Genomic DNA, 66946 nt, shown 5'->3' with positions numbered 1-66946 from the left:
TCCTGCTTTTGGTCGCTATTGGCCGGCAGTTAGGGGTAAGGTTCGCGAATAGCGAAGGCGGCTTTACCTTCAGGGTAGCCAGACCGCACACTGTGAGGGGCGGCTGGGTCCCACCGAAATTGAGCGTGATGCTTTGGTGGTGGCACTGAAAATCCAGGCCCAAGATCACACTCACACATAAATCCTTCATAATTAACAGTTTAAAATTATTATATACAGTGGCCTAGAAATTGAGTTTTGGCTTAGCCAGGGCTTTAGCGCCGGAAGTTAGTGCCGGCGCTAAGTCCCCCTGCGCGCGCCAAAAATTCAGCAGGGCCGCGCCCAAACGGCTGCCGGCGCTACTGAAGGGTCTTTGCGGCGGTAAATCGGCGCTAACTGCCGTTTCGCACCGCAATTCCGGCGCTGCGGCACCCGATGCGGTGCGGCAGGCTCGGGAAGTGCAGGCCTCCTCCTTCCCTTAAGGAGGAGCTGCCTGCACCCGGCCGCGGCCCGCGAAAATCTTTTAAAAATGAGCACGGCACCTCGGACAAGTGCCGGGCTTGCTTCTGTTCCGGGGGGGGGGGGGGGGGGGGGGAAGTCCGGGGAGGGAGCTGCGGCCAGGCGGCCGGCGGGAAAGCGGCCGGCCGCCGCGGGGCCTTTAATGCGCCGGCGCAAAGACTTGTAAGACTCTGTTGCCAGAGTCTTAGTTGCGGCTGCCACAGGCGAGGCGGCCGCAACTGAATTTCGGCGCTGGGGCCCGTCGGCATGGCAACCGGGACGCTGCGCACACCGATGACGTCATCGGTGCCGGCGCAGCGCTACCGGTCTACCGCGGCGGAAGGGCCCCAGGCAATTTCGGCGCCGGCACCAATTGCAGCGCTAGGCCCTCTAGCGCCGCAAAATCGGCGCTAAGGGCACTCAATTTCTAGGCCAGTGCCTTTAACGGACAATCGTACTGCGCAGTAACCCGCAATAGTCGATATCTGGGTTTTGTCGGCCATAGAGATCCTGCCCTGAGTAGGGACTATAGTTAGAGAGAGTTGTTGTACCAGGTCAGGGTGAATGAAGCTCTCCGTGCTCCCGCTGTCAATTAAACATTTAACCTTGCACCCGTTTACCTCAATGTCCACCATCGATTTGGATAGTGGGTGCGGTCTGGACTGGTCCACTGTGATCGACGCCACTGTAGGGCCCTGATCAGGACAAGATGGTGGGCCACACGAGGCTGGGTAAGATGGCGTCCACGATGTCTGCTCGCGAGATGGCGGACCCCACGAGGTCGGACAAGATGGCTTCCAAGATGGCTGCTCCCACGGCGCGCACGCAGCGGTGGCGGTTTTGCCTGCGGGGTTCCCTCTGCACACCTTCCCAAAGTGCCCCTTCTTACCGCACTTACAGCAGGTGGTGCCTTTCGCCGGGCACAGGTTCCTGGTGTGCTTCGGCTGCCCGCAGAAGTAGCATTTGGGGCCCCAATGCGTCGCGGCGGTCGTAGGGCTTCTGGGGGGAGAGCAGGGCCCCGACGGTGTTGGGCTACCGGGCGGGGAAGCAGAGGCGGCGTGCGCCGCGCGGCCTGACGAGTAGGAGTCAGAGTTCTTCTGAGCCACATCCAGCGATCGCGCTGTGTCCACAGCCTGTGTCAGATCTAGGCCCGTTTTCTCTAGCAGTCTCTGCCGGATGTAATTAGAGCTAAGGCCTGCGATAAAGGCATCCCGAATAAGCTCGTCTGTGTACACCGTGGCTTTCATGTCTTTGCATTTGCAGTCTTTGCCAAGCACTTTTAGGGTGACTAGAAAGTCCTCTAGCGACTCTCCAGGTCGCTGTGTGCAGGTAGCAAGCAGGTGCCTGGCGTACACCTCGTTGGTCGGCCACTGATAGTGGGCCTTTAGAATGTTGCAGGCATCCAAGTAGGTGGCGGCGTCTTGGATGAGTGGAAAAACCCGGTGGCTTACCCGATTCTGCAGGATCCCAAGTTTCACATCTCCGGTGGCTTTAGAGGCTGTGACGGCTTCGGAGTTGGCCATAAAGAATTCCAAGCACTGGAACCAGTGTCCAAACCGTGCCGATGCATCCGAAGCATGCGGGTCCAAATCCAAGCGTTCCGGTTTCAAAAGTTGATCCATCGTTAAAGTTTGCTAATAAAATTGATGCGCCTCAATGACTTCAAGATTCAAAGTTAACTGAATAAAACAAGGCTTTTATTAGCAAAGAAAAGATGCCTGTGGCTTCACCTAGCATGCTGCTGTTCTGCTGCAAGACAAGCCTGGGCTTGTCTTAAGTAGGGCCAGGTATGGGCGGAGCCGACACACAAAGGGGGCGGTCCACTATACACAATACAAGGTAAAGCACCGGAGCAGGCAATGCAATATATGTAGTTAACTACAGAGTCTGATGAATGACATATTTCATCACACCATGGTCACTGGGTAATGATCAGGAACCTGGGCTGATTCCCCCACACTAACCCACGGTCACTGGGTAATGATCGGGAACCTGGGCTGATTCTCCCACACTAACCCAGGGTCACTGGGTAATGATCTGGAACCTGGGCCGATTCCCCCACACTAAACCAGGGTCACTGGGTAATGATCAGGAACCTGGGCTGATTCCCCCACACTAACCCACGGTCACTGGGTAATGATCGGGAACCTGGGCTGATTCTCCCACACTAACCCAGGGTCACTGGGTAATGATCTGGAACCTGGGCCGATTCCCCCACACTAACCCAGGGTCACTGGGTAATGATCAGGAACCTGGGCTGATTCCCTCACACTAACCCACGGTCACTGGGTAATGATCAGGAACCTGGGCTGATTCCCCCACACTAACCCAAGGTCACTGGTAATGATCAGGAACCTGGGCTGATTCCCCCACACTAACCCAGGGTCACTGGGTAATGATCAGGAACCTGGGCCGATTCCCCCACACTAACCCAGGGTCACTGGGTAATGATCAGGAACCTGGGCCGATTCCCCCACACTAACCCAGGGTCACTGGGTAATGATCAGGAACCTGGGCTGATTCCCCCACACTAACCCAGAGTCACTGGGTAATGATCAGGAACCTGGGCCGATTCCCCCACACTAACCCAGGGTCACTGGGTAATGATCAGGAACCTGGGCCGATTCCCCCACACTAACCCAGGGTCACTGGGTAATGATCAGGAACCTGGGCTGATTCCCCCACACTAACCCACGGTCACTGGGTAATGATCAGGAACCTGGGCCGATTCCCCCACACTAACCCAGGGTCACTGGGTAATGATCAGGAACCTGGGCTGATTCCCCCACACTAACCCAGGGTCACTGGGTAATGATCAGGAACCTGGGCCGATTCCCCCACACTAACCCAGGGTCACTGGGTAATGATCAGGAACCTGGGCCGATTCCCCCACACTAACCCAGGGTCACTGGGTAATGATCAGGAACCTGGGCCGATTCCCCCACACTAACCCAGGGTCACTGGGTAATGATCAGGAACCTGGGCTGATTCCCCCACACTAACCCAGGGTCACTGGGTAATGATCAGGAACCTGGGCCGATTCCCCCACACTAACCCAGGGTCACTGGGTAATGATCAGGAACCTGGGCTGATTTCCCCACACTAACCCAGGGTCACTGGGTAATGATCAGGAACCTGGGCTGATTCCCCCACACTAACCCAGAGTCACTGGGTAATGATCAGGAACCTGGGCCGATTCCCTCACACTAACCCAGGGTCACTGGGTAATGATCAGGAACCTGGGCTGATTCCCCCACACTAACCCAGGGTCACTGGGTAATGATCAGGAACCTGGGCCGATTCCCTCACACTAACCCAGGGTCACTGGGTAATGATCAGGAACCTGGGCTGATTCCCCCACACTAACCCAGGGTCACTGGGTAATGATCAGGAACCTGGGCTGATTCCCCCACACTAACCCAGAGTCACTGGGTAATGATCAGGAACCTGGGCCGATTCCCTCACACTAACCCAGGGTCACTGGGTAATGATCAGGAACCTGGGCTGATTCCCCCACACTAACCCAGGGTCACTGGGTAATGATCAGGAACCTGGGCCGATTCCCTCACACTAACCCAGGGTCACTGGGTAATGATCAGGAACCTGGGCTGATTCCCCCACACTAACCCAGGGTCACTGGGTAATGATCAGGAACCTGGGCTGATTCCCCCACACTAACCCAGGGTCACTGGGTAATGATCAGGAACCTGGGCTGATTCCCCCACACTAACCCAGGGTCACTGGGTAATGATCAGGAACCTGGGCTGATTCCCCCACACTAACCCAGGGTCACTGGGTAATGATCAGGAACCTGGGCTGATTCCCCCACACTAACCCAGGGTCACTGGGTAATGATCAGGAACCTGGGCTGATTCCCCCACACTAACCCAGGGTCACTGGGTAATGATCAGGAACCTGGGCCGATTCCCCCACACTAACCCAGGGTCACTGGGTAATGATCATCGTTCAGAGGTGCACGGAGGAAGACCTGAACAGATGTCCTTTGGTGAAGAATAATATCATTCTATTTAACAGCAGCATTATGAAGAGAGTCAGTGAATGTCCTGTATGTAAAGCTAAAGAACAAATGCACTAAAGTGCCCAAATCGGCATTTTTCTCTGTAAGCAATACCACAGACGATCAATTAATATAAAGGGCTGGATTTTGTGAATGGAGGCGAGTTGGAGGCGGGACAGCTGCTTGTCGTGTCAATGTCCCGCCTCCATCCTTGCCTGACCATTCAGAGGGATTTTCTCCTGATTGAGCTTCTTAAGCCCGCCCTGCGGGCTCAGCAAGCCAATTAGGGAAGAAGTCACTGACAGATCACGTCAACGTCAGACGTGCTGTCAAGACTTCTTGAAAGAAGAAATGACAGCGTTTGACAGCTCTGTCAAGCTGTCAAACACTGACATTCTCTTTAGTTTGATGAGTCTTTGTGGTGAGGACTCAACAAACATTGAAAATAAGTAAATTTCAGATGTCTGATGGATCGGAGGGTACATGAGCCATTACCTGAAATTGACAAGGGGGATGTTCGCTCGACTGGTCCAGCGCGGCTGAAGGCTATAGGAGGAAAAAAAGGTAAGTGAACACTTTTTTAAACTAATCACTCACCTTGTATGCTTACCACTCCACATTTGCACCCATCACTCACCTCTACACCTTACTTCCAGGTCCCTCCGACCACCGCAGACCTCCTCCACTTCTCCTCCAACCCGACGGGGTTCTCCAAGGTCGGGAAGCCTTCACCTGCGAAGGTTAAATGGCACTAATCCTTTTTTCTGCCTGTTAACTACCTGTTAACAGGCAGTTAAAAGTATTAAATGCCTTTCCCGCCTCCAGGAGACGGGACCCAAAGCTGCACATCTTCCCCCCTCCTGGCAAGTGGGCATGGAGGCGGGATGGGGGCGGGTTTGCCATCTGCCCCCACTTTCTCCGATTTTACGGGCTGCCCCGCCTCCATGCCCGCCTGCTCGGAGCTTGGAAAATCCAGCCCTTTAAAGTCTCAATTTCTTTTATTTAAAGCAGAGTGGAATCCAGGGAATGGCACAAAATATTAATGTTTCAATATAAAAAGCAGCTAAATAAGGATTTCCACTCACAAACCCAGACCCTGAACCCCGTCCCCTGCAGCACGGCCCTGGACCCCAGGAAGGTTGTGGCCAGTACCTCTGCAATTTCCACCCTTACTTCGCTCAGCACCGAGGATGCATCCCAAATGGACCGGGTGACCTATTCACTTTCAAGTGCTGCCAGCCTTGTTCCCATCTCCAATATTTTGATAACTAATAAACAAAAGTGTTAGAAGAAAATGGAAGCGCGCAGAACCCTTCCGGCCCCTGTGATTTTTCTCCCAGGTGTTGTTCACAGTAGTGTTCTGGTGTTTAATCTTCAATTCCTGGAGACTCCAGGCCAGCCCTATCTCCTGAAAGCATGGACACTTGGTATGCACATATTGGGTTCATTTAAGAGCAAGGAAGAGCAAACACCAAAATAAGAGAAAAGCAAAGAAGTTCATCATAAAAATTGAGTTTGGACTATACTTTGCGGGAACGGAAGGGGTGATTAATTATCGAGGTAAATTTAGTGAGCCCTTTTGGCAGTGCCCTGCCTCACCAACTTTACCCTATATTGCTTCAGAGACTTGAAAATCAAGTTTACGTGTGTTGAAAGCAAATAAATTAAGACTCGGTATATAAAGTAAATTGAACCTAGCGTCTAATCCCCTGACTTTTCCCACTTTTCTTTCCTTCTCTCCAGCAGCCACAGGCTGAATTTGGATGCAGATCAATGGAAACTGGCACAGCTTCAAACCTCTGGTTCCTTGCTGGCCATTCTTCATGTGACAGCCTAGATAACAAGGGCTAGATTTTGTCACTGGGGCGGGCTGGGGTCGTGTCATCCTATCCACCCGATTCCAAATCGATATGGGAGAATGATGCGATTTTCACCTAATTGGGCAATTGAGTTCCAGCGTGTGGGAACCCATGGCCCAATTAGTTTTTTCAGTCTGAAACTCGCCTCCGATGATGTCATCATTGCTGCTGCATTTAAGGTCTGCAAGAAGCCTTGCTTCTTCTGGAGACTGCCAACCTTTTGGCCTTTGCAGTGAGAGGGACCTGGAGGCAAAATGAGCAGCGGGAGACCTAAAGCTGCTCGCAGATTTGATGACGTTGCCCTGCAAGCTTCGGTGGAGGGAGCAAGAGCTAGTAAGGAGGTGCTCTTCCCTTCTTCAGGGAGGAAGAAGCCTCCCCAGCAGACGAAGGCTGTGTGGATCCAGGTGGCCCAGGAGGTCAACTCGTTGTCGCTGATCTGCAGAACCTGGCTTCAGTGCAGGAAGAGGTTTCATGGCCTTCTGCGCACTGGAAAAGTGAGTATGACATTCCCATCACCCTCAATCTGATCCCCATTGCCTCTCCTCACCAGCACTCAGCTTTAGCAACCTCTTCCTCCACATCCCACTTGACACTGACATCCCTGCACCCTTACCCATTCCCTCTCTCTCTATGGTCACATTCACCTAACTATTCGACTATGCAGCCCTCACACTCCCTATCACTGTGATGCTATGAAAACAACTTACAAAACACAGGGAGGGCCCTTGGTCTTGCCACCTCACTCCATCTTTGTCTCCTTCTAAGCATCTATGCTATGGATTCTCTACTCACTCCTTCATTCTCACTCAAACTCCACTTGTCTCCCTCATTGCAGGAAAAGAGAGCTCACAATAAGAGGGAAAGAGCGAGGACAGGAGGAGGGCCACCCTCAGTAGCCCACGTCACCCCTTGGGAGGAGGCGGTCCTAGAGATCGTGGGAGTGGAGGACGATGCGCAAGTGGGGGACGGACAGACGGGTGCATCACAGCAAGCTGGTGACAGAATAGTTTTTATCTCTCTCATTGACATTGCATGAGTCACTGATAATGATTCTGAAGCTCTAACAGATGGACTTATGATCATCTGCAATATGCAATGTGCATGTAACCTTGGCCTCACATCTCTGACTCTATCCTTTACTCCCCCACAGGACCATCGCAAGCACCCATCCCCACTATCCAGGAAGAACAGCCTGAGGCTCCAGACTCCTCAGAGGAATCTGCAACCTCTGAGGGCGCAGCGTCAGCAGAATTCAGCCAACCCAGCGCCAGCACAGACACTCACCTCGGTGGGACCATCGCGAGATAGAGTAGTGTTGTCACCTGGTGTATCACAGCTCACAAGTGAGCATCAGCAGATTGTGGAGACAGGGACAGCAGTGGAGAGTCCTAGTCGGAGGGCGCAGGACTCTCCCAGCTCGGCTCAGCTGCATGTCGACCCTCTGCCTCTGGGTCCATCCAGAAAAACAGCAGTGCTGGAACTCCAGGAACAGGTGCAGGAGTCTCTGGCAGATTTTGTCTCCAGGTTCGCTGCGAGTGTGGAGCGAATGGAGGGGTCCATCGCAAACATGTGCAGAGCCTTTGTGGAGTCATTGGCGCATGAACGCAGCACCACGGAAAGGATGGCAACCTCCGTGGAACGGATGGCTAGACGAGAGGATGGCTACGGCCATGGAGGAGCTAAGTTGCCAGAGTGTAGAAAACATGGTGAGTGTTCAGAATAGACTGACATCTCTGGAGAAGCGATGGTCAGCTATTGGACAGAGAAACCAGACCTTCATGGAAGTCCTTCTGAGTTGGACTGCCAGTGCAGATACGGGTCCCCCATGGCCCCCTGATGTACAGCAAGGTGCTATCAAGCCACTTGCAAGAGTTGAGGTGGACCTGGCCCATGAGAGGGACGTTGGTGGCAGAGAAGAAGGAAGTAAGGGCTCCTCTCCAAGTGCTCACACTTCCATGCCACTGCCAAGTCCTCGGTCAGAGCCCCACCAGAGTCCCCACCCAACTGAGATCGGCATCTCAACCCCAGCACAGCCGCAGGAGCAGCAGACTGTTGCCGAGCCCTCACAGGTTCGCAACCCCAGAGGACGCCCGCCAAAAGGTGTCGAGACACGAGCAGCAAGAAAGTGAGCAAGGAGCCTCCACATCTGCCGCTGCCAAGGGGGAACCACCACGTAGGAGCACGCGTAAGAGAAAGATACTGCACAAATAGTCACAAGGGTAGTCACTTGGGTGAAATGTGATGTTTAATGTTGAAAAGCCATCAGTTGGTTATTGTAAATAAAAATTCTGATGGCAACTTGCAGTTGTGGCGTGTGTCATTTCGCTAATGGGACTTCCACATTGAGGGCTTAGGATTACTTGCAATTGTCAGTATGGTGGTCAGAGTGCTAGGAATCCGCTGGTTCTTGGCCATTGTCGATGCTCTGGTAAGAAGCTGCAAGGCAAAAGTGCTTGATTGGCTAGGCTAAGCAAATCTGGCCAAGATGAGTGCGTTCCTTGCATCCCGGGCAGCAATGTTCTCGTGTACTGCTGCCACTGGTTGATGGGCCTCTGCAAGATGTTCGTTTTCTCTCCTCCTCCTCCTCCTCATCTGAGGAGGATATGTGAGGAGCCACTTGGTCCTCAGGAATCTGCAAGCTGCGACGCTGTGCCATGTTGTGAAGTGCACAGCAAACCACGACGATTCTGGAGACCCTGGCTGCTGAGTACTGCAGGGCTCCACCTGATCTATCCAGGCATCTGAAGCGCATCTTCAGCAAGCCAATGGTTTGCTCGATTATGGATCTGGTGGAAATGTGGCTGTAGTTGTAGCTCTCCTCAGCTTCGTTGGATGGGCTCCTCAACGGCGTAATTAGCCACGTCTTCAGGGGATAGCCCTTGTCTCCAAGTAGCCATCCATTCAGTTGGTCTGGCAGACTGAAGAGCGGAGGCACACTAGGCAGTATGAAGGAGTCATGGCAACTGCCAGGGTACTTGGCACAAACATGCAAAATTTGCTTCTTGTGGTCACACACCAGCTGCACGTTGAGGGAGTGGAAGCCCTTGCGGTTGACAAAAATACCTGGATTGCGATGGGATGCCTTAAGGGCCACGTGTGCAGTCAACAATGCCATGCACCCTTGGAAAGTCTGCCAGATTAGCTAATCCAACCGCATGCGCCGTGACACTTGCTTGATCCTTGGAGAAATGGATGTGATTGTGTGCGATGGCAAAGAGAGCATCGGTTACCTGCGTGATGCAAGTGTGTGCGGCCGCCTGGGAGATGCCGCTGTCTGCTGCTGATCCCTGGAATGAGCCTGAGGCAAAAAAGTTGAGTACGGTGGTGACTTTGACGGCCACTGGTAAGGGGTGTCCACCTGCTCCTCTGGGCTCCAGGTCTTGCTGCACCATTGCGCAGACGTCACCCACTACCTCTCGCAAAAGTCGGAGTCGCTTTTGGCACTGCTGCTCAGTCATGTTGAGGTATCTGATCCTCTGTCTGTAGACCCTGTTTGGGGGGTATCTCCTGTGCCGACGGGCTTCCATGCGCTGGCGCCTTCTGGCCTGTGCAGCTTCAGGTGGGTGAGCAGCAGCTTGGCGCTCCTGTTGTTGCTGCTGCTGTTGGTGCAGCTGTTGTTCATGGTTCTGCTGCTGCCGCGGCTGGTCTTTGTCCGAATCTGATGTCCAGGAGGAAAGGAAATAAATGGTTCCCATGCTTCTGGTATATGCCTCAGTTGAGGAAGCGCTCAGTCAAGGTGGCGAGAGGGGTTTCCCAGGAGGTCACACTGGATATGGGTGTCAGGCTCCAAACTTCCACAGCTATGGTTATGCCTGCTAAACATAGAAACATAGAAGATAGGAGCAGGAGTAGGCCATTCGGCCCTTCGAGCCTGCTCGATTCAATGAGATCATGGCTGATCATCCAAATTCAGTACCCTGTCCCTGCCTTCTCCCCATATCCCTTTAGCCTTAAGAAATATATCCAACTCCTTTTTGAATATATTTAATGAACTAGCCTCCACCGCCCTCTGTGGCAGAAAATTCCACAGGTTCACCACACAACAAAGTCCTGCCACCTGCAAATGATGACTGATCAAATCTCCTATTTAATGGTGGAGCTGCAGCTGATAAGTCAGCAATCCAATTGTGCTACCGCCAGGTTTCACCGTCGTGTTTCAGAGGAGGTGTGCATCACGTGGGGAAAGTGTTAAAATCAGAAAGGCCTCTCAAAATGGGATTATAGAGGCAATTCAGTGGTTGTTAAGGGCCTTAAGGGTCTATCCCGCCTCTTGGAGACGGGACGGAGATGGGATCAGAAACCATGCATTTGGGAAAATTGCTTGGAGGCGGGTCGGGCCTGCCCGCCACTTTTTGCAATTTTAACACCCCACACGCCTCCATTCCCACCTCCTCGGGCCTGGCAAAATCCAGCCCCAAATCTTAGCAGGGTGTTCACCCTGAAGAGCATTACTGATACCGTCCAGAAACATCCAGTTTCCAGCAGAGCCCACTGGATACCAGTTAGGAGCAGGAAGTCACTGAGATCAGCAGTGACTAAGGATTGAATTTGGGATGCTCCTGGTCAGCATAGCTCAGTCTCACACTATTTGCTGCCGGGGGCGGGGGCGGGAGGAAGCTTAGCTTTGAATCTTTCCTTGTATGCAGTTAAACCGTTAAATGTTTGAGAGTAGGCAGTCGCAGTACAGAGGTCACATTATTAGCTTGATTTCCCTCAGCTTTACTGGCCCAAATCGTATAGTGGCAGACGTGGAGGGAAAATGGGACTATTTTGTCAGTTCCCCGCTCCTAAGCATGTGCGTGAAGATTGCCCTCCAATGCCCTAAAGGCACTATATAAACACAAGTTATTGTTGTTGCTCTTCTTCGAACGGCTTAACCACCGATCTTTAAAAGGGCCACTGGAGGTTGCTCAAAAAAACAAGAGGTAACTTTTTCAACAAAAATGTGCTTCCAGGAGCCCAGGATAAAAGCTCTCCCCTCTGACTGTCAGCTGGCACCGTCTGATTCTCAGCCATCACCAACAGCTGGTTTGGTGCGGGCAGTGTCCAAATGAGACCCATCCTGGGCATCCTAGCAACCGGGGTCCTCCGCCTGCCTGTTCTGCACTTAAGCTGTAAAGCGACCTACACCGCACCCCCCCCTCCACACACACAATCCTGCCCTCCTGGCGAGGGTCCGTTTGAGCATTTAAATTCAATATTTGTTTCAACTGTGAATGAAAAGGCCTCAGGTATATTTTCCACGTTGGAGGCACCAGGCATTGAGAGAGGCACAATTGCACCATTGCTCATGATGCTGTATCCAGAAGGAGCAGTTGCAGGGAGCTTGGTCCATTCCATCTCCTCTCCCAGTGCTTGCTGCCAGTTGTAAACCTGTCAATCTAGCCAGTCGAGTCGTCGCTGGAAAATCTCTGTTCCGCTATTGGTCAAGATGTGCGGTAGCTGATGTGTGATGTCTGCAGCTATACGGTGCTTCTCACGGCTGTTGAGGGCCCGTGGCCGGGCTTCGGTAACAACAACTCCAGGAGCAATGTCTACATCAACGCGTGGCCGAGATGATGGCCAACGGCTGTCGGGGGCAAGTCTCCCCAGAGACAAACCCAAATGCCTCTGCACTACGATAGCATGCTTGCAGGGCAACGGATGCTGAATCCAGAAGGTGCAGCTGCAGGTAGCTCGGTCATGATACGTGGCACTCACATGGAAATGTGTGGGGATCCACTCCAGGTGGGAGGCAGCAACAGTGGAACCAGCAAGAGCATCCTCGGTGACACTCTGCCCATGAAATTATCGGCTCTGTGCTTTGATGGCTGGGAGGGTCGCTCATGTGGCAAAAGATGCAGAGTGTGTCATTTTTTTCTTCTTTTTCCTCACTGTTTGTTCTTACTAAATGCTCCCCAGGCCTTTGATCCCTTCGGATGTCCTGGTTGTTTGGCGCATACGAGCACGCAGCTTCATCAGGCTCTGTGCTGTTGCCTCGGGCGTCGGAGTTGGTGAGGAAGCTGGTGGTTGTGTGTAAGCAGCATTGTTTTCTTCCATTGTGGCTCGTGAGGTGTCTGGTTCTCCCACTGTGACCAGCCATTGAGAAGAGGGCTGCTCAGGTGAGGGAGGTGGAGTGCAGGCAGGCGCATGTATGGCCCAAGTGCTCAGGAGACCACGAGGTAGGATCATCGTCAGGCAGGAATGGTGATGTGATGCTGATGTCCTCACCACCCTTGGCGCAGTGTGCAGAATCATCGCTGGAAAATCTCTGTTCCGCTGTTGGTCAAGATGTGCGGTAGCTGATGTGTGATGTCTGCAGCTATACGGTGCTTCTCACGGCTGTTGAGGGCCCGTGGCCGGGCTTCAGTAACAACAGCTCCAGGAACAATGTCGACATCAACGTGTGGCCGAGATGATCGCCAACGGCTGTCGGGGGGCAAGTCTCCCAGGTTGTAGCTCCTCCACCTTCTGCATCTCATCCGGGTTGAGTTGTTGTCTACTGACATAGAAAGGTAAATATTCCAGACTCAGGATGTGGTTGGTATGCACAAGCTGGTGTGAGGTGACACACAGCCTGTTCTTGGTCACATTGAACTTCAAGGCGATGACGGTCTTGCAGCCCATGGCGAGGTATCTGGAAAATAAATTGCAATGAGACATGGAGCTATCAGTTTGGGGAAGTTCTCGTATAGCACAGCCTCCCAGCATGGGGGTGGGACCTCTATCATGGTGGAGCTGAGCCCTCTGGCCCGAGCCTTAACACAGTCCCGGCCAGCCAGTGGATCTGCGCATGCGATTATCCGGCTGGAAATGGCGGTGGGGTGGGAGAACGTGAGCCATCTTCCCACATGGATCACGTTCTTGCTTTCATCCTCCCCTTTTAGACCTGGATCATGTTCACCCCACAGTCACGCCCCCCCCCCCCCCCCCCCCCCGAGCTCCTGACCTTCATCCTCCCGTCCCCGCAAGCTCCTCTCCTAGCTGGCAAACAGGGAGGAGACGAGCCGAAGCGGGTTTCGGGTTGGCCATGGACCCACATGCGTCACACTGGGCAGAGGAGCAAGCCTAGAGGCCAGGTCCGACCCGTGGAGATCGCGTCTTCTACCCAGGGCCCAACGGGTAATATAAACCTCCAGAGATATGGAAGTTACCTTGTAAACTAATTGCGAGCACTTCTGTCTCTAATGTTAAAACACCATGTAAACCATCAAGTCTAGTAATCACTTATTTCTGAAATTGAAATTCATAAGATGAATTGATAAAAATAAAATTGATATGAGTTGCTGTTTCAAGTACTCAAAGGGAAAATCAATCTGAAAAGGGGATAGTCAAATTTTCATTAAAAGAAAATGGACACTGCTATCGTCAGCAAACATCCCCACTTCTGACCTTATGATGGAGGGAAGGTCATTGATGAAGCAGCGGAAAATGGTTGGGCCTAGGACACTGCCCTGAGGAACTCCTGCAGCGATGTCCTGGGGCTGAGATGACTGGCCTCCAAAAACCACAACCATCTTCTTTTGTGCTAGGTATGACTCCAGCCAGTGGAGAGTTTTCCACCTGATCCCCATTGAATGCAATTTTACTGGGGCTCCTTGATGTCAATGGCAGTCACTCCGACCTCACCTCTGGAATTCAGCTGTTTTGTCCATGTTTGGGCCAAGGCTGTAATGAGTCTGGAGCCGAGTGTTTCTGGTGGAACCAAAATTGAAATTTTCCAGTTCAGGGCGAGAAGCAGGAAAAGGCCCCATTGCAGTTGTGTCCTCAGGCCGTCTTGGTGGGGGATGGAGGTGTAGAGGGATTGGACGTCCATGGTTAAAAGGAGACGGTTGGGGCCAAGATGCAGGAAACTGTTAAAGTGGCGCAGGGCGTCGGAAGAGTCGCGGGTATAGGTGGGAAGAGACTGGACAAGGGGAGAAGAAATAAAGCCGAGATAGGAAGAAATCAGTTCTGTGGGGCAAGAACAGGCTGAAACGATGGGTCTACCAGGGCAGTCCTGTTTGTGGATCTTGCGAAGGAGGTAGAAGCGGCCTGTGTGGATTTGGAGGACTATGAGGTTGGCAGCCGTGGAGGGAAGATCACCAGAGGAAATGAAGTCAGTGACAGTCTTGGCAATGATGGCTTGATGGTCAGTAGTGGGGTCATGGTCCAGGGGGAGGTAGGAGGAGATGTCAGAGAGTTGGCGTTCAGCCTCCACAAGATAGATGTTTGTTCGCCACCCTTGTCAGCAAATGGTGAAGTCCTCTACCGCGTCCAGGGTACGGCAGGCCCCAACCAACATATCCAGCGAACCCCGAAACCGCGAATCAGCCCAGCTGTCAATGTTTGAGCATTATCCCTGGTCCTCTGGAGTCCAACTTAGCTAGTAAGGTGGGATTGGGAGCGGTGAGGTATTTTTCTACTGTAATTCCCTCGTGTGTATCGAAGTGTTCCCCATTTTATTAGAGTGTTAAGATTATTGTGTTATATTTTCTCTCTTGAATAAAGATCAAAGTTTCTTGCACCAAAACCAGTTGTCTGCTGCACTTTTGTCACAAACCCTAAATAAGTCCAAGATCTAGAACCAAGGGAGTGGGAGCGATTCGAACCGCTCATAAGTCAGAGGTGAAGCTGACCCCAAACACCACCCCCTACAGTATGTTGGCCTTTATTGCAAGGGGGTTAGAGTACAAGAGTAAAGAAGTCTTACTGCAATTATATAGGGCCCTGGTGAGCCCACACCTGGAGTATTATGTACAGTTTAGGTCTCCTTACCCAAGGAAGGATATACTTGCCATAGATCGTCAACAATGTCCGATCCATTCACCTTGGACGAACTAAACGCAGCCCTGTCAACAACCAAATCTGGAAATGCTGCTGGTCCAGATGGTGATTACCCAGAATTCTTAAAAGCACTGGGACCCAAAGCGAAGAGATGGTTGACCTTCTTCTCTGAGGTGCTGGCAACCGGTAAAATTCCATCTATTTGGAGGAAGACTAAAATAATTGCCCTCCTGAAGCAGGGGAAGAATGCTTGTGAAGCCTTCAGCTACCACCCGATCTCCTTACTCTGCACTTGTTATAAAGTGCTGGAGAGGCTACTACTCCACAGACTAGCCTCCATCATCGAGCCAACCATCCCTAAGGAGCAAGCGGGCTTCCGGAGTGGCCGTAATTGCTACGACCAAGTGGTAGCTTTAACAACGCACATCAAACCTGGCTTCCAGTGCCAGCTCAAGACTGCCGTAGCACTCGTGGACCTGTCAGCGGCGTATGACACAGTATGGAAACATGGACAGCTTTTCAAGCTCTCCACCATTTTACCCTGCAGAACAACGATCCATCTTCTCGACTCCATGCTTAGTAACCAACGCTTCTGTGTGTACTCTGGCACCCAGAAGAGCAGATATAGGACGTTGAACAACGGACTCCCACAGGGTTCTGTCCTGGCACCCATATTATTCAACGTTTACACCAGTCACCTGCCTGAAACAGAGTCCCACAAGTTCATGTATGCTGATGACGTTGCCTTGGCCACGCAAAACATGAATCTGTCCATCACCAAGGAGACCCTGATCAGTGATTTAGAGGATGGAGGCCTACTTCTGTCGATGGTGACTTCAGCCAAACCTGCAAAAGACCATCACCTTGACATTCCAACTCAACACCCATCAAGCAAATCAAGCTTTGAAAGTCTCCTTTTGCAATGCAGAGGTAAACCATGCCAAAAATCCCTCCTATTTAGGAGCCACGCTTGACATAGACAACATCTCTAGAACCTTGGGAAGAAACTAAAGAGTAGGGTCAACTTGATCCAGAAACTCATCGGATCCACATGGGGAGCAGACGCTCAAACCCTCCGTACGGCAGCACTCACCCTGGTGTACTGTACAGTGGAGTACTGCTCTCCAGCATGGCTATCGAGTCCACGTCAAATCCATTGTTGTCCAGCTGAATTCGACTATGAGAATTATCACTGGTACACATTTATTGACACCAACACCTTGGCTGCCCGTGCTTGCAAACATCTCACCGCTACACCTACACCGCGAATATGCAGGCTCCAGAGAATACAACAGCTACACTAGCAAAGACATGCCAATCCAGGTTGACTTGAGTAACCTACCACCAAACCGTCTCAAATCCAGGAAGCCATTTTGTATCATCGCCGAAGCCCTTCAGCAATCTCCCTTCAGCCTTGATGACTGATGCTGAAATGCTTGGAAGAACTGTGACATACGGAATGGATTCCTTAGAGGACCCACAGTGCAACCTGAAGGATCAAACCTTCCTCGCAAACAGTGGACAACCATCAACCGCCTCAGAACCGGTCATGGTAGATGCTGCCACCTTCTCCATTGATGGAAGAGTAAAGCATCCCCATCTTGCGACTGTGGAGTTCCTAATCAGACCTTGGAGCACATCATTGAGAACTGCCCTCAGATGAAATTCGCAGGCAGCCTACAAGATATCTACGCTGTTACACCGGAAGCTTTGGTCTGGATATCTGACTTAGATATTGAAATTTGATTTGCTTTGCTACTACCATACAAAAGAAAAAGAGGGAGTGCAACGAAGGTTCACCAGACTGATTCCTGGGATGGGGGAATTGTCCTAAGAGGAGAGATTGAGTAGACTAGGTCTATATTCTCTAGAGTTTAGAAGAATGAGAGGGGATCTCATTGAAACATACAAAATTCTTACAGGGCTTGACAGAGCAGATGCAGGGAGGATGTTTCCCCTGGCTGGGGAGTCTAGAACCAGGGGTCACAGTCTCAGAATAAGGGGTCGGCCATTTAGGACTGAGATGAGGAGAAATTTCTTCATTCAGAGTGTGGTGAATCTTTGGAATTCTCTACCCCAGAGGGCTGTGGAGGCTCAGTCTTTGAGTATATTTAAGACAGAGATTGATAGATTTTTGGATATTAAGGGAATCAAGGGATATGGGGATAGTGCAAGAAAGTAGAGTTGAGGTAGAAGATCAGTCATGATCTTATTGAATGGCAGAGCAGGCTCAAGGGGCCAAATGGCCTACTCCTGCTCCTATTTCTTATGTTCTTATGTTCTATGGGACATGATCTCAGGATAAGGGGTCGGTCATTTAAGACTGCGATGAGGAAGAATTTCTTGACTCCGAGGCTTGCGAATCTTTGGAATTCTCTACCTCAAAGTACTATGGGTGCTGAATCGTGCTGTGTGACAGTATTACAGGACAGTATCTCAGTGTGAAACAGTATTGCAGGACAGTATCACAATGTGGGACAGTATTACAGGACAGTATCACAGTGTGAAACAGTATTGCAGGACAGTATCACAGTGTGGGACAGTATTACAGGACAGTATCACAGTGTGAAACAGTATTGCAGGACAGTATCTCAGTGTGAAACAGTATTGCAGGACAGTATCTCAGTGTGAAACAGTATTGCAGGACAGTATCTCAGTGTGAAACAGTATTGCAGGACAGTATCACAGTGTGAAACAGTATTGCAGGACAGTATCACAGTGTGGGACAGTATTACAGGACAGTATCACAGTGCTTCTATTCTTCAAAGTGTATTCACTTTGGTAGGTAGAATAGAAAAACAGAATATTTTTTAAATGGTGAGAAACTGAAATGTTGGTGTTCAGAGAGATTTGGGTGTCCTCATGCAAGAAACACAGAAAGCTAGCATGCAGGTTCAGCAAGCAATAAGGAAGGCAAATGGCATGTTGGCCTTTATTGCAAGGGGGTTGGAGTATAAGAGTAAGTAAGGAAGTCTTGCTACAATTGTACAGGGCCTTGGTGAGACCACACCTGGATTATTGTGCACAGTTTTGGTCTCCTTATCTAAGGAAGGATACACCTGCCCTGCAGGTGGTGCAACAAAGGTTCACTAGATTGATTCCTGGGATGAGAGGGCTGTCCTATGATGAGAGATTGTGTAGAATGGGCCTATACTCTCTGGAGTTTAGAAAAATGAGAGGTGATCTCATTGAAACATACAAGATTCTGAAGGGGATTGACAGGGTAAATGCTGATAGGCTGTTTCCCCTGGCTGGAGTGTCTAGAACTAGGGGGCATAGTCTCAGAATAATGGGTAGCCCATTTAAGACCGAGTTGAGGAGGAATTTCTTCACTCAGAGGATTGTGAATCTTTGGAATTCTCTGCCCCAGAGGGCTGTGGGTGCTGAGACTTTGAGTACATTCAAGGCTGAGATAGATAGATTTTTGGACTCATGGGAATCAAGGGATATGAAGATTGAGCGGGAAAGTGGAGTTGAGGTCGATGATCAGCCATGATCTCATTGAATGGTGGAGCAGGCTCGAGGGGCCGTATAGCCTACACCTGCTCCTATTTCTTATGTTCTTATGCTGCCGATCAGCGATCGCTAAAATTATGGAGATGATGCAGATTGTGATGTCAGTGGGTGTGCAATGCTCAGTGGATGCATGATCTGGGAGTTTGTAGTTCGCCTTTCAACTTACCGGCATGCCTTAAGTGCGAAGAGCTGAGCAAGCGTTGACTAGCAGGAAGGAGGCTCTAGCAGCAGTCTTTAAAGGGATCATCAGCAATCACTTGCTCCTGACATGTTTCTGCAGTTTGACTGGCTCTGTGCAACCTTCTGCAGCTTTATAAACTTCTTTCAAGGTTCTAAGGTAACAGGGAGTGGCCACAGAACTCTGCCACCTCCTGCAATCAGACCTGCAGCCTGACAGCAAGGCGAACACAGCTCTGCCAGTGACAGTCAAGGTCACCGTGACCCTCAATTTCTTCGCCAGCGAATCCTTCCAGTCTGCAGCAGGAGACTTAGAATCATAGACTAGTACAGCACAGAAGGAGGCCATTCGGCCCATCGAGTCTGCACAGCTTTTCCGAAGAGCTATCCAGTTAGTCTCATTTCCCCCGCTCTTCCCCCATGCCCCTATAATTTTTTCTCCTTCCAACAATTTGTCCAATTCCCTTTGAAAACCACGATTGAATCCGTTTCCACCGCCCTATCAGGCAATGCATTCCAAATTCTAGCCACTCGTTGCGTAAGAATGTTTTTCCTCATGTCGCCTCTGGTTCTTTTGCCAATCACCTTAAATCAGTGTCCTCTGGTTACAGACTCTTCAGCACATTGGAAACAGTTTCTCTTTAATTACTCGATCTAAACCCTTCATGATTTTAAACACCTCTATCAAATTTTCTCTCAGCCTTCTCTGCTCTAAGGAGAAGTACTCTGGCTTTGTCCCAAAGCCTCAAGTCACTTCTTGCCTTAGATGTAAAGAGGAAGAAGGGAAGTCTTGAGGGTGCTTTCCATAGCTAACATCTCGCAGTTCGCCGTCCATCGCTGCATCCGGGAGGTCACAGAGACTCTGTACAGCAGGCGAAAGGATCACGTTGTCTTCTCTCTGAGCAGAGAGAAGCCGGACGAGCGCACATGAGGACGAGGAGGCGGGAGGGAGGAGGCGAGCATACAGCCAATCCTCCTTCCTGACAGGCTGTCCGTGAACGCCTCATCAGACTCTTGATTCCACTGAATGAAAACCCATTTCTCAACACATCCCCATCATACCATCCCTCTGTCACGGAATATTACAGCCTCCTTCTGGGCACAAAGCTTAAATTGAGAGCCACCACCACAAAAGAATCCAAACATAATATATTAATTAATAAATGGATCCAAAATCAATTGACACAAAATTACACTTATGACATGAACTAATCACCTTCGTGCAATCCCCTAGTGCCTGTTGTTTTGAGTGTCCTTTCCTGATCAAATGCTCCCACAGTGGCTAAAGCATGGCAGGTGGAAGGCTGCTCAGTTTCCGTGGGCGAGACTTCAGATGGCCTTGCAGGACGACCTCGAGCAACTGTGGCCCTAGAAGGCCCGGCTGTAGGCTGCACCACCTCGGCATGGGCGGCAGCAGTCTTGGCTGGCTGGCTGACAGGTACAGGCAAGGGCATAGTGGCAGTGATGGGGCAAGAATGCTGTCATCCACTGACCCACTGCCACTCCCCCGGGCCGGCACCTCAGCATTCCTACCAATCTGTTGGAGCAGAGCTTCCTGGGCTGCTGCGATTCCCTGCAACCCGGACGACGGTGAGCAACCCAGCCACGATGGCAGCAGTCTGAGCTTGGGTGGCAGCAAGCTGAGACTTTATGAGAGCATTCTGCTGCAGCACTAAGACATTGGGTCGCTTCCGCCTGTGCTGCAACGGCAGCCATGACATCGCCTGTCACATGCGCAGTAACAGTTTCTGAGCCGGTGTCTGCGAGTGTTGTCATCTTCTCTCCCCTGCGCTACCTTGGCCTGCAGGAGAAAGAGAAGTGTGTGAGTGAGTGTGGTGCAATGCATTTGGGTGATGTGCCTGCCATAGTTGTGAGGGTGAAGTGAACCCATGATTGTGAGGCGTGAGTGGTGATAGGTTTAGAATGTTGGTAGGTGAGTGCTGGGGGTGTGGTGCATTGAGCAGTGTGAGAGGCTTGTGGTGCAGATGGTGGGACATGGCATTTGCTGAAACCTTCACTTACCTTGACCTGCCATTTGAGGTCATTAAACTTCTTTCGGCACTGGTTCGCCAACCTGAGGACCACAGTGCTGGCCGTCACATAGGCGGCTATCTCCTGCCAGAGCCTTGGAGGGGTGTGTGGCAAAGGTTTCCGGCCAGTGTGCGGGAAGAGGACAGCTCGCCTTGGATGGGATTGAAGGCCGATAAATCCCCAGGGCCTGATAATCTACATCCTAGGGTACTTAAGGAAGTGGCCCTAGAAATAGTAGATGCATTGCTGATCATCTTCCAACATTCGATGGAATCTGGAACAGTACCCATTGACTGGAGGGTAGCTAATGTTACCCCACTATTCAAAAAATGTGGTAGAGAGAAAAAGGGGAATTACAGACCAGTAAGCCTGACATCGGTAGTGGGGAAAATGCTAGAGTCCATTATAAAAGATGTAATAGCAGATCACTTGGAAAACAGTGACAGAATCGGACAAAGTCAACATGGATTTACAAAAGGTAAATTGTGCTTGACTAATCTACTGAAATTTTTTGAGGATGTAACTGGTAAAATAGATAAGGGAGAACCAGTGGATGTTGTGTATTTAGACTTTCAGAAGGCTTTCGATAAGGTTCCGCATAAGAGATTAGCATGTAAAGTTAAGGCACATGGGATTGGGGGCAAGGTATTGACTTGGATAGAGAATTGGTTGGCAGACAGAAAGCAATGAGTTGGAATAAACGGGTCTTTTTCCGAGTGGCAGGCAGTGACTAGTGGGGTACCGCAGGGATCGGTCCTTGGACCCCAGCTATTCACAATATATATTAATGATCTAGACAAGGGAACTAGATGTAATATCTCCAAATTTGCAGATGACACAAAGCTGGGTGGGCGTGTGTGCTGTGAGGAGGATGCCGAGAAACTACAGGATGATTTGGACAGTTTGGGTGATTGGGCAGAAGCATGGCATATGCAATATAACGTGGATATATGTGAGGTTATCCACTTTGGTGGCAAAAACAAGATGGCAGATTATTATCTGAATGGCAATAGATTGGGAGAAGGGGAAGTGCAACGAGACCTGGGTGTCCTTGTGCACCAGTCGCTGAAGGTAAGCATGCAGGTGCAGCAGGCAGTTAAGAAGGCAAATGGTATGTTGGCCTTCGTAGCGAGAGGGTTTGAGTACAGGAACAAGGATGTCTTGCTGCAGTTGTACAGGGCCTTGGTGAGACCACATCTTGAGTATTGTGTGCAGTTTTGGTCGCCTTATCGAAGGAAGGATGTTCTTGCCATGGAAGGAGTTCAGCGAAGATTCACCAGGCTGATACCTGGGATGGCAGGAATGACGTATGAGGAGAGATTGGGCCGATTGGGCTTGTACTCGCTGGAATTTAGAAGAATGAGAGGGGATCTCATTGAAACTTATAAAATTCTGACAAGACTGGACAGACTAGATGCAGGAAGGATGTTCCCGATGGTCGGGGAGTCCAGAACCAGGGTCACAGTCTAAGGATAAGGGGTAGGCCATTTAGGACAGAAATGAGGAGGAATTTCTTCACCCAGAGAGTGGTGAACCTGTGGAATTCTCTACCACAGAAGGCAGTAGAGGCCAATACATTAAATATATTCAAGAAGGAGTTGGATACATTTCTTAAGGCTAAAGGGATCAAGCGGTATGGGGAGAAAGCAGGGACCGGGTACTGAATTTGGATGATCAGCCATGATCGCATTACATAGATACATAGAAGATAGGAGCAGGAGTAGGCCATTCGGCCCTTCGAGCCTGCTCCGCCATTCAATGAGATCATGGCTGATCATCCAAATTCAGTACCCGGTCCCTGCCTTCTCCCCATATCCCTTGATCCCTTTAGCCTTAAGAAATATGTCCAACTCTTTCTTGAATATACTTAATGAACTGGCCTCCACCGCCCTCTGTGGCAGAGAATTCCACAGGTTCACCACTCTCTGGGTGAAGAAATTCCTCCTCATTTCAGTCCTAAATGGCTTACCCCTTATCCTTAGACTATGACCCCTGGTTCTGGACTCCCCGGCCATCAGAAACATCCTTCCTGCATCTAGTCTGTCCAGGCCTGACAGAATTTTATAGGTTTCGATGAGATCCCCTCTCAGTCTTCTAAACTCCAGTGAGTATAAGCCCAATCGACACAATCTCTCCTCATACGTCATTCCTGCCATCCCAGGTATCAGCCTGGTGAATCTTCGCTGCACTCCTTCCATGGCAAGAACGTCCTTCCTCAGGTAAGGCGACCAAAACTGCACACAATACTCAAGGTGTGGTCTCACCAAGGCCCTGTACAACTGCAGCAAGACATACTTGTTCTTGTACTCGAACCCTCTTGCTACGAAGGCCAACATACCATTTGCCTTCTTAACCGCCTGCTGCACCTGCATGCTTACCTTCAGCGACTGGTGTACAAGAACACCCAGGTCTCTTTGCACTTCCCCTTCTCCCAATCTATTACCATTCAAATAATAATCTGCCTTCCTGTTTTTGCCACCAAAGTGGATAACCTCACATTTATCCACATTATAGTGCATTTGCCATGTTTCTGCCCAATCACCCAACCTGTCCAAATCGTGCTGGAGTTTCACGACATCCACCTCACAGCATATCCTCCCCCCCAGCTTTGTGTCGTCTGCAAATTTGGAGATATTACATCTAATTCCCTCGTCCAGATCATTAATATATATTGTGAACAGCTGGGGTTCTAGGACCGATCCTTGCGGTACCCCACTAGTCACTGCCTGCCACTCAGAAAATGACCCGTTTATTCCAACTCTTTGCTGTCTGTCCGCCAACCAGTTCTCTATCCAAGTCAATACCTTGCCCCCAATCCCATGTGCCTTAATTTTGCACGCTAATCTCTTATGCGGGACCTTATCGAAAGCCTTCTGAAAGTCCAAATACACCACATCCACTGGTTCTCCCTTATCTATTTTACCAGTTACATCCTCCAAAAATTCCAGTAGATTAGTCAAGCATGATTTACCTTTTGTAAATCCATGTTGACTTTGTCCGATCCAGTCACTGCTTTCCAAGTGCTCTGCTATTACATCTTTTATAATGGACTCTAGCATTTTCCCCACTACCGATGTCAAGCTTACCGGTCTATAATTCCCCGCCTTTTCTCTACCACCTTTTTTGAATAGTGGGGTAACATTAGCTACCCGCCAATCCGTGGGCACCGTTCCAGAGTCTATCGAGTTCTGGAAGATGACCAGCAATGCATCTACTATTTCTAGGGCCACTTCCTTAAGTACCCTGGGATGTAGATTATCAGGCCCTGGGGATTTATCGGCCTTCAGTCCCATCAATTTTCCTAACACCATTTCCCTACAAATACTGATTTCTTTCAGTTCCACCCTTTCATCAGACCCTATGTTCCCCGGCATCTCTGGGAGGTTATTTGTGTCCTCCTTTGTGAAGACAGAACCAAAATATGTATTTAGTTGGTCTGCCATTTCTTTGTTCCCCATTATAAATTCCCCCGATTCTGACTGCAAGGGACCTACGCTTGACTTCACCAATCTTTTTCTCTTCACATATCTATAAAAGCTTTTACAGTCAGTTTTTATGTTCTCTGCAAGCTTACTCTCATATTCTATTTTCCCTTTCTTAATTAACCCCTTTGTTCTCCTTTGTTGAATCCTAAACTACTCCCAATCCTCAGGATTATTGTTTTTTCTGGCCAATTTATATGTCCTCTCCTTGGACCTTATGCTATCCCTAATTTCCCTTGTTAGCCACTGTTGGGTCACCTTTTTTGTTTTATTTTTATGCCAAACTGGGATGAACAAATTCTGTAGTTCATCCATTCGGTCTTTGAATGTTTGCCATTGCCTATCCACCGTCAACCCTTTGAGTGCCATTCCCCAATCAATCCTACCCAACTCGCTCCTCAGACCATCATAGTTTCCTTTATTTAAATTGAGGACCCTAGTCTCCGAGTCAACTACTTCATTCTCCATCTTAATGAAGAATTCGATCATATTATGATCGCTCCGACCCAAGGGGCCTCTTACAACAAGATTGCTAATTAATCCTTTCTCGTTACATAATACCCAGTCTAAGATGGCCTGATCTCTGGTTGGTTCCTCGACATATTGGTCCAGGAAACCATCCCGTAAACACTCCAGGAATTCCTCCTCCACAGTATTGTTACTCATTTGGTTGGCCCAATCTATATGTAGATTAAAGTCACCCATGATGACTGCTGTGCCCTTATTGCATGCTTCTTTAATTTCTCTTTTAATGCCATCCCCAACCTCCGCCTTACTGTTTGGAGGTCTATAAACCACTCCCACTAACGTTTTTTTCCCCTTAGTATTTCTCAATTCTACCCATACAGATTCCACCTCATCAGAGCTAATATCCTTCATTACAATTGTGTTAATCCCTTCTTTAACCAGTAATGCTACCCCACCTCCCTTTCCTTTTTGCCTATCTTTCCTGAATATCGAATACCCCTGGATGTTGAGTTCCCAGTCCTGGCCTTCCTTGAGCCACGTTTCCGTAATCCCAACCAAATTGTATTTGTTTACTTCTATTTGCGCAGCCAATTCATCCACCTTATTACAAATGCTCCTCGCATTAAGACACAAAGCCTTCCAGCTTGTTTTTTTAACGCTCTTAGACCTATTAGAATTATTATTTACTGTGGCCATGTTTGATTTAAACCGTTGTTTTCTCTGACTGCCACTTTTGTTTTTCTCCTTCCTATCTTTTGCTTTTATCCTTGTTTCCCTTTCCTCTGTCTCTGCATTGAATGGCAGAGCAGGCTCGAGGGGCCGAATGACCTACTCCTGCTCCTATCTTCTATGTTTGTTTCTCCACGGCCACGGCCAGTGCCTCAAGAGCCACGTTGGAGAATCTGCAGGCTCTCTCCCTGTGCTGAGGCTCTGGCATGTGTTGGCACTGCCGTCTTCTTCCAGCTGAAGTTGTGAGTAGATTGACAATGAGTTGCTGTGACATAAATGCACCTCCCCTTGCACATCTCTGGTGTGGGACTTGAACCCACATCCTTGTGACTCAGAGGCGAGAGTGCAACCCACAGATCCTGTGGGAGACAGACCATTATTGGCCAATCATTTTAGAAAGGTTGGCCTCTTCCCTCCACAGCATATTGCTACCGAGCCCTGCCCCACAATTCTTCTCCCCCAGCTCACCTGCCTCAGCCTTTTCACCTCTTGCCACTATCCTCCACCTATCTCCACAAAGTCCTCCTTCTCCTGTCCTCCTCCTCCTCCCTCAGGTGGATTATTGTGCACAAATCTGCTCACCACACTTCAGGAAAATTGAAGCCAGATTTAAGCATAGTCATGGGAAGACACACGTCTTCCTCTCACAAATAACATAAACAATTCTGAAAACAAGTGTAATAAATGGTAGATAATGCTCACATGCTCACATTTAAAGCAATTCATAGCTGCTTTCTTGGTTTAAAGATGTTTTCTCCATTTTGAAGGTTCAGCTTCAAAGGTCTGAGCAGGAAACACACTGTAGCCAAATAAACCTTGTTAGTGGCTTTATTTAATCTGTAACAGGTCACAGCTCTTTACAAAAGCTATATTACTGCATCTGAAAATGCTTTACAAAAAACTTTTTAATTGCATTATTTAAAATTTTATTGTGCAACAATTTCAGATCATAACCTCGGCCCCTATTTCATTTTTTCTTGTAATTTTTCCACTCCTTTCCACCCCCCCTTTCCTTTTGTTTCGCTCTCACACCTGGCAGCTATCCCTTGCCCTGCCAGTACACTTCACACCGAATCTCAGCCTATTACCATCTCGTCTAGCTTCTAACACCTTTTATTGTCTCTTTTTTACTTCTTTTGTTTCTTTTATTCTTTTGTCCGATCGCAGCCCTGCCTCCGATCTATCTTTTCTTTCCAGTTTTGAAGAAGGGTTCGACCCGAAACGTCAACTCAAATTTCTGTCCACGGATGTTGCCTGACCTGCTGAGTTTTTCCAGCATTTTCTGTTGATAAGGACACGATGTTCAATCGTTCCGCCCACCACATGGCAATGGAGGTCTGTGCACATGCACAGTAAGTATCTGAGACTATTCCAATCACTCAGGGGAGCAGGGTGGAGACTACTGACCAATGGGAAACGAGGACTATGGGGCAAACCAACTTGTGGACCCCCGACCCAGCCCACGTGTCCCCAGCAGCCAATCACAGGTGGCGGCGACGTTATTCCTGCTTCAAGTTCGACTAAACAGAACAAACCCGTCCTTCTGTGTAAGTTATTTTTCTAAAAACGCAGCAGGCACATCCAACCACAAACCCTGGCCAGGCAACATTCTTTTTTATACCGTTTTGCTCGATTTTACTGTTCGAGCCAGGGTCAGGATGATGGGCAGGGAAGCGGACCAATCAGCAGGCAGGTGTTTTTCAAACTCACCAATCGGAGGGGAGCTGATGGCTAGCAACATTTTTTTTACCATTTATGTGAGATTTTGCGATTTGTGCATGTGTGAAAATTTTTGGAACTAGTGCAGGCGCGAGCATCTTGCCGATTTTTCCGCATGCATGGTAGTTTTGGTGATTTGGTGCATGCGCAAATGTTTTGCATCGGTCGCACGGGTGATGTAACGAACCGGAAGCGCGCACGTATAGCTTCTGGTTCATTCGTCACAATGTTACGGGGAGGGGACACCGGGGGCAACCCCCGCCCCCAGATATTATTAGGTATGCAAGAACTTTTAAATGAACCAAAGGTTCAGGACCCAGCTCAAGCAGAAGCCTACACAACCTACTGGAAAGCATCAGCTCCTTATTTGTACCCGGAGGGACTGTGCTGTCCATACAGTGGTGGTTTTCAAACTTGGCCATGTGGAGCCTCAGCAGGGGGGAGCAGGGGGCAGGGGAACCAAGTTCCCTCTGATTTCTTTTGGGGTGCACGGCCCCTTTAAATTTCCGCACATCGCAGTTTTTCTATCCGAAAGCCTGCGCAGGACCTCCAGACCGCTGCGCAGCCGCGCAGATTAACCTGGAATCTGGGAGCACACCGGGGATGTTTGCAGATCGACATTCCAGTGTTTCTGTGGACAATGTGAAGACAATTTTCTTTGTGCAGTTTGGTCTGCTACCTTTTTTTTTGCAAGCTTTAAGGGGCCATGGGGATCCAAGGAAGGTAGACTGGAAAATGTATGAGATGGCATTGACCTGAAATGCTGCCAGCTCAGCTACACCTGCAATAAAGCTTCATACAACCTTTCTCGTGTTTCTTTCTGTCGCTTCAGTTGAATCCTTGAGATTCTGTTGAGAAAGCAGCCATTGAATGCCGTTTAGGAAGCCACATTTTTAAAGCATGTTCAGCTGCTGCAGCGGAATAGTCCGCTCACTCCACTGAGCGGGCCACAGTGAATATTCAATCCGCTCTTTGCCCTTTACCCCAGTGTGATTGGAAAGGGCTGTTGTATAAATACAGAATTCTACATGTTGCACTCAGTTTGGTTTGCTTCGCACTGACGTGCTGTTAATTTGTTGGGCTCAAAGGGAGTGAGAGAGTGTGGGGGTCTAATGTCAGACTGGGCGTGTAGCCCGGAGGGCCTGATGTGTGAGCTGGAGTTCCTGCCCAGTAATTTACAGGCCGGTTCACTGTTATTTCTGTAGGTGCTGTGGAGTGCTGCAATTAGATTACATGCTGATTTATTGCTCAATGAGGGCCCAGTAAGGTTTATTAAAGTGAAAAATGACGAGACAGACCAGCAGCTCTGAACCACCAGTGAGGGCTGAGGTGGGGTTTCATAACGAGAATTGGCCCGTTCTGTCCTTGTTGACGTTACTCCCCCTCCCCCGCTCCTTCCCATGTGACGGTACTCCCCCTCCCCCGCTCCTTCCCATGTGACGGTACTCCCCCTCCCCCGCTCCTTCCCATGTGACGGTACTCCCCCCTCCCCCGCTCCTTCCCATGTGACGGTACTCCCCCCTCCCCCGCTCCTTCCCATGTGACGTTACTCCCCCTCCCCCGCTCCTTCCCATGTGACGGTACTCCCCCTCCCCCTCTCCTTCCCATGTGACAGTACTCCCCCCTCCCCCGCTCCTTCCCATGTGACGGTACTCCCCCCTCCCCCGCTCCTTCCCATGTGACGTTACTCCCCCCTCCCCCGCTCCTTCCCATGTGACGTTACTCCCCCTCCCCCGCTCCTTCCCATGTGACGGTACTCCCCCCTCCCCCGCTCCTTCCCATGTGACGTTACTCCCCCTCCCCCGCTCCTTCCCATGTGACGGTACTCCCCCTCCCCCGCTCCTTCCCATGTGACGGTACTCCCCCCTCCCCCGCTCCTTCCCATGTGACGGTACTCCCCCTCCCCCGCTCCTTCCCATGTGACGGTACTCCCCCTCCCCCGCTCCTTCCCATGTGACGGTACTCCCCCCTCCCCCGCTCCTTCCCATGTGACGGTACTCCCCCCTCCCTCGCTCCTTCCCATGTGACGGTACTCCCCCCTCCCCCGCTCCTTCCCATGTGACGGTACTCCCCCCTCCCCCGCTCCTTCCCATGTGACGGTACTCCCCCTCCCCCGCTCCTTCCCATGTGACGGTACTCCCCCCTCCCCCGCTCCTTCCCATGTGACGGTACTCCCCCCTCCCCCGCTCCTTCCCATGTGACGGTACTCCCCCTCCCCCGCTCCTTCCCATGTGACGGTACTCACCCTCCCCCACTCCTTCCCATGTGACGTTACTCCCCCCTCCCCCGCTCCTTCCCATGTGACGGTACACCCCCCTCCCCCGCTCCTTCCCATGTGACGGTACTCCCCCCTCCCCCGCTCCTTCCCATGTGACGGTACTCCCCCCTCCCCCGCTCCTTCCCATGTGACGGTACTCCCCCCTCCCCCGCTCCTTCCCATGTGACGGTACTCCCCCCTCCCCCGCTCCTTCCCATGTGACGGTACTCCCCCTCCCCCGCTCCTTCCCATGTGACGGTACTCACCCTCCCCCACTCCTTCCCATGTGACGGTACTCCCCCTCCCCCGCTCCTTCCCATGTGACGGTACTCACCCTCCCCCACTCCTTCCCATGTGACGGTACTCCCCCCTCCCCCGCTCCTTCCCATGTGACGGTACTCCCCCCTCCCCCGCTCCTTCCCATGTGACGTTACTCCCCCTCCCCCGCTCCTTCCCATGTGACGTTACTCCCCCCTCCCCCGCTCCTTCCCATGTGACGGTACTCCCCCCTCCCCCGCTCCTTCCCATGTGACGGTACTCCCCCTCCCCCGCTCCTTCCCATGTGACGGTACTCCCCCTCCCCCGCTCCTTCCCATGTGACGTTACTCCCCCTCCCCCGCTCCTTCCCATGTGACGGTACTCCCCCCTCCCCCGCTCCTTCCCATGTGACGGTACTCCCCCCTCCCCCGCTCCTTCCCATGTGACGGTACTCCCCCCTCCCCCGCTCCTTCCCATGTGACGGTACTCCCCCTCACCCGCTCCTTCCCATGTGACGTTACTCCCCCTCCCCCGCTCCTTCCCATGTGACGGTACTCCCCCTCACCCGCTCCTTCCCATGTGACGTTACTCCCCCTCCCCCGCTCCTTCCCATGTGACGGTACTCCCCCCTCCCCCGCTCCTTCCCATGTGACGGTACTCCCCCCTCCCCCGCTCCTTCCCATGTGACGGTACTCCCCCTCCCCCGCTCCTTCCTATGTGACGGTACTCCCCCCTCCCCCGCTCCTTCCCATGTGACGTTACTCCCCCTCCCCCGCTCCTTCCCATGTGACGGTACTCCCCCTCCCCCGCTCCTTCCTATGTGACGGTACTCCCCCCTCCCCCGCTCCTTCCCATGTGATGGTACTCCCCCCTCCCCCGCTCCTTCCCATGTGACGGTACACCCCCCTCCCCCGCTCCTTCCTATGTGACGGTACTCCCCCCCTCCCCCGCTCCTTCCCATGTGACGGTACTCCCCCTCCCCCGCTCCTTCCCATGTGACGGTACTCCCCCTCCCCCGCTCCTTCCCATGTGACGTTACTCCCCCTCCCCCGCTCCTTCCCATGTGACGGTACTCCCCCTCCCCCGCTCCTTCCCATGTGACGTTACTCCACCTCCCCCGCTCCTTCCCATGTGACGGTACTCCCCCTCCCCCTCTCCTTCCCATGTGACAGTACTCCCCCCTCCCCCGCTCCTTCCCATGTGACGGTACTCCCCCCTCCCCCGCTCCTTCCCATGTGACGGTACTCCCCCTCCCCCGCTCCTTCCCATGTGACGGTACTCCCCCTCCCCTGCTCCTTCCCATGTGACGGTACTCCCCCCTCCCCCGCTCCTTCCCATGTGACGGTACTCCCCCCTCCCCCGCTCCTTCCCATGTGACGGTACTCCCCCTCCCCCGCTCCTTCCCATGTGACGGTACTCCCCCCTCCCCCGCTCCTTCCCATGTGACGGTACTCCCCCTCCCCCGCTCCTTCCCATGTGACGGTACTCCCCCTCCCCTGCTCCTTCCCATGTGACGGTACTCCCCCCTCCCCCGCTCCTTCCCATGTGACGGTACTCCCCCTCCCCCGCTCCTTCCCATGTGACGTTACTCCCCCCTCCCCCGCTCCTTCCCATGTGACGTTACTCCCCCCTCCGCTGCTCCTTCCCATGTGACGGTACTCCCCCCTCCCCCGCTCCTTCCCATGTGACGGTACTCCCCCCTCCCCCGCTCCTTCCCATGTGACGGTACTCCCCCCTCCCCCGCTCCTTCCCATGTGACGGTACTCCCCCCTCCGCTGCTCCTTCCCATGTGACGGTACTCCCCCCTCCCCCGCTCCTTCCCATGTGACGGTACTCCCCCCTCCCCCGCTCCTTCCCATGTGACGGTACTCCCCCCTCCCCCGCTCCTTCCCATGTGACGTTACTCCCCCTCCCCCGCTCCTTCCCATGTGACGGTACACCCCCCTCCCCCGCTCCTTCCCATGTGACGTTACTCCCCCCTCCCCCACTCTTTGCCATGTGACGGTACTCCCCCTTCCCCGCTCCTTCCCATGTGACGGTACTCCCCCTCCTCCTCCCCCGCTCCTTCCCATGTGACGGTACTCCCCCTCCTCCTCCCCCGCTCCTTCCCATGTGACGGTACTCCCCCCTCCCCCGCTCCTTCCCATGTGACGGTACTCCCCCCTCCTTCCCATGTGACGGTACTCCCCCCTCCCCACTCTTTCCCACGTGACGTTACTCCCCCTCCCCACCCCTTCCCGTGACGTTACTCCCCCCTCCCCACTCCTTGCCATGTGATGTTACTCACCCTTCCCCACTCTTTCCCATGTGATGTTACTCCCCCTCCCCCACTCCTTGCCTTGTGATGTTACTCCCCTTCCCCACTCCTTGTTCATGTGATGTTACTCCCCCTCCCCCACTTTGCAATGTGACATTTCTCCCCCAACCCCGCTCATTGTTCATGTGATGTTACTCCCCCTCCCCACCCCTTCCCGTGACATTACACCCCCCTGCCCGCTCCTTGCCATGTAACTTAACTCCCCCTCCCCGCTCCTTCCTATGTGACGCTACTTCCCCCTCCCTCGCTCATTGTTGATGTGACATTACTCACCCTCCTCTGCTCCTTGTCATGTGAGCTTACTTCCCCTCTCCCACTCCTTTCCATACGTTGTTACTCCCCCTCACCACTCCTTGCCATGTGATGTTACTCCACCTTCCCCCACTCTTTGTCATGTAACGTTACTCCCCACACCCGGGGCCTTGCTCTCCCCACACCCGGGATGATCCTCGCTCGGACAGTGAACAGGGCCTTATTTTGTCCCATTCAGTGGGTTGCAGCGGTGGGCGATGCCTGGCGGCTAAGGCTTTCCAGGTGTTCCTTTCACAGCAAAAACAGAGAATTCCTCGCACCATCGGATCAATCCAAAGCAGTTTCGGTGTCGGAGGGACCCGACCGACATTGGACTTGGCGCAAGACCACACCGTCATTTGCGCAATCAGGTTGCATGGCGTAACCTAGCGAACCGGAAGCTGCTCTTGCGCAGAACCTAACAGAAAATGTGGAAAATACTCAACAGGTTAGGCAGCATCAGTGGAGAGAGAAACAGAGCTAACGTTTCAGGTGGATGACCTTCTCCATAGATAGAAGATTAAAGCATCCCCATCATGCGACTGTGGAGTTATTAATCAGATCCTGGAGCACATCATTGAGCACTGCCCTCAGAGGAAATTCGCAGGTAGCCTCCAAGATAGCCACACTGTTACACTGGAAGCTTTGGCCTGGATATTCGACTTAGATATTGACATTTGATTTGCTTTGCTACTTACCATACGAAAGAAGAGCTTGCGTATTTAAAGTTCTATAAAAAATAAGAAAAAAAGAAGAGCTTGCGTCAGACTCCTTTACTAAGATGGCCCCGGACTGGCGTCACTGCCGCTTTACGCATGCGTGACTCCGCCACTGAAGTCTCGTCCATCGCCAAGTGTCGCGATGACAGTTGCCCCGGGCAGTGGCGCTGTCTGCCGGTCGCCCCCCAGTCACCGTGATGAGGAGGTTCAAGGCCGTGAGCAATCTGTTATCGTGCAGCGTCTCACGGGTTAATGGCCTGCGTGCGCCAGTGCCCGGGGTCAGACGCTGCAGCCCGGGCCCGCCAGCCAGCGCCAACACCCCGACATTAGACGGCAGGAAAGCCGGCGCCAAGCTACCCGCCGGGCCCGGCCTTCGGGAGTTCATCGGTGCGGCGTCCAATGATGGGCCGGCCGGCGGGCTGGACGGGGACGGGGACCGGCCGCCCTACCTGAGCGGGGACACGGCGCCGGGCGGCGGGAGGAGCGGTGGGTGCTCAGCGCGGCCTGCCCCGTTACCCTGGAGACGGGCTCGGCGCCTCCTCAGAAACACCAGTGTGGATCGGCCGGGAATTGCCTTGACATTCATGCCGATTCTACGCTGCTTAAACAAACGCCGGAACGTTAAAAACCCCGCGTAAACAAGCCTGCGAAAAGCCCAAAACTTGCACCGTGTTCTTTTAAAGTCCCTCCTTTATGTATGTAAATTAACGTTTGAGACCATCGTTTATGCACATTGGGCACAGCATGCCTTCTAAAATGCAACTATGGAAGCTTTATCATTTTTAATGTGAGGCATTCTGATGCCATAAATACCTTTACTATAAGACTGTTACTAGGATGCTTGAAGTTAACATGGACCAAGGGGCTGGCACTGCTGGTGGCAGTAACTGCCAGTTGTACTGTTAAGCCCCCTACCTTTCCTCATTCTATGTTACAGTGCTGTCTTATAGTATGGGTGCCCTGTGACCTTCTCACTAACACCTCAAACTGCATCACCTCCACTTGCTAGCCATCAAACAGATGGTTGGAGTGTTGTGCCACTCCATCACTTGGCCACGGACTTGATTTCTTGTCTCCATATTTCTATGACAACCACTGGGTTTTGCCAAATACTGAAATTATAGTTTTTTAAAAATAAAGCAACCTTTAAAATGGCTATGAATATTTTTATTGCCACATACAACTGCTTGCCTTTAACTGGCAACGTCACTTCAAATTTACCCATTTCCTCCCCCACCCAACCTTGTAAATAAGACTTCCTGTGCACAATTTCCCACCCCGTTTTGATGATCTTCCAATGCCAGGTCCAGAATGGGCTGGAGCTTGCTCATAATTTGTAAGTGAAGCTAACCCTGCATACGAATAGTCGCTGCCTGACTTGGGCCCAATTGGAAAATCCACCCCATTGTCTCGCTATATTCATACAGTCAAAGGCTTGTTTCTCAGATCTAAAAATATTGGTTTTAATCTTAATTAAACAATATTATTTGATTTCTAGCTCTTTTTACATTGGGTTTATAAATTTGTGTTATCTTTAGGGGTGCAGGAAAAAGAGCATTGACTGTTTCCAGTGATTTTGGTCAGTGTTTGTTTTTCTAATTTGAAGTTTTGGAACTGTCGAATAAAACCAATCCCACCAACAGAAAATGTTCATGCTTTGTTTACAATGAAAGGTGTCCAAAGGAGAATTGTTAGGGAAGACTATTTTCAGCCATTTTTTAAAATGCTGCATATTGACATTATTTGTGAGAGACCCTGAAATCAATTGCACTCTTGCTGGGAATAAATGAAATTTCACAAATTGACAAGTCTAGAAATGAATTTTAATAAAATTGGGCATGTTATAATACTTCACTTGTCCTCACAGCATGGGAAAATGTAAAATTGATGGGTGCTGAAATTGTGATTATTATTGAGTGCATTTTTGCTGAAATAGTCGACATTTATATACCTGTTTTAAAAAGTAAACACAAAGCTACACAGCAACTTGCATTTATATAGCGAATTGAACGTAGTAAAACAGTCAACCAGGAGAGGAAAAACTCAGCGATTGCAAGAATGTTCCTTTGATGAGTTATGCTACACTTGAGCTGCCGGTACCCCTGGCTTGTCTTGATTCTTATTTCTAGCATTTGATTTGTTTTATTGTTTTGTCATTTTTAGTGTATTTTGAAACCTATGGGTGTCAAATGAATGTTAATGACACAGAAATTGCTTGGGCCATCCTCCAGAAAAATGGTTATATGAAATCCAGCAGCTGCACAGAGGTAAACTATATATTAATATAAAACAATTATTGTTGGCCTATGGCTATTACTTTAGACATTAAACTCCATCATAGGCAGATCCAAAAGAGCTGCTCACTACCTCATATAACAAGTCATTTTTAAAATGAAAGCTTTAAAATTAGCTATATTAAAATAATTCGTTTGTCTTTGGTGAGGTGGGGGAGCTAATACATGAAAAATGACCAGAGTTAACAGTTCATGTCGAGATTCGATGGTGCGTCTCTGTTCGCGGGATTGTCCGATCAGAATCTAATCTCGTCATTTGGGCTGTTACCTTGAGTCTCGAAATATTAAATACTTGCAAAATTGTTGAACTCTCAGGGGGGTGGGGGGGTTGTTTTCAGAACTAATCTATTGAATGTACCGGGCAAGTGTCAAAAGCAATCAAAATGCAGCACAACTGTGTGTCTACTTGCAGTCTTCAATCTAAAGAGTAAAATTGATTAGTAAGCAGTTATCTGCCTAGTGTTGTAGAACTCCTTTGATCTTGTGTGTTGTATTCTGCTTTGGAGACAGAGGAATTATGTAGTAAGTATCAAATTTTCACTGTTTCATCAGTTATTTATATGACTTGGCAATTTTCGCATTGTAGCAGTGGGAGAGGTTATATGGAGTTGTAGTACCCATATGGTATTTAGTCATGACTAGGTTAAAAGTTTTTGAAGTTATTTTCAGGATCAGTTTAAAGTTTTATGGAAATCTAGCATTGTATTGCTGATTATTGTCTGGAATCTCTTGCTTCTATGTAATCTTATTCCTTGCAAATAAACTTGACTCACAGTTTTTCCCCAATTAGTACAGTCTGTACATTGTGGAAAGGGGTGCATGGTGGGCACTGCATAGAGCCTCTGGTGTGAAGTATTGTGATAAAAAGGTGACTATTAATCCTGTGGAATGTTATTCCCACTTACTCCATGCATAAAGTTGCAAATTGCAGATCACAGCAAACGTGTCTGCTTATTGTCATTCACAGTAAACATGAGTAAAGAGAGTTGGGAGAAACTGAATTGTACCACAAAAGTTGTCGGATTTTCACATTATTCATCTGTACAGATGTAATGAGGCTTCATTTCTCCAGTGGTTTGCTTGCCAGCTTTCCTGTGTTCACACTCCATAAGCTAAAACTTGTCCAAAATGCCACTGCACGAAGCAGCCCATTTCCATTGTCCCCAACCCCAGTAAGCTCTATTGGCTTCCTCTGCCCCAGACAATTGATTTTTAAGGTCGTCGTTCTACATAGCTTTGTCTCACCTAACCTTGGTAATCTCCAGCCAGCCATCCATCCATCCAGCATGCATCCTCCACTCCTCCAATATTAACTTTCTGCTTGTTTCCCTCCCCCTTTCTTCCACGATCAGTCGATGCTCCAGATCCTGTGCCTCGGCTCTCTGGAACTCAACATCTCTGCTTTGTCACCTCTTTTCTGCTTTGTAAAGCTACCTAAAATCCTTCTTGAACACCTTTGCCCATCCCTACCCCCACCCCAAACTCTCTTCTCCTTTTCTTCTTTCTGCTTAGTACTGATGGCCAGTAATAGTGTAATTCTGTGTAAATCTTAATATTGTGATTTTTGCAACATAAAATTGTCAGGATTTCTCAGTATTCAGATTCGAAGCACTTTTTGCTTAATAAATATGCATAGTGCCCTCTAACAGTTAAATTACTTTTTTTAAACTAACATTTCAGTTTCCTTTTAGACTTGAGAGAGAAATATATCAGATTAATTTCAGTATTGCAATATGCAACATAATAAATTGTAGAATGACATTTTAAAATACAATAAAGTGATGTTTCTGCCATGAATCATTGCATAACCTTCTAGCAGTTTGGAAGCATTATTTTTGATATGTGACATTCCACCGATCTTTATGAAGAACTAGTTGGAACAGACAAAACCACAAGAGTGTGTTACAAGATAGTAGCACCTCTCTGGTTCAGATGATGTTGTGCTTTGCTTTTTTGGGAGGCCATCTGAATCTTTATCACGTATTACAACAGGACTTCAGTTCAGATGTGTGGCGCAATCACAGGAGGCATTCATTTGCCATGGCACTTGTCAGAAACAAGGGAATAAAGTTTCACCAAGAACAGAATAAAACAACTCACTTCACCTGTATGTGTTTTATACTGTAACAGGCTAGTGTGTGGTGCAGGGCCATGAAACATATCTGGGTTTGAATTATGTTGATAAACTGCTCAATGTGTATGTTCCTGCCTGGCACAATAATCATTCTATTTGTTATCTCATTGTTTCAGGATGTGGCTGCAACACTGGGTTATAACTGAATAAAGTACACTCAGTACATGATTACTTTGGATTTCTATTCATTGTTGATCTAATGAGCTCTTGATAACCAATCTGACTCGTATTTCTTTTGTTGCAGGCAGATGTGATTTTATTAGTAACATGTTCAATCAGGTATTTTTTCTATAATCTTTCTGTTTTCTTGTTTTATACAATAACATTGTTTTAATCTGTATTTCTGCAGTTAGTCTTTGCAGGTATTACATAGGATTATATAGAATATACAGCACAGAAACAGGCCATTCGGCCCAACCAGTCCATGCCGGTGTTTATGCTCCACTCGAGCCTCTTCCCGTCTTTCCTCGCCTCCTCCTGTCTTTCCTTATTTAACTCTATCAGCAAAACCCTCTATTCCCTTCTCCCTCATATGCTTGTCCAGCCTCCCCGTAAGTGCATCTATACTGTTCGCTTCAACCACTCCCTGTGGTAGCGAGTACCACATTCTCAGCACTCTGGATAAAGAAATTTCTCCTTATTTCCCTATTTGATTTCTTGGTGACTATCTTATATCGATGACCTCTAGTTTTGCTCTTCCCCACAAGTGGAAACATTCTCTCTGTCTCTACTTATCAAAATGTTTCTGAATTTTATAGACAAAAGCAAAATACTGCAGATGCTGGAAATCTGAAATAAAAACAAAATGCTGGAAATACTCAGCAGCTTCAGGCAGCATCTGTGGAGAGAGAAACAGAATTAACGTTTCAGGTCGATGAGGGAAAGGGGGGGAGGGAGGGAGGAACAACAGGGAAGGTCAGTGATGGGGTGGAAGGCAGGAGTGATTAAATGACCAAAGGTATGATTGTACAAAGCAAAAGGAGATGGTAATGGGACAGATAAAGGGACAAAAGATGAGTCTAGAAGAGGTGTAAATGGGAATGGCAGAATCAACAACAGCTGCCATCTGAAAAAATAGGGGCGGAGGTTATGGTCTGAAATTGTTGAACTCGATGTTGAGTCCAGAAGGCTGTAAAGTGCCTAATTGAAAGATGAGGTGCTGTTCCTCGAGCTTACGCTGAGCTTCATTGGAACAGTGGAGGAGGCTGAAGACCGAGGTCAGTGTGGGAGTCGGGCAGAGAATTAAAGTGACAGGCAACCGGAAGCTTGGGGGTCATGCTTACGAACTGAACGGAAGTGTTCTGCAAAGTAGTCACCCAATCTGCATTTGGTCTCCCCAGTGTAGAGGAGACCACATCGTGAGCAGTGAATACAGTATACTAAATTGCAAGAAATACAAGTAAATCGCTGTTTAAAATCTGTGATATCTCGAATTTTTTCCAGTCTGACGAAAGGTCATCGACCTGAAACATTAACTCTGTTTCTCTCTCCACATATACTGCCAGACCTGCTGAGTATTTCTAACATTTTCTATAATTTTATAGACCTCGATTAGGTCACCGAGCCTTCTCTTTGTTCATCCTTTCCTAATAGGTATCTATTGCTAACAGTTGTATATCCAACTTAATCTCCTTCAAATGTATTGGAGGGTAAATTTTGCAAGCACATCTGTTCTGGCAGGGTATTGCAGGCTTTGGTTGCAAAATCAAGCGCCCTGCCTCCCGCCACCAATTTTTGGGATGAAAAATAAGGCTGTGCTGCCAGTGCGCACAAGTGCAAGATCTTCCTTAAATTGGCCATCCAGCCGAAAGGAAATCAATGACACCTTTATTAGCTTCTACCTACATGTTGGATGAGGGAGAGAAATCATTTTAAGACAACCAAGGGAATCTGCAACTTTAGTGTAGCACAATGATAAAGATAAGTTGTGAATGTAACGTAAGACTGACTTTTAATTGCAGGGAGAAGGCAGAGCAGACCATCTGGAACAGGTTGAAGCAGCTTGCAGCCCTGAAATCCAAGCGGACAAAGTCTCAAGTTCCACTTAAAATAGGAATTTTAGGTACGTTGGCCTCTCTAATAAGAACATAAGAAATAAGAGCAGGAGCAGGCCATTTGGCCCCTCGAGCCTGCTCCACCATTCAATGAGATCATAGCTGATCATCGACCTCAACTCCACTTTCCCGCCCGATCTCCATATCCCTTGATTCCCCTAGAGTCCAAAAATCTATCTATCTCAGCCTTGAATATACTCAAAGACTCAGCATTCACAGCCCTCTGGGGCAGAGAATTCCAAAGATTCACAACTGAGAGAAGAAATTCCTCCTCATCTCAGTCTTAAATGGCCTACCCCTTATCCTGAGACTGTGCCCCCTAGTTCTAGACACTCCAGCCAGGGGAAACAACCTCTCAGCATCTACCCTGTCAATCCTCTTCAGAATCTTATAAGTTTCAATGAGATCACCTTTCTTCTAAACTCCAGAGAGTATAGGCCCATTCTACACAATCTTTCGTCATAGGACAGCCCTCTCATCCCAGGAATCAATCTAGTGAGCCTTTGTTGCACCGCCTCCAGGGCAAGTATATCCTTCCCTAGATAAGGAGACCAGAACTGTGCACAGTACTCCAGCTGTGATCTTACCAAGGCCCTATACAATTGTAGCAAAACTACCAATGTTCTTGATGCAAACATATGGGTAACCAGGCAGAGAATCCATCTATCTCATCTTGTATCTATGTGAATGTTGGCAAGTCCTTTCAACTAATCCAATCGAATGAGTCATACAGAGATTGTATTTTTAAAAATGGATAGCTGTTCCATGTGATAAAGCCGCTGGCCCCGAAATAAGCTTCACACAAAGATCTCGCCATCTCTCTGTTGAGAACTTCGGGTTTTCCAATGTTCAATTCAAATCAACGGAGTTTAGTGGGAATCCCCTAGTGCGAGCTGCTGTGATGTCAACAAGCTGTCTAAGCAACCAATCAAAACGCAGAATTCTCTCAGACAGCAAACAAGGAAGTGGATAAGCTCTTAAAATTCTAACTTTTTAAAAAAATGTTAGAGAGCAAAACAAGAATTGAGGCTCCTGCATGGGGAAAAGGCAAACCTGAAATAAAGATGAACAAACTTAAAATTTTTTTTACAAGCTTCTTAATTTTACTTTTTATTAAAATTGATAAATTTCACACTACAAAATTTAAATTTGATTTTCAAGCCCATAACCTTTGCTTAGCGGTCAATACGCTGTTAAAACCCCAGTTACACCTAATTCCTTTGTGTCTAACTTTTAGTGGGGAATTTAACAGCGTAATTACTGCGAAAGAGCTGAAGTTTTTGTCAGTTTCGACCTATTGCTGGCTCTTTGGTGTGGGTTGGGTGGGAGCACAGCGCAGCCTGTGTCGGAGCTGTGAATGACAGACCGCAACTTCAGGACTTCCGCAAGTGCCAAATCCCAAAGTTACGGTCAGTTTCAAAGGCGGAATGCTGCCAGTTGGCCATCATCTGGACCGCAAATTCCGGGCCATTACTTCCAGGATGGTGCGTTGTCTACCTGGAGCCAAAGCAGTACATATCAAAAAAGGTTAGAAGGAATATTGAAGGAAACAAGAGTTGACCCAGTGATTCTGGTTCACATAGGGGTAAATTACATCTATAATAAATTTGTTACGTATGTAATGCGTTCCTTATAATTCTGTCATGCCTCTGTATGGCATTTCAATAGGATTTTCCCATTGTCAAGCTACCTGCTACAATCATGCCGACAGCTGCACATTTCTACCACTAGTTGGAGCTTTAGAAGCTCCAAAAGCTGCAGCTCTTCATCATACCTATATGATGTACTATTCAGACAGCAGGGATGGAAAACGGGAGTGGGGAGCAACATTGGTCCAGCAGATGATGACGAACAGTCGCATTAAGACCAGTGGTTGCAGTGGTTATCAGGCTGGTGCTCGCAGCCAGCTTGCCCACAGGGCAATTTCCAGTTTTTCGAAGAGGAGGTGGGTGGAAAATACCAGTCCACAACAGGCTGGCCACTGATGCGGCAGTCAGCTGAAAACAGCCAGGGTGCAAAGGAGTGCATATCAAATTGGGGGGTGAGCTAGTGAGGGGTTATGTTCAAAAATGAATATCCAACTCTCGAGGGAAGATCTGAAAGGCTTGAGGGGCGGAATATCCACTTTCTAGAATTGGGAGGTTTTGCGGAGCGAAGGAGGTGGGTAGTCGAGCCGATGGCCCAAGCAAATAAATTTTGAGGGCAAAAATTTCCTGGAGGGGCAAATGAGAAAGATTAGTATTGTTTGCAGTTAAAAAGTTGGAAATTAAACAAAAAGTAATGTCATTGTAAATCAGAAATTCATCCTGCTGGAGCATCAAGCTCGGGAGGAACTGCTCTGCAGTACCACATAGTGGCCATAATCTGCAACTGCATGCAGACTCAAAGCAGTTTTTAAAAATCATATTCTCACTTAAATAGCAGCATTTGTGTCACAGTAGGGGTTCTCCATTGTGACTGGCAAGTCGTGCTGATAGTTTAGAAGTGATCATATAATGGTATCTAATATAAAAGCAAAAATCATACTTTTGTTACAAAAGAAATCACCATTTTTTTAACTTCAAGATATGAATAGATTATAATGGAAAAGTGTAAAATATCTGCTTACGCTTATGATTTGTAGTAATTGAATCAGAATAGGCCCGCACTACCGAAACATCCAATAGTTTACTAAGCATTTCATTTCCCTGTTTGTTTAAAAACATATCCATTCTGGTGAAAATTATGCAATAATTTAAAAACTTAGAAGTGAGAGGATGCATAATGACATGAATGATTCACTTTTTTAATTCTTTAAGAGCTGAAATTGAGTGGACTAATACTGTTATTGTATATAGGATGCATGGCTGAGAGACTGAAAGAGGAGATCCTGGAAAAAGAGAAGCTTGTTGATGTACTTGCTGGACCCGATTCATACCGTGATCTTCCTAGACTCCTGACGGTGGCTGAAGCAGGACAAAAGGCCGTGAATGTTTTATTGTCACTGGATGAGACCTATGCAGATGTCATGCCAGTTCAAGTCAACTCCGAGACAAAGTCTGCATTTATGTATGTGTAATCTTAATTTAATTTATACTTTGGGATGGGAGTAGTAACATGCCAGTCAAAGTGCATACTGCTTCTGGACCTCAGCCTGTGCTCATTTGCAACCAGCCCATTAAGAGGCTAGCAAGGACATAAGGGGAACTGTAGGGAAAGCACCATACCATCACTTAATCTCTGCTGGAACAAATAAGATCATAAATGTTTGGAATTGCAGATGTGTAACTGACCCTAGTACTTTGTGGCACCAGGCATGATGCATAAATTGCTGTATCACTGGGCTTCCCTCTCACTTTAAATGTGACAATATTTGATTTGTGACGATGTGACATTAGTTTTGTTTTCGGAACCCATTTAATACTTTTCCATTTTCAAAAAATGAGAACAGTAAAAGCTTTAAAAACATACAAGTATTCCTATTGGCTGCAGAAATATGAAATGTAGCATGTTCTTGTTTTGCCGTTGCCATCGATCTTTTTGTTATGTTTTATTTATTTTCCCTTTTGATCTTCATGGAGTGGAGTATTCCTGTTTGGTTGAGATGTGTGGTCAGGCAGTTTGCTTCTAGGCTTATGAGAATTTTGCTCTTTGAGTTGGACAGTAGGGCTTGCAGAAGAACGTCTCTGTGATTTGTGTGTCTCCTTCTCTAATAAGGGCGTGCGCTTGATGCTCCATCATCATGAAGTGGCTGAGATCATAGCCTCCATGCGTTTAATCTCAGTGGTGGTGAGCTCTGTATCACTGCTTTGTGTCAAAGCATAGTGAAGATTAATTTTCAGCACTAGTGTACTTCCTTGTTCTGTTAAATGTAGTTTAAAAATTCAGCAGTACAGTATATATTTATATAGGTGTATGGCTATTGTTACTGCTCTCCGGGGTAAATACTAGGGGAGAACTATCTTGGCATGGGTAAGACTGAACAGACTCTAGCTAAAAGAAAGTGTTTCTCTTGTTCTAGCTCTATCATGCGGGGGTGCAACAACATGTGTAGCTATTGTATTGTTCCTTTCACCCGTGGACGGGAGAGAAGCAGATCCATTGCTTCCATTTTACAAGAAATCAGAATGCTTTCAGATCAGGTAACCCCAGTTGTGAATGCTTAAGACTTTGACCTTAAAACAGAAGGAAAGTGTAGGGAGATAAAAAAAAATATATATATATATATTGCCCATTCGATATTCAAAAAACATAGCTGAGAGAAATTGTTCTTGACTTTTTTTAAGTTACTTTAAAGCGTCTTGCCAGATCAGAGCTGCTCTGAAGTCACTGATTGGAAGGTGTCCCAAGCAATTCCATTGAAATCAGCAGATATGAAGTGTAATATCAGCCTAAAAGTATCTCTGACCGGTAGCATGCTTCCCATGTTCATTGGCTAAGGATCAGCTCCTGGGCCAAATTGTCACAAGTGTTGAAGCAGTTTACCTATCTGACCTTTTGGTTGACAAATAATACACGAGGGAGAATTAAAGAAGGAAAAGTAACTTCTAAAAATCACTTTATATAAATGTGCTAAAAATGTTGTCTTGGATGATGCATGTTATGTGTAATCTGAAAGTTTGCAGTAACATAATCTGACTCTAATTTTTAACTGAGACATGCATAACTTAAACAAATGAATATAGAGTGGAATGATTAGGGGAATAAGAAACAGCTGAGAATTTTTTTTAGTTGTAAAATGGAAACAAAATGACCAATGAAATGCATGACTTTACCAGTGATGCTTAGTTCTTTTAAGCAAATCCATAAATCTAATTGGAGTGGATTTCTCCTGAAAGGGGGGGAAAAAATCAGACAAGTTGACACCCACTGAAGGATTGTAATATTTACAGGCGGGAATCCACTTCATGTTCTAGATTCTGCACGGTGAATTCTCAGTTTGACATCTGCAGAAGCAGCCAGGTATTGTGCTTTTTTCCTATGGCCAAGTGATGCAGTGACTTCATGTGTCCCGATTCTAGGTAACCAATTACAAAATGACCTTGGTGATCCATGGAAGCCGCCCTGCCTATCCTCTTGGAGAGGCAGGTGTGTTGTGTGGGGGTCATCTATAGGGACTTGTAAAAGCTATTCTAAGATAGGGTGAAGATTTATATAAGAAAGGAAGATGGGATTCACAGTAATTAGTATATGCTGAACAGTGTTGTGCCTCTTGATTACAGGGAGTGAAGGAGGTTACGTTACTGGGGCAGAACGTCAACAGTTACTGTGATACCTCCGAGGTTCCGTTTCACATGAAGGAGCCTACACATCTGAGCCGTGGGTTTAATACCATATACAGGAGCAAACTTGGAGGATTGCGTTTTGCTGACTTATTAGATCAGGTCTCGAGGATTGATCCTGAGATGAGAATCCGTTTCACATCTCCTCACCCCAAGGATTTCCCAGATGAGGTATAATAGTTGGGTTTGCCCCGTTCAAGGGAAAGTACAAAAGTTTCTCAAAGTATTGTGGTCCTTTCTGTAGTTCTGCATAAATATATTTTGCAACAGTGTATCAGCAAAGTAACACTTCAGAGATTTGATTTTGAAGCAGTTGTACATACTGGAAGATCTGTGGGAGCAATGTTGCACGAAGCAAATGGGAACAAGCCCAAGAAGAAATTATAATTTTAAAATTCTAAGATTGACGTATACAGTAGGAAACTGCCAGCAGATAAATCCAGAAATATCTACTACTGTACACGGTCCACCCCAACAAAATACTATTGCAGCGTTGGGCAGGCTGTTAGTAAGCTGGTAGAATCTGATCACATTTTCTTTATATTTTAGTTTTGCTAATCTTCGCAACTTGTTTGCTATTATTTCTAGTAATAAATTTCAGTAAATGAAATTTGTGCAATATTATACAAATGTATATTGTATGAATGCACTATTTATATCTAACTGCAGATCTAACAGTTGAAATTTTTTCTTTTTGGTTCAGTATTTATTGGTGAGTGCACTATCTTTTTGATTTAATAAATGGTATTTTTTTTCCTTTTTAATTTCCACCTTCATAGGTTTTACAACTTATCCAGGAGAGAGCCAACATTTGCAAACAGATCCATTTGCCAGCACAGAGTGGGAGCACTGCTATCCTTAAAGCTATGAGACGAGGGTAAACAACTTTCTGCTAATATAAAGTATATTGTTATATAGAATTCATATTATTGACTTGGAGAATACATAGAATATACAGCACAGAAACGGGCCATTCGGTGTTTATACTCCATAGGATTGGTAGCATTGTTACAGGAAACTTTTTTTTATCCGGCACGGCCGGGACCGACGTGCCGGTTCATCAAAAATTCCGGATAACCGAACGCTATAGTAAAAGATAGGGAGAGCTGACAGCTCCGTATAAAGCAACAAACCCTGTTGCTTAGCAACAAGTGTAGAACAATGGCCACAAGTTCCAAGCGTCTCTGTAGCTTAGCAACAGCTGCAGCCACACCCTTGCACAGCAACAGATGGAGGAAGGCAAATACAATATGAAGTAAAACCTACTCCTGAATTTTGCCGGTTAACCAAGATTTCCGGTTATTTAGGTGCCGGTAAATCGAAAGTTTCCTGTACTCTGGGTATGTTTTCATCCATATAAAGTGCCTTTCCTACATAAATGCTAGTTTTGCTGGTGGATTGTGTTCCTTAATTATCTAATTTTCATCACAGGTATACTAGAGAAGCATACTTGGAACTTGTTGAACTCATACGCAGGATCATCCCAGGTAATTTCGCCTTCAGGATTTTCCAATACTACCTTACTACTATACGTTGTATTACTGAATTTAGAAGTTTGAATATTCTATTTTTTTAAATTTCCCTTTGCTGAAAGCGGAGAGATTTAGGTGTGCGTGATGGAAACAAAGTTCTATTGTGCTTCAAAGTGGAAAATTGCTTGAATTTTTATGTGACCGCAGATCTACAGGGTAATGTGTGTTTTTTTTTTAAAAAGGTTAAGATAGAACTTGTCTGATGGTCACAGGCAGGCTCTTATGATCTGTTGGTTAGTTAGGATACCGTAGTTTTGTTTTAAAGGTGGTAGTTGAATTTGTGGTCCCTGGAAAGACCGTTGTTTATTATTTGTAGACTGCAATCAGATGCGATGAATTGTTAAGCTCAGGTGTCAAAAGCAAATGAGGCCCCTGATGGCTAAGGGACCATGGTCACTTTTTATCTAGAATGTCAGAATTGTTAATATCTTAATTGCCTAACCATTGAGAATAACCTCCTTTGTATTTGTTTGATTTTGCTCTCAGGATGTGAGCAATGCTGGCATGGTCACATTTATTGGCTTCAGATCAATGGAGATAGGGGGATTGAGATACGCAATACCCAGCCATCGGAGGAGGAGAAATATATTTGGCGGGGGGGGGGAATTCTGTCATTGAGAAATGCAGTTGGGCGGGGAGGAAGTTTCTGTAAAAGGGGAAATTAAGTGAGATACTGGTATTGTGTGAGTGCCAGCTGTAGCCAGTGGGAGATTGGGGCAGGGTGGAGGAGGGGGGTGCAATTGTCAGCCAATGGGTGGGTTAGAACAGGAAATGCAGCCACTGGGACGGGGAGGGGCAGGGGTTAGAAAATGTATTCGTCACCAAGAAGAGGGGCTGAAATCTTTCTCCGATGCAGACAAATGTGGCTAAATTCTTGTTAAGTTTTGGAGTAGGGGGTTGAGATCCAATAAATTGACTGCGGGAGGCTCTGAGGGTCAAACGCTTCCACAGTGGTGAGGGGGAGCTTGAGGGCTGAGATTTGAATTAGTGGGATGGACAGGATTAGGGCCAAATGCTGGCTGAGTGGTGGTGGGCTGTAAAATAGGTCTGTCGGGGGTGGGTGTTGGGTCGGACCCCATTGAAGCCAGTTGTTCATATAATGTTACACTTTAGCGCCACCTGCAGGTGCAGTACTATTCAAATTCTTTTACATAGGATACACAGCACAGAAACAGGCCATTCGGCCCAACCAGTCCATGCCTGAGTTTATGCTCCACTTGAACCTCCTCCCGTCTTTCCTCATTTAACTCTATCAGCATAACCCTCTATTCCCTTCTCCCCCATATGCTTATCTAACCGCCCCTTAAATGCATCGATACTATTCCATTCAAACAGTCCCAGTGGTAGCGAGTTCCACATTCTCACCACTCTTTGGGTAAAGAAGTTTCTTCTGAATTCACTATTTAATTTCTTGGTGACTATCTTATATTGATGGCCTCTAGTTTTGCTCTTCCCCACAAGTGGAAACACACTCTCTGTATCCACTCTATCAAAACCTTGCATAATTTTAAAGACCTCTATTAGGTCACCCCTCAGCCTTCTCTTTTCAAGAGAAAGGAGACCCAGCCTGTTCATCCTTTCCTGATGGATAGACCCTCGCATTTCTGGTATCATCATTGGAAATCTTCCCTGCACCCTTTCCAGTGCCTCTATATTCTTTTTATAATATGGCGACTAGAATTGTACGCAGTACTCCAAGTGTGGTCTAACCAAGGTTCGATGCAAGTTTAGCATAATTTCCCTACTTTTCATTTCTATCCCTCTAGAAGTAAACCCGAGTGCTTGGCTTGCTTTTTTTATGGCCTTGTTAACCTGTGTCGCTACTTTTAGGGATTTGTGTATTTGTATTCCAAGATCCCTTTGCTCCTCTATCCCATCCAGACACACACCCTCCAAGTAATATGTGACCTCCCTATTCTTCCTACCAAAATGTAATACCTCACATTTATCTATGTTGAAATTTATTTGCCAATCATATGCCCATTCTGCAAGTTTATTGATGTCTTCCTGTAATTTGTTGTAGTCCTCCTCAGTATTGACTATCTCCCCTCCCCCCCCAAATTTGGTGTCATGCAAATTTAGAAATTGTATTTTTGATTCCAAAGTCTAAATCGTTAATATAAATTGTGAACAACAGAGGTTCCAGCACTGATCCTTGTGGAACACTACTACCCACCTTCTGCCACTCTGAATACCTCTAAACACCCCTACTCTCCGCTTACTGTCTTGAAGCCAGCTAGCTATCCATTCTGCTACTTGTCCCCTGACTCCACATTCTCTGACCTTATTCATTAGTCTATTATGTGGTACCTTATCGAAGGCCTTCTGAAAATCCAGAAAAATTACATCTACTGCATTACCCTTGTCTACTCTCTCTGTTACCTTTTCAAAAAATTCAATGAAGTTGGTCAAGCATTGCTGTGCAGACAGTTTAACTCCTTTTTAATAGGATTTCCTCTCACTTTATGTTTAACCATCTTTTTAACCTCCTGTTCTGTAACTCTATTCCCTGGCCATCAATGTCCTCCCTTACTTTATTCTTTCCTATGCTCTCCTTTCCTGTTTTGTTTATATTTAGGCTGGTTTCATTTCTTGTAGATCCCTCCCCTGTCTTACTAATTTAAATTCTGAGGCCGCTCGCTGTTTTTAATTTATAATAGCTGGCTTACTGTATTTACATTTACATTTTTCTGTAAATGTATTTCATGAAAACAGGTGTAAGTTTAAGTAGCGACTTCATTGCTGGATTTTGTGAGGAGACTGAGGATGATCACTTGCAGACCATATCTCTTCTTAGACAGGTCCAATACAACGTGGGATATCTTTTCGCCTACAGCATGAGAAAGGTGAGCTACTCCGAGTATTTGATCTTCATGATATATTTAGAAGAGATGGAGATGGCAGAGCATTGTATTTGTGATCCCATAACCCCATTACTACTGTTCTTTTCATTTGTAAGCTGTTTATTCACCTCTATTTTAACTTGGCCTATTCACAAAAATATATAGGTGACTTTGGGATGCATAATTTAGACCCTTTTATTTGGATCCTTCACTAGCTGTATCCTATTTTAAAACCAGCTTACAAAAACAGACTTCTTCCTAAAATGCCTAAGCTTGCTCGTTCTTTTACCTCATTCCATTCCTCAGCACAACATGCCCCCATAACTTGGCATTTACTGATTAAACTATGTAATTTAGAAAGTCATAGCATGGGAAAATTAAAATGTCATGAGTAGTCACTTTTCTGATTTTACAATTCAGGCTGATTGTAAAGCCAAATTACAGGAAACATTAAATTGCAGTTAATTTTACTCTTCACAACGGTAGATCATTTTCCATTCCTTCATATTGTTGCCTGTCAAATTTGCAACAAAAAGGAAAGGTTATCCTGCGGGAAGTAGCTGATGTGATGTGTCATTCACTGTATTCTTTACCTTCAGTGTCAGCTGTGGCTCAGTGGGTAGCACACTCGCCTCTGAGTCAGAAGGTTGTTGGCTCAAGTCCCACTCCAGGGACTTGAGCGCATCAAGCTTGGCTGACACTCCAGTGCAGTGCTGAGGGAGTGCTGCACTGTCGGAGGTGCTGTCTTTCAGATGAGATGTTAAACCGAGGTCCCGTCTGCTCACTCAGGTGGATGTAAAAGATCCCATGGCACTATTTTGAAGAAGAGCAGGGGACTTATCCCCGGTGTCCTGGCCAGTATTTATCCCTCAATCAACATCACTAAAACAGATTATCTGGTCATTATCATATTGCTGTTTGTGGGACCTTGCTGTGCGCAAATTGATTGCTACGTTTCCCACATTACAACAGTGACTCCACTTCAAAAAGTACTTCATTGGCTGTAAAATGCTTTGAGACGTCCGGTGGTCGTAAAAGGTGCTATATAAATGCAAGTCTTTCTTTTTCATCTTAAACCCCTCAATTTACCGTGGACCCTCTCTGCTGTTAGTGGTTAGCCACAGAAGCCTAAAATAAAGTGCATTGCCTGGTTAAAAAGTCACATTGTAGTATTTGTCTTTTCTAGAAGACACACTCCTATCATAGACTGCAGGACAGCGTTCCTGCAATTGTGAAGCAGCGTCGTTTGGAAGAACTCATCACTGTGTTCCGAGAGGAGGCAGCTAAACTCAACTCTGAACTTATTGGGACTGAGCAAGTTGTGCTAGTGGAAGGGGTAAGTAGAAGGAATCTTAAAGATATTTGAAATGTGAGCCTTATTTCTTGGAATAAATTTAATCAGCAAGAAATATTGAAATAGTAACATGATCCAGATCAGAGCTGAAAGTTTTTTTTACATTTTTTAAAACAAAAGTTCATGTTTATATGCGAATTAACAGCATCATAGAGCTTACAAAAATGACGATCTGTTCTCTGACTTTGAAAATTCCTCACGATCCTTTACATCCCTGTGCACAATATTGGAAAAAATGTCTCAGTTGGGAAAGAAGTGTAGCCAAGCAACAAGTGAACTAACTGGGGATGGGGCAAAAATAACAAGCAAAAATCTGCAGGTCAATCAGATGATTAAGAACTATGGTTAAGGAGCTGAAACAGAAAATGAAAATCTGATTGCAGTGAATATAAAGCACAATGTGAAAGGCTTTTATAAATGCATTTGTAATAACCAGGGGATCATCCTAAGAGTAGGACGTCTAAAGGATCCAAAGGGTGATATGATATCAAATGACCGTGATATGTTAACTTTTCTGAGTTATGCCAAAAACCTAGACCAGGGAAATGTTGGTTATCCAGAAGTCCACCTTTATGCGGTAGAAAGAACACATATTAATTATAATAATTTTCCTATGTGTATTGCTGTCAGAAGATCAGTAAAGAGATCAAGGTCAGTTATAAAGTTTGGCCAGTACTAGTTGATTATGTTGGGTTTTGTCACATGGATAGTTGCAATCCTAATGATGAGTTCTGAAAGGATTCGCAAATTTCATGGCTCCCCCGAAGATTTACTTTTGGCTTATTGAAGAAACCCTGGCTGGACTGAGTTTAAAATCCAGGGCTCCAGGGCTCAACAAGATGGCTGAGGTCAAACTCATGGCCAAGGCCTGTAAGCTTCAGTTTGGGCTGACTGTGAGAAGGAACTTTCCAGAAATTCGAATGCAGGCAGACCTTCTGCATTTATGCATGAGGAGCAAACCCTGTGGCATTCGGGCCTCTGATTAAAACCCATCAAGGTCGTTTGCACAGACAATCAATATGTAATAGCTGCATTCAGATCTTCGTTAGAGGACATCAGCACTGTTGGCAAACGATTCAAACTGGAATGGCCCCATCACCAAACCAGTTGGACAAAGAGGAACACTTATGAGACGTTTAAAACCGATTAACCGGCCATCCAGGTCGATGGGCCCAGATCGGTTTCCTTTGTATAAGCTTCAACACGTCCAGGTCAGACAAAGAAATAAGCTGATCTGGCGGGAGATAAGGGCTACCAGGAGGGGTATAACTAGTCCCTCGGGAAGCCATCTCTCTCTCTCTCCCGCCTCGACTCCGGTGCCCTGCCTTACCATCAAGAGGATCATCGACGAACAGCCCGTCCAGGGAAGCAGGATACCCGCAGTTACATTTAAATCACTGGGGTATCTCTGCTTTGGGGCGGTGAAAACCATAAAGACATCGGCAGGCAACGGGGCACGGAGCAGGCGTTTCAACATCCTAGACTGGTGAGCATCAATTTTCTGGCCCATCACAAGATAACCTAGATAGGTGTAAAGGGTGGGAGTTAAGGGGTTTGCTAAAATTGTCATTTTAGTCATTTTCCCTCGATGTGTCCGTTTCTCCTCCCCCGCTAAGTGTAATTGTGTTGCATCCATAGTGATTTTCTCTGTATAGTAATTGTTTCTCTATTTTAATAAACATTGGTTTTCTTTGCACCGAACCACTGGTCTCGTTTGTTTATACCGCTACTCGTAAATAAGTCCGGCGCTCAGAACTAAAAGGGGGAAGCGATTCGAACCACACAGGGCTGGAGCAGCTCAGACATGACTGACTGGCCAGACACAAACCCCAAACCAAAACCCCCTACAGCTCCTTTTCAATTTCATATCCATAATAAAAATTATGCGTCTAGTGTGCATTTCCTGTCTGTCGCACCGTGTCGTACTCAAACAAAGTAAGAAGAAACCAAGGTAGTCATTTTGAATATACAGAGAAACACTCCAGATGCAAGAAGTATTGAAGCCAGAACACCATATTTGACCTTTTATGAACTCATCCCGTGTTTAACAGCAATTAGACTTTTTTGGCCTTAAAGTGGATACAGCTTCACTTTAGCAGCAGAATAATATTTTCAGCATTAATAATTAATCACATTACATAATGCTCCTTTGCTTATTAAACTGTGTCGTCAGACTTACCATGAACAATATCTAAGCGATACACTAATGTAATACAGAATGTGAAAGCAGTACACTGTTGGCACACTGTCTGCCACGTGTGTGTCTATCCATCTGCAGTGGAAAAAACACCTAATTATTTCCCAGGAACCAATCAAATAATATTTCACAGCCTCTGTATGGAATTCTCTTACAAACTACTTTTCCAAATTCTATCATTTCTGATATGCACCCATCCTGTATTCCCACACTGTAGTCCTCGTTTCCTCTTTTTCTCTCTCATGATCCACCTCCCCTTCCCCCTTTTGGAACAGCATAACAACTAAGTCTGCCACTCCATACTTGCTGCTGTCCCTGCTTCCTCATTCTCTTCCAGTGTACGTGCCTAATCCCCTACTTTCTCTTTCATTTCCATGTCCTCTTTCGAATCTTGGACAGCCTAAAAAAGTAAGACAAAAAGTGAGGTCATGGGTAAAGGGACATATAATAATAAAAAGAGTGATTTATAATTTTCATAGAAAAATGTAAAACACTCAATTTGTTCCCAAAACACTGGCAAAATCTCCAGAATACCATGTAATATGAATGCAGTCTGATGTATTTAGTCACTAAATCAGCACCCCTGATAGTACGTTGTGCATTACGTACCATAATGCCCTTATAAAGCAAGATATCCTCCATCACACTGCACAAATTGCCACAGGAGATCTGCTAGTAATGTAATCAATACAGTTGTGTGCACTTTTTGTTTATCATTTTTTCACTGGTTTAAATTTGATATTCATAAAACAGGAAAAATCAGAACTGAAGAGTAGGGTGCGTATGAATCAAAAGTAAGGAAAGCGACTAGAAAACTACCAGTGAGGAATTACTAAGGATGTGTGAAAACAATCTACCCTAAATTGCCAGTCAGGAGAACCTACTGATAAAAGTAAGAAGCAGAAAACCAATCAAATTAATCCAAAAAATGTGGTTTTAGCCGACATTGCAAATCATCTTCCAGTATAATATTTACAGGTAAAAGTTATGTTTAACATAAACTCACTTTAATTTTTTTGTTTAATTCAGTAACTCTAAATAAAACTGTTATTCTTATTCATGGAGTTGCTCCATGAGGAAACATTTTATCCTGAAGCTCAATTTGGAGCAGTGGTTGGAGTTTTAGTTGGACTTATGCTGTCGCAATCACGTTCAACATATTTTCGGTTGTGCAGTTGTTCTTCCATCTGGTCACTACCTCTGTCCTTTTTCTTTTTTAATGCACTTTATGAGCCTCTGATGCTTTCTCAGCACTTAATATGGTGATGGCCCCTTTTTTCTGCTCCTCCGGTAGCTGTTTTTATCTTTCATGTTATGGCTGCTGCTGTATTCTACTTTCATGTTGTGGTTATGGCTGCCTTTCTTGTCTATCTGGTAGTGATGGCTTTCTGCTTTCTCCCTGCAGCATCTTTTGTTGGCCCTGATGTGGCAACACTAACTTTCTCTGACCTGGTGGTGCTTTCCTCCCTGTCCCCAAATCAGTGGTGCCAACCCTTGTATCCCCTCCCCCTCCCCCTCCCCCAAAGCTGTCAAACCCAGGGCTATCTTCCTCCCCAGGAGCATTTTTCATCTCTTTTCCTCCCCATCCCAGGTTCAGTTTTTTTGCAAACCCCAGGAATAATCACTACCACCACCATTGCTAACAAAAACTATCTTCCCAAGACCACCGCCCCAGTGCAAGACCTCCACCGTTCTCTCAAACTCGAGACACCCTCACCCCATCTATGCTATCAAACCTCAGGAACCATCCAGTATTCCTCCATCTCCCCCGATTGTTCCCTGATCCTAGGACATGCCTGACTGCTCCTTTTTTTAAAAAAGCACTCTGTTTTTCCCAGTACTGACAGATCCACCTGTTGAGTGGTGCCAGACTCTCTCCCCTCTAGTGCACCCAATGCCACTGAGTGCTCCTAACCCGCTGAGGCCCCATTCATCATGAGTACTTACAGATGGCTACCCTTCATTCAGCACTTCCATATCCAATCCTCACCCCACTCCTCTTATGGAACAGCTTCCTGGCTGGGTGCTCCCAGTGTTTAAACCTGTCCTTTTTAGACAGAAAGTGATGCCAAAAGAATTGGTGAGAGGGAAAGAAGCAGAGAAACAGTTACAGGAAGTGATTTTTTTTTGTGTATGACCCAATATCACAGGAAATATGTTGTTATACATTGTATGTTGCATGACATAATGCTCGTGTCGATATAAAATTGCTTATCCCCAACAAAGTATCACAATGCCATTGTGAGATCTGCTAAAATTATTGGTTAAATGTTTTTTAAAGTTGTTGATTTAGTTCTGATTGTACAATGCATGTAAAGATTCTTCACTGGTTAAATGCCATTTAAGATTTTTTGAGCTTTATTTTGCAATAGTTTAAACAGTGCTGTTTTTCAGCAGATGAAGCCTATTTTCCAATAGTATTTGTAGTGTAGAGCACAGTGGTATTTCAGCAAACTGCACCCCCACCCCAGCTGACTGCATGATTTTCCAAGAACTTCCATGGGCTTGCACATCAGTTTGAAGTTGCTGCTATTTGTAGCGAAGCTGCACCAGGACTTTCGGGGTATTACCCTTAATTGGCATTAAGAGAGGTTCTGTCCAAAGGTCTCCTAAGTTGGCAGGAAAGCTGACGTGTTCAAAAATAAAAGGTCACATAAATTTATAGTAAGTTTTTCTATGAAAGGGAAGAAGGAACAAAAAGTACTTTCCCTTAAGCTTTTCTTTCCCTATTAATAACAGATATTTACAGGGTAGACTGTAAAGTACTTTAAGATATTCCTTAATCCTTACAACAGTTGAGTTGATAGTTTTATTTTGAATGTTTGCCCTAAGACTATTCTGATTTTCTTTCTTTTTATCCCAGCAGTTAGTAGTGTGGGATGTTTTCCCAGTACCAGCAGATTGGAAAACTGCTAATGTAACGCCCTTATTTAAAAAGGGAGGCAGACAAAAGGTTGGAAACTATAGACCAGTTAGCCTAACATCTGTGGTTGGTAAAATGTTGGAGTCCATTATTAAGGAAGCAGTAACAGGACATTTGGATAAGCATAATTTAATAGGACAGAGTCAGCATGGTTTTACGAAGGGGAAGTCATGTTTGACAAATTTGCTCGAATTCTTTGAGGACATAACAAACAGGGTGGATAAAGGGGAACCAGTGGATGTGGTGTATTTGGACTTCCAAAAGGCATTTGACAAGGTGCCACACAAAAGATTACTGCACAAGATAAAAAATCACAGAATTGGGGGCAATATACTGGCATGGGTGGAAGATTGGCTATCTAACAGAAAACAGAGTTGGGATAAATGGTTCATTCTCGGGTTGGCAATCAGTAACTAGTGGTGTTCCGCAGGGGTCAGTGCTGGGACCCCAACTCTTTACAATCTATATTAATGATTTGGAGGAAGGGACCGAGTGCAACGTATCCAAGTTTGCCGACGATACAAAGATAGGAGGGAAAGCAGTGAGTGAGGAGGACATAAAAAACCTGCAAAAGGACATAGACAGGCTAAGTGAGTGGGCAAAAATTTGGCAGATGGAATATAATGTTGGAAAGTGTGAGGTTATGCACTTTGGCAGAAAAAATCAAAGAGCAAGTTATTATCTAAATGGAGAGAAACTGCAAAGTGTTACAGTACAAAGGGATCTGGGGGTCCTGGTGCATGAAACACAGAAGGTTAGTATGCAGGTACAGCAGGTGATCAGGAAGGCCAATGGAATCTTGGCTTTTATTGCAAGGGGGATGGAGTATAAAAGCAGGGAAGTCTTGCTGCAGTTATACAGGGTACTGGTGAGGCCACACCTGGAATACTGCGTACAGTTTTGGTTTCCATATTTAAGAAAAGATATACTTGCTCTCGAGGCAGTTCAGAGAAGGTTCACTCGGTTGGTTCCGGAGATGAGGGGGTTGACTTATGAGGAAAGGTTGAGTAGGTTGGGCCGCTACTCATTGGAATTCAGAAGAATGAGAGGCGATCTTATCGAAACATATAAGATTGTGAGGGGGCTTGATCGGGTGGATGCGGTGAGGATGTTTCCACTGATGGGTGAGACTAGAACTAGGGGGCATAATCTTAGAATAAGGGGCTGCCCTTTCAAAACTGAGATGAGAAACTTCTTCACTCAGAGGGTAGTAAATCTATGGAATTTGCTACCTCAGAGTTGTGGAAGCTGCGACATTAAATAAATTTAAAACGGAGATAGACAGTTTCCTAGCTGATAAGGGAATTAGGGGTTATGGGGAGAGGGCAGGGAAGTGGACGTGAGTCTAGATTCGGATCAGCCATAATCTTATTGAATGGTGGAGCAGGCCCGAGGGGCCGTATGGCCTACTCCTGCTCCTACTACTTATGTTCTTATACCTCCTTTTGATAGAATATGCAATAAGAGAATGGGGACTAGGTCAATTTGATGTAAAAAATGTAAAACTTAGCTATTGAAAATTGAACCTATAATGTATGACTGCCATTTTATGCCTGTAACCAATGTTCCCTCCAAGCTGCGCGCGAGCTCGGCCGCACGGCAATCGGGACGGTGCCGCGCAGGCTGCTCACAAGCTGTTCCCTCTAAGCTACCGCGCGTGCGTGCTTGCGCAGCAAATTTAAAGGTTCCACATTTAAAAAAATTTAGAGACAACATTGCCTGTAACTGTCCTTAGATTTTGTGTCATAGTTTTAAAACCAATTATACAGAAACCCATTACTAATTGTTTAATTTTGTTACACGTTCCCAGGCTAGTAAGCGGTCTAAGGTGGAAATGTGCGGAAGAAGTGATGGTAACATTAAAGTAATATTTCCCGGTGTGGAGATACCATGTGACTGGTCATCTGGAATGCTTGCTCCTATCAGACCCGGAGACTATATATCAGTGCAAGTAAGTGAATAACTGAGGCTTTGCAGGAATGCTCCTGATGTGTAATGCATGTTTGTGAAATTAAGTCACACTTTTGTAGAATTCTAAATATGCAGTGCAAGCAAAACAGATGTAATACATAATGGGGAGCGGGCTGGGAAGTGGCTTTGAGCCCAAGATCAGCCATGATCTTATTGAATGGCGGAGCAGGCTCGAGGGGCTGAGTGGCCTATTCCTGCTCCTATTTCTTATGTTCTCATGTAATGGTTTTTATGAGTCTGAATTTTTTTTAAGTCCTAAAGGGAAGCAGCTTGTGTACGTCTCTATTGCGCACTGTATTCTATTAATACTGCAGGCATACTGTTGGCCAACTCTCTTGAGGCTTGCTAAGAAACCTTTTAAATAATGACCATGTTATAAAGAGAATCTTTACTTTGTTAATGGAGACCTAAATATCTTATTTTAGTGAATGTGACATAACCTACCTGTGTATTACATCGAGGAGGCTGCAGCAACAGTTTATGCAGCTAATACTGCATTTACCAGTGTAGTACTGATAACATTACTGCAGCAGTGTGCGAGGACAGTTACTGTTGCCCTATTTATTTTGTCGTGGAGTGGTGATACAAGTTTTGAAATGCTGCCACAGAGCACTGCTATTGGCCACTAACTGATTCACATCTCCACTTTTCAATTCCGAAGAGCTGACAAGACAGTCAACTCTTTTCACTTGCAGAATTAAAAGGTAGTTTACTTTATTAACAAAATGTTTTTTTTTTTTAAAGCTAAGTTTATAGAGCAGGATTTGCATTGTTTGCAGTTATGTTGCTGGCATTGCAAAATGAAGCAAACCCACCTATTGCAGGTGTGCTTACTTGTGCCATTGCTGCCAAGTATCGGCAGAGTAGGGCACTGGCCTGCTTATAATACTGATGTGGCATCAGTGCCAAAGGTGCAGTTTAAGGACAGCTAACTAAGTAACTTCGTGAAGTGGTGTGTCTGTATGTTTGAAGCATATTGTGGTTGACTTAGTATATTTGAGATTTGTGTTAAATATGAGACAGTGAGGCCCACATGGTCTTGTAGGCAAATCAGTCTTGGAAAATTGTAATTTATATATTGTAATAAATTTATTTTGAGCTATTTTCATTCCATTTTATAAAGTATTTTCCCTCTAGTTTTTTCTCCTTCCCTCCTCTAATGATTCATTTGAGATATATTTCCATGGGTGATTTGCACATTTCCATAACTTTCTCAAGGCGCTATTATTTGTTAATGAAGCCAGACAATGACATTGTTTTGAATGTGGGGTCTGTCACAGTTAAGCCTGAACTTCTCACCTGACATCATCAGGAAAGGATGAACAAAACTGGGTCTCTTTTCTCTTGAAAAGAGAAGGCTTGAGGGGTGATCTAATAGAGGTCTTTAAAATTATGAAAGATTTTGATAGATAGATACAGAGTGTTTCCACTTGTGGGGAAGAGCAAAACTAGAGGCCATCAATATAAGATAGTCACTAATAAATCCAATAAAGAATTCAAGAGAAATCTTTTTATTTAGGGATTGGTTAGAATGTAGAACTTGCTACCACATGGAGATGACTAGTATAGGTGCATTTAAGGGGAAGCTAGGGAGAAAGGACTAGGAGGATATGCTAATAAGGTTAGATGAAGTAGAGTGGGAGGAGGCTCGTGTGGAGCATAAATACTGGCATGGACTGGTTGGTCTGAATGGCCTATTTCTGTGCTGCATATTCTATGTAATTGTATGTAACAACAACTTGTATTTATATAGTGCCTTTAATGTAGTAAAATGTCCCAATGTCACAAGAGCATTACTAAACACAATTTGACACCAAGCAACATATTAGGACAGGGTAAAGAGGTAGGTTTTAAGGAGGAGAGAGAAGCGGAGAGGCTTAGGAAGGAAATTCCATAGCCGAGGGCCCAGGCAGCTGAAAGCACGGCTGCCAATGATGGAACGATTAAAATGTGCAATAAGCCAGAATTGAAGGATTGCAGACATCTCGGAGGGTTGTAGGGCTGGAGGAGGTTACAGAGATGGGAAGAGGCGAGGCCATGGATGAATTTGAAAACAAGGATGAGAATTTTAAAACCGAAGCATTGCTGGACCGGGAGCCAATGTAGGTCAATGAGCACAGGGGTGATGGGTGAACGGGACTTGGTGCGAGTCAGGATACGAGCAGCAGAGTTTTAGATGAGCTGAAGTTTATGGAGGGTGGAAGATGGGAGGCCGGCCTGGAGTGTAGTAAAACAGTCGAGTCTGCAGGTAACAGAAGTATGGATGAGGGTGTAAGATCTTCTGGTAGTTTATAGAGTTCAGACCCGTGGAACAGACAACACAAAACCCAATGAATCTGTGAAATTTCTTTTACTTAAAAATCAACAAGAGGTTACAAGTAATTACCAGAATACAAACTGTACTCAATTCATGTACTTATCACAAGCAAGCATCTAAAATCATTGACTTTAAGCTCAGGTGATTATAAGCAAAACCACATATGTTACTATTCACCAGATGAGAGGTCAGTTCAATGATGATTAAACATATGACTAACTTTAACTGGCAACTGACCAGGTCACCATCGACTATCGCCCCACTGTGGCGCCGAATGTTTTGAAACAGTGCCTTTTATACCCCAAAATTTGGCAATCCACCCACTGTGTACGTGTCCCTAACTATACGGCATAATGGCCGGCAGTTGTTTCCCAGATCCTCTTATCACTAGTCTGTTAGGCAACTGTGGGCCTTCAAGGCTAAGTACATTCCATAGTCTGAAGATGTTTCTGTTATTTCACTGATTTCACAGTCAATAGTCTGTTCCCACAAAACTTCAATAAGCTTGCTTTCCATATCTTGAAAGACAATTGGCAGCTTTTACAGCTTACAAGTCAAACAGTTTATTTTGCAAAGTTCTCACAGCAACCAGTCTTTGTCCTCGCGAAGCATGATGGTAAAATTTGGTCACTTTTAGATTCAGTCAAATGGAGATTCAGTCAAGTTTACCATGACAGTGTAACAAGGGTTTCAGCAGCAGATTAGCTGGGGCAGAGGTGGAGACGGCCAATGTTACAGAGGTGGAAGTAGGCAGACTTGGTGATGGAGCGGATATGTGGTTGGAAGCTCATCTCGGTGTCAAATAGGACACCATGGTTGCGAACTTTCTGATTCAGCCTCAGTGACCAGGGAGTGGGATGGGAGTCGGTGGTTAGGGAATGGAGTTTGTTGCAGGGACCACTGCAAGGACCAAAGACAATTGCTTTGGTCTACCCAATGTTTAATTGGAGAGAGTTTCTGCTCATCTAGTACTGGATGTCGGACAAAGTCTGTCAATTTGGAAACAGTGGAGGGGTCGAGAGAGGTGGTGGTGAGGTAGAGCTGTTTGTCATCGGCGTACCTGTGGAGCCTGATGTTGTGTATTCCAATGATGAGAAATAATGGGAGCAAGGACAGATCCTTGGGGGGCTCCAGTGGTAATGGTGCAGTAGCGGGAAGAGAAGCCATTGCTGGTGATTCTCTGGCTATGACTGTATAGATAAGAATGGAACCCGGTGGGAGCAGTCACGCCCAGCTGGACGATGGTGGAGTGGCATTGGAGGAGGATGGTGTGGTCAGCCGTGTCAAAGACTGCAGACAGGTAGAGAAGGATGAGAAGGGACAGTTTACCACAGTCACATAGAATGTCATTTGTGACTTTAATAAGATGTCATTTGTAACTTTGATAAGAGCTGTTTCAGTACTGTGATAGGGGCGAATACCTCATTAAAGGGGTTCAGTACAAACACGATTTTCAGCAGAGATCAGTGTAAGTGAGAAGCCCTGGCTGGCTTTTATTTATGCAGTCCTTAGCCTAATGGTGCTGAGGTCAGTTATATAGCCATTTTTTTTTTAAATGACTCCTGACTGTGAGCCTTTGACCCAACCTGCTGCAAGGTTCTCTCAGTACTGTGCTTGACTAGCCCACTGGGAGATACATGAGAGCTGCTCAGATTCACTTAGTTGCTGATGTATTGTTTTCTCTGCTCCCCACCACCCCACCCCAAAAAAAATGTGGGAATTGCAGATATATGAACTATTGTAAATAGCATGCAATTATTATTTGTGGTTTCAATAAAATAAACTACATTTTATGGATAATATTTAATTCAATTGTTGTGCCTTTATTTTCAGATAACATCTGCCAGTTCTCAAAGTTTAAAGGGTACCCCCATCTGCCACACAACATTGAACAATTCAGCAAAGATGATATCTAAACAATTGCGAACTGTCAGTAGTGGACAGTAACATTTATCCAGGACAGAAGTTGAAAGAAAAGTATTTTATGTGCTGAAGTATCAAGTTTGTACTTCAGTACTTGGGGTAATACTGAGGATTGTAAAGTGGAACTTGATGCATTCTTTCACCACTGAGGAAGTACACGTCATTTGGGGGTCACAACCAGTGTGTGTGTGCTATCTGAGTTCAGATCCTGATGATCAGTTTACTTACAATTAAAATCTGAGATGTGATTAAAGGCTTCAGATACTTGGTATTACAATATGAAAATATCGGCACAAAATAAATGTGACAAATTATTCTGGTGGTGAGAGATGATTGTAAAAGTAATGCATATGTATTTTGTGATAAAGAGAGACTTCAAAATGTATGCATGTTGATTTCTTTCATTTAGGGTAAGGCATTTTGCAATCAAGCTCGTCACAATTAAGAAGAAATTGAAATGTTGAAGTTCAAATTATTTGATTAATTGCAATTATTGAGATCTGTTTTCACTTGATTAGTCATTGCATTTTATTTAGTCTCAATTAAATCTCAATAGTCTTTTATCATTGTTAAATCCATCTGTAATGGAGAAGCTACCAATAAGCACTAGCTTTGAATGTTGCTTTAATCCAGTTGATAATTTTAATATTTCTAAAGAATTGTGAGTGCTTCATTTGCATTATAGTCTCAGACCTCTTGCCCTCATTGCCTCCCTCCAGCTCACCCTTCACTTTCCCAGTCGCAGCCTTGGCTCAGTGGTAGCACTCATGCCTCTAAGTTCATGTGCACATCAAAAAATCCCATGGCACTATTCAAACAAGATTAGGCCAACATTTATCTCTCAATCAACATCACAAAAGCAGATTATCTTGTCATTTATCACATTTGCGGTTTGTGGTCCTTGCTCTCTACAATGTTGGCTGCTGCATTTCCCTACATTACAACAGTGACTACACTTCCAATGTACTTCATTGGCTGTGAAGTGCGTTTGTAAAGGCACTTTATAAATACAAGTTTTTTACTGAACTTACCCACCCATTCTCATGGTCACCTCTTCAATCTCATCTACACATGGGCCCTCAATATCTCTCAGATCTTTATCATCAACTAGGTTCTTTCTGAGCACTTCAGCTCCCTTCTGGTATACATCACCCTCTTTGTTCCAAATCCTTCCACTTTCATCTTGCACCCCTGGGCAAAAACTTCCCCAACTCCCTCACCTCCCTCACAAGCTCTAATCTTTCCTTCTCTAGTCTGCCAGCTTTGCTGATACTGAAGCCTCTGTCCATCTGTTTCACAGCTGCATCATCTCCACCCTCCCTCCGATCCTAAATGATCTCGCTGCTTAAATCCATCCAACAAAGGCGCAGCCACACAAGCTTGGCACTGCCCTCTTCAGCTCCGCAAGCCCTTTCACCCACCTTCCACCCCGACCAGATTCCAGCTTCCCTCCCGACATTATCCCCGGCCCCGGTTACCGCCCCCCCGGCCGGCTATTGAAGCACCCACTCAGCACCTTGCCTTGCTAGCTCGGGACCAGTGCAACAACATAGCAAGCTAATAGAATGTTATCGTTTATTGCGAGGGGAATTGAATACAAAAGTAGGGAGGTTATGCTTCAGTTTTACAGGGCATTGGTGAGACCACATCTGAAGTACTGTGTACAGTATTGGTCTCCTTATTTAAGAAAGGATGTAAATGCATTAGAAGCAGTTCAGAGAAGGTTTCCTGGACTAATACCTGGAATGGGCAGGTTGTCTTATGAGGAAAGGTTGGACAGGCTAGGCTTGTATCTGCTGAAGCTTAGAAGAATAAGAGGTGACTTGATTGAAACAGATAAGATCCTGAGGGGTCTTGACAGGGTGGATGTGGAGAGGAGTGGGAGAATCTAGAACTAGGGGTCACTGTTTAAAAATAAGGGGTCGCCCATTTAAAACAGATGAGAAATTTTTTCTCACAGAGGGTCCTGAGTCATTGGAACTCTTCCTCAAAGGGCAGAGGAAGCAGAGTCTTTGAATATTTTTAAGGCAGAGGTAGATAGATTCTTGATAAGCAAGGGGGTGAAAGGTTATTGGGGGTAGGTGGGAATATAGAAACATAGAAGATAGGGGCAGGAGTAGGCCATTCGGCCCCTCGAGCCTGTTCCGCCATTTAATTAGATCATGGCTGATCATCCAAATTCAGTACCCTGTCCCTGCTTTCTCCCCATATCCCTTGATCCCTTTAGCCTTAAGAAATATATCTAACTCCTTCTTGAATATATTTAGTGAATTGGCCTCAACTGCCTTGTGTGGTAGAGAATTCCACAGGTTCATCACTCTCTGGGTGAAGAAAATCCTCCTCATCTCAGTCCTAAATGGCTTACCCCTTATCCTTAGACTGTGACCCCTGATTCTGGACTCCCCCGCCATCAGGAACATCCTTCCTGCATCTAGTCTAGTCCTGTTAGAATTTTATAAGTTTCAATGAAATCCCCTTTCATTCTTCTAAACTCTAGCGAATATAAGCCCAATCGACCCAATCTCTCTTCATACATCATTACTGCCATCCCAGGTATCAGTCTGGTGAATCTTCGCTGCACTCCCTCCATGGCAAGAACATCCTTCCTCAGATAAGGCGACCAAAACTGCACACAATACTCAAGGTGTGGTCTCACCAAGGCTCTGTACAACTGCAGCAAGACATCCTTGCTCCTGTACTCGAATCCTCTCGCTATGAAGGCCAACATACCATTTGCCTTCTTAACCGCCTGCTGCACCTGTATGCTTACCTTCAGTGACTGGTGCACAAGGACACCCAGGTCTCATTGCACTTCCCCTTTTCCCAATCTATTGCCGTTCAGATAATAATCTGCGTTCCTGTTTTTGCCACCAAAGTGGATAACCTCGCATTTATCCACATTATACTGCATCTGCCCAATCACCCAACCTGTCCAAATCGTACTGGAGTTTCTCTGCATCCTCACAGCACACACGCCCACCCAGCTTTGTGTCGTCTGCAAACTTGGAGATATTACATTGAGTTCCCTCGTCTAGATCATTAATATATATTGTGAATAGCTGGGGTCCTAGCACCGATCCCTGCGGTACCCCACTAGTCACTGCCTGCCACTCGGAAAAAGACCCGTTTATTCTAACTCTTTGCTTCCTGTCTGCCAACCAGTTCTCGATCCAAGTCAATACCTTACCCACAATCCCATTTGCTTTATCTTTGCACGCTAATCTCTTATGCGGGACCTTATCGAAAGCCTTCTGAAAGTCCAAATACACCACATCCACTGGTTCTCCCTTATTTATTCTACCAGTTACATCCTCAAAAAATTCCAGTAGATTAGTCAAGCACGATTTACCTTTTGTAAATCCATGTTGACTTTGTCCGATCCTGTCACTGTTTTCCAAGTGATCTGCTATTACATCTTTTATAATGGACTCTAGCATTTTCCCCACTACCGATGTCAGGCTTACTGGCCTATAATTCCCCATTTTCTCTCTACCACCTTTTTTAAATAGTGGGGTTACATTAGCTACCCTCCAATCCATGGGGACTGTTCCAGAGCCTAGAATTTTGGAAGTGGAGTAATCAGATCAGCCATGATTTTATTGAATGGCGGAGCAGGCTCGAGTGGCCTAATTTGTATGTTAGTAATGCACATGGTCTGTGACTGACCTTGCTATCCATCACCTGATCTAGCTGACCACTGTTAAGCCCAGTGCTGGAGATCACTCCTGCAAGCAAACCCTCACCCCCCTAGAAACCAGAATGTGACTTTGTGGACAAAATTTCTCTTACTATAACATTGCCCAGGATCAAATAGAAATCTATGACTGTAATTAGCTCACTGAATAGTCACAAGCCCCTTTGTGTTTTTCCAATCTTTTGAGTAGCATAAAAAATAAACATGCCAATAGCCCCTGTAACTTAGGATATAAACTGCAAATCAGGTTTATTAAAAGTAGTGACAGAAAATCAATATAGCAGATTTTCCTTAATAACTTCTGATTTACGCTTGCAACAATAATGAAAAGAACAAAACTGCTAACTTTCTTCATGAACCTGGACCAGTGTATGCAACATAAAGCAACTTCAAGATTATATCTAGCCACCCTGGAGACTCTCAACGCTAAGTCGATGGCTTCAGACGAACTGAAGAGCTCGAAACATGCTGCCTGAGATATACCTCTCAACTCTTAAAATCAAACCTAGGATCTAGAAATAAAAAAGTTGTCTTCCACAGTTGAACGAAGGTTGAAATGCCAAGGATGAAGTCATTTGGTGTAGTGACTGAGGTTAGACAGGAGGGTGGAGAATTCAGTGATGAAATAAGCTGGGGGCTAGTAGATGGAGTGAATCCTGATGAGGTGGGAGGAGTGGTAAATGCTGATAAATTTGATCTTGGACAGTGAGCGAGCGGGTAATTGGGATCTGGAGATGAGAGTCATGCTTACACCATGATGGTTTCAGAGTGCATAACTGAATGGGCAGGATGGCCTTGGTGAGAGTAAAGAGGTTGCTGTCAGCCAGGTTTTAGTCATGCACAGGATATCTGCTCTTGCAAGTTGAGATCAATGCATGGGGAAGGCCTTGTTCACAAGAGAGCAAATATTTTGCAGGTTGATGTGGTGGGGGAGGGTAGCCAGAGATTTGTCTGAGGAGTCAGGTTGACAAAGGGAAACTCGCTGCAGAGAGGGGGGAATTTGAAAGGGGGTGGGAAAAGGGAGAGTGGAATTGGAAAGAGCTCATTACTAATCAGGAAATAGGAACTAAAAATTATTGTATTTTAAAGTTTAATACTTTAATGAAGAAAAAGACCAAAAATGTGAATATGGGTGTGCAAGACTTTAAAATTAAAAATTACAGAAGGGAGCATCAATTTGAGGAAAGAAGACTTTCAGTATAATTAAAATCTCACTTCTAAAAGAAGAACTGAAATTATTGGAACATTTATTTTTACTTGTTTTGTTAACTTTCTTACTTCTGTTTTTTAGTGGTTGTCATTCCAGATATGAAATTAAAAATTACTGGTTTACTGAAATATCTAGTGGCTATCAGAAATACTAGTAATGTGTTTTCCACTTACATG

At 46.4% G+C, this 66946-nt stretch overlaps 1 protein-coding gene and 1 long non-coding RNA gene across 4 annotated transcripts; one reads left to right on the top strand and one right to left on the bottom strand.

Annotated features, from left to right (window-relative positions):
• Nucleotides 1-8581: 8581 nt before the first annotated feature.
• On the bottom strand, nt 8582-33122 carry LOC147108581 (uncharacterized). Its single transcript, XR_015080613.1, has 3 exons — nt 33043-33122; nt 26213-26301; nt 8582-12970 (listed from the first exon to the last, which is right to left on the bottom strand). It is a non-coding gene; the product is annotated as an uncharacterized LOC147108581 (long non-coding RNA).
• cdk5rap1 (CDK5 regulatory subunit associated protein 1) lies at nt 32542-62251 on the top strand. Of its 3 annotated transcripts, none has more exons than XM_086005267.1 (13): nt 32566-33549; nt 35227-35330; nt 37736-37770; nt 39453-39553; nt 42383-42593; nt 43546-43666; nt 44747-44977; nt 45586-45683; nt 46238-46293; nt 49054-49184; nt 50368-50517; nt 57466-57606; nt 61777-62251. In XM_086005267.1, exons 1-13 carry the CDS (start codon nt 33261-33263, stop codon nt 61888-61890), a joined length of 1782 nt encoding a protein of 593 aa, XP_085861393.1. In that variant the 5' UTR covers nt 32566-33260; the 3' UTR covers nt 61891-62251. The 3 variants fall into 3 exon arrangements, with proteins under 3 accessions (XP_085861394.1, XP_085861393.1, XP_085861395.1); XM_086005269.1 differs by having other exon boundaries at nt 33456-33758; XM_086005268.1 differs by lacking the exons at nt 57466-57606; nt 61777-62251 and adding an exon at nt 53486-53624 and having other exon boundaries at nt 32542-33549.
• Nucleotides 62252-66946: the final 4695 nt, after the last annotated feature.

The sequence above is a fragment of the Somniosus microcephalus genome, chromosome 13 (assembly GCF_052327205.1).
Source record: "Somniosus microcephalus isolate GS21.2 chromosome 13, FLI_Smic_1.0, whole genome shotgun sequence".
NCBI classification, from domain to species: Eukaryota; Metazoa; Chordata; class Chondrichthyes; order Squaliformes; family Somniosidae; genus Somniosus; species Somniosus microcephalus.
This window is presented reverse-complemented; position numbering and strand designations above follow the sequence as displayed.

Coding starts and splice junctions, on each gene's coding strand:
- cdk5rap1 (XM_086005267.1), top strand. CDS start 33,261: ATGAGGAGGTTCAAGGCCGTGAGCAATCTGTTATCGTGCAGCGTCTCA. Junction 44,978..45,585: donor CCAAGGATTTCCCAGATGAG/GTATAATAGTTG, acceptor CCACCTTCATAG/GTTTTACAACTTATCCAGGA. Junction 49,185..50,367: donor TCGCCTACAGCATGAGAAAG/GTGAGCTACTCC, acceptor TGTCTTTTCTAG/AAGACACACTCCTATCATAG.